The sequence below is a fragment of the Juglans microcarpa x Juglans regia genome, chromosome 2S (genome assembly GCF_004785595.1).
Source record: "Juglans microcarpa x Juglans regia isolate MS1-56 chromosome 2S, Jm3101_v1.0, whole genome shotgun sequence".
Taxonomy (NCBI): Eukaryota; Viridiplantae; Streptophyta; class Magnoliopsida; order Fagales; family Juglandaceae; genus Juglans; species Juglans microcarpa x Juglans regia.
This window is the reverse complement of record NC_054597.1, coordinates 19878616-19950704: the sequence shown is the minus strand read 5'-3', so window position 1 is coordinate 19950704 and position 72089 is coordinate 19878616. Positions and strand designations below refer to the sequence as shown.

Genomic DNA, 72089 nt, shown 5'->3' with positions numbered 1-72089 from the left:
AATTCATTTGTTATCATTAAAATCCATATGTAGATATATAATTAAATGAAACTTGAAACTTTGGGTTTAACAATCTCCCCCTCTTTCATGATGAAAAATACTTAGTAGAAACTCTGATTCATGTAATAATACTTAAGCTCCCCCTGAGAATGTGCGTTAGTTTTTCAAGAAATAGATAAACATAAATCCAAGCATATATAACAAGTTTAATAATTCAAAATATGTTAATTTAAAATAAAGCATTGGAAAGAACATGTTAATGTTCTAGTCTAAAACTTCTCCCCATTTTGGCATCATTAAAAATGAACCGTAGTAACCAATGGACTGATAAGAACTGTGCGTTAGTAGAAACTTTAGAGAGCTGAATAATTAGAGCCACTTGGGTCCCAACAAGTGCTGCAAAGCCTTGAGGCGTAGCTTTATTGATTTAGTGCAGAAAGAGATTTAAATCTGCTTGATGTTGTTGACAAATGAGATTTTGCAAAGATTTGAATGCTCTGGGTTTCTATTTAAAAAGGACTATTTTAACCCATCAGATACTCACAAAAACAATTCTCACATTGCTCCTTGGCCTAGTTTCTATTTATCTAGAACAATAGTACGGCTGAGAAACTTTCTTCCATTAATGCTCCAGATTTGAATCAAGAACCCTTTACACCTTAACCACCAATTTTATCTCCTGAGGTTGTCAACACCATGAAAGGAGCAAAGATGCATTTTTCTGGTAGGATTGATTCTGAGGTTATTGTAGAATCAAGATCTCTTAGTGCTCAATATGTTGCCTCTGTTATGAGCATGTCTCGGAAGTTACTAGCAAGGGTGAGTGAGGTTGAACTGCTTAACAGTCAAATATTTGAATTGCATCAAAAGCTTACTAATAAAGATAGAAAGAATAAAAGGTTAAAGTAAGAAAACAAAGAGTTGAAACAATTTACAGACTAGTATGCTCGTGACCTGCAACCACGAATAGAGGAGGTAGAACGAGAGAAAGTTCAAATACAAAGTCAGCATTAGTAGATAATAGCATAAGTTCAACGTTTTACGAGAAAAATAGGGACAATCTGTTGCTAATCTCGCTAACCTAGCTAAATAACGTTTGACAATATGCATCCAGCATGTCTTGTAATCTTGACTAAATAAGATTTGAAGAGATGATAGTTCGTCTTGTTCTTATTCTATCTCTATAAAAGCAATCTTTAGCTTCATCTAATTCACATCAAATCTTCTTCACATCTCTATAATTTATTTGCATTCTCATTCTACAAATTATCAATGGCTCATCAATCTTCTTTCAGTAATCCTCATGATCAATACATGAGGTATTCTTCACCTCAGTCACAAGTTATTTCTGCATTTTTCATAGGTGCCATGATGCACCATGAGAGTGATCTAACTAATAAGTCAGATGATGATGCCATTTATGAACTTGTAAGTCTTGGTACTCTATGACACCCCCAAATTCCGTTTGGGATTGGATGAACATTTGAAGCGCCGAGACATGTAACACAAGGTTACTTGCCCCCATTCATGACAGATGCAATATTCCTAACATGCATCTAGCATTATGCAATATTTGCAACGGATAATTTTTTTTCTTTAGCAATACTATGCGCCAAACTAAAAATATCTCAAATACTTAAAACATACTTCATACATAATGACATACTAAACAACTGAGATAACAACGCTAGTCCAAATTAACTGTGATCAAAAGAATACTAGAGATTCAACTCCATAGTACAAGTAGTAATTTAAATTAACTACTATATTATCATCGATTTCGCACCATCGCTTAGTCGACCGTTTCCAGTTGGTCGATTCCCGATTCTCCTTCAGATCTTTTAACAAGATCTACCATTTGGGAGGAATGGTAGTTGGGACTACCATAGTGAGATTTGATCACAAATCTCAGCAAGTTAACAGAAAATCTCATACAGGTTAATGATGCATGCATGGCAATAAAAATATGAATACATAATCAAAGTCATAAGTAAGCATAGCATAACTTTACATACAACATAACATAACTGACATAACTTAAACTGAACTTGACTTGCTTGACATGGACTTGATCTAAGACTTGATTTATCATGAACTTGATCTGAGATTTGACTTAACATGAACTTGATTACTTGAAACATATTCTTGTCTCATGAAGTTACCACGATGTTCATCTCATGGGTTTACCACGATAGTGTAGTCTTGTCTCATGGGGTTACCACGATAGTGTATCTTATCTCATGGGATTACCACGATTAAATAAAAATCATGAACTAAACAATTACTTAATTGCACGAGAACGTACATGAACTTGGAATCTTGTTCTTTAACTGATTAAACTTAACTTCCTAGGTGATACATGGGTCCCCTAGAGCCATGTGTCCTTGTCGATTACCGCATCACAACACAAGTTTCTACACTAGCTGTGAGTGCGTTATACGTGCCATACTTTGGACTCAATGCCTCGTGTGCCATACTCACTGTGGATCCCACGAGAACTGAAATGTGGCTCCATCGGCGTTAGTACTGGCGCGCTCTAGTGACCAGCTAGTTAGGCCCCGCCTGCTACCCGTTGACAGTATTTCTTCAACTCAGAAAATTTCACACCTATTTAGACACTCCAGCGTGAATAAAGGAGTTTCACTAGGATATTACTCCATCCTATCACTTAGAGTCGTGATTGACATGAATAACTTGCATGATTGTTCTCAAAATACACAAACTGTATTCGAGACGAAACGTGACTAGAATACGAAAGGACAGAAGCCCTGACGTAACTCAACATGACCTGAACGTAACTCAAATGATATGACTTACTTGAGGTAGAAACATTTTGTAACATGGCATAATATGTAACAGACACCATACTTAACATGACAGAATATCTTGTGTAACAGATCTATAATTCGTGATAGAATAAATTATGTGCAACAGATAAATATTAATGACTTGGCATGACACATATGATAACATACATACATATACTATAGTTCCTTTACTTATCACCCATAAACATTAAACTGTAGTAAGTTAAAAGCTAACTTATCTCAATCTCCACGTTTCTTATGAAAACTCAAGTGTGATCACGAGGAACTGAAAATAGTGATTATAAAAGTTAGGAATTAATCACTAACAATTGGAAAAATGAAATATAACTTAGAGAAAAATTACCATTTTACCTTCTACATATGGAAAAATGATCATTTTACCCCTAACATAAAGATTTTGCATCCTAACTCCAAAAATACTAAAATTTACATACCTCATGTAAATTTTGTCCTAAACATAAATATCAAATCAAGAAAATTTAAAACTAAATATAACCATGAAAGCTCAATAGGGGCTGAAACATACATAGGCTTTTTCCCTTGATTTTTGTTTCTAACTTGTTTTGATCAACCTCTTGATCCATAACTTATAAAGATGTGATCTTCACACCAAAACATCACATGGTTAAAAATATGTCCTAAAACAAATCCAAGCTTCATAAAGATGTGATCTTCAAACCAAAACATCACATGGTTTAAAAAGGTATCCTAAAACAGATCCAAGCTTCTAACTCAAGATCACATGGTTAAAAATCAACTAAAACATGGATTTAACCAAGAACATCAACACTTTGACCTAACCGAATATCCTCTTACATAAAAATTTATATATTTGGATCTAACATCAAATATCTTTAAACTAATATTCTAATTATAAGAGGCTTAGGATCCTCCAATAAAATTATCAAAGCCATTGGGATAGGTTTAAACCACAAAAGATTTGAACTTTCTCAAAACAAAATTTGTTTTCCTCGTCCAGTTTCTAAGTTTCTAGATCTAAGAAAATATTTCCTCAAAACTTTTAATCATGCAAAAAATCCTCAACCAATAATCATATACATATGTTAAGAATACTCCATAAAACTTTCAGACCAAGATCTATCCATTAGCTTAGTCAAAAACTCTAAAATATGACACACTCTTCAGTTTATCGCTCAGAATGACCTTTCTAGGTTTTAAACAATATTTAAATATCTTTAAATGGAACAAATAAGGTATCCACGTACACTGGACAAAAAAGGAACAAATTTCATGAAGGAAAATTTATGAGAAAACACATACAAAAGTTTCAAATCAGGCGTGCAAAAGATTTCAGAAAAGCTGTCCAAGAGTATCTTCTGTGTTCTATCAAAGAAAAGTGTAAAGGAGAGATGATTTTCATGGGAAGTGGGCTGGAGGGCTTCTTACACAAGTTATGGAAGATGTTAAGGTTGAAATAAAGGTTGAGTGTTGGTCCTTCTTACCCAATACAATATACAAAAATCAACCCAAGATATTTCTTCTAGGTGGAGTGTAAAATTGAAAGAGTGATGTGATCATTTAGCTTTTTACTTCAAGAACCTTCTAGGCCCTCTTTTGGAAAGATCTGGTTAGCCAAGTGGTGGTGCAAAACTTAGCCAAGAACCTTCTAGGCCCTCTTTATAAGAAGTAATGCTAATGTGGCCAAATTCGTGGGTTTTAATGAGTTTTAACCGAATGGGCCTCAATAAGAGGATTTGGGTTATTATCAAGCCCAAGTCTAATTTCTCTTGGCCCAATCAATTATCTAAGGTTAACAAGGTTGGATAATGATGTTCATAAATTTGAAGGATTAATAGTATGTGGAAGTAATTTAATCAAGTGATTAAACACAATGCTAGAAACTGATTCAGTTAGGTTTTGGAGGTCAACTTTATGGTTTGGATAAAATCATTTAGGATTTCGGTTTCCACCATGATTTTGGATTCTCAGTTAGATCCCAACCATAAAGGGTTTTACTAGGGTGTAAATCTTCTTTGGTTTGGCACAATTTGATTGGACGGATAGAATAAGGTTTTGCTTAGGTGGCATGATCTTACACCTTGATTCCTTCAAATCCATCAAACGTTCCTCATGGTGCCAAGTGTCAAACACTATTCGCTATATGTGGCTAAGATATTGCCAAGTGTCTAAATAAAACTTTCCTAACTGAATTTGGATTTTTCACACTGTGATTTAGAAAACACTTAATTTGGTACACTTATCGAGGTTACTACTCATTCCAAAAAAGTGAATAGTAAACTTAGTACTGAAAAATTTTAAATATTCTTATAAAACAACATTGAAATTCGTTTACCGAACCCTTTAGTGCCCCTAAAAATAAAAACACAATTTCGAACAAGCATTTCGTTCAAAATTTGAGTGTGTAAATATTGGTCTCTATGATATTTTTGGGAGGAAATTACAGCTATTGTTGGGGAGTTAAATGTTCGTTTTCGCCATAGTTTTAGAGAAGCAAATATGACGGCTGACTTTTTAGCTAAGCAAGGAATGCAAGGGGTCAATTTAGATTTTGGTGACGATACTTCTATTCAAGGCCCTATTCGGGGAATTATTCATATGGACAAACTTGGCATTCCTTATCTTAGACATTGATGATTTATTGGTTTCGGGGGGTGTTTTTTGGGTGTTTTTTGGGATTTTTTTTATGCATGAGGGTTTTATGTTCTCAGGGGCTATGTTTCATGGTATTCCTCCGACATAAGTAAGGATTTTGTTAATAAAATTGAGAATGGGTCACTATTGTACATGTGACCTTGGCTCTTTTTAAAAAAAAAATGTTTCATCTGAAAATATGAAAATGGGTTATTTGGCCATAAAATCATAAATACACATATGAGTCTAATGGCGCAGACCATAATACATTCTAACACTTCTAACTACCTCAAATAATTAAAATCTCACTTCTGGCACCATAGTGAGTGATAACACTGACTATGTTGACAGATTAAAACCTATGTGATTGGTCGAGTCGTAAAAGCTTATGAGGTTTTCACGATGTTCCTAAAGCCAACAGAAATTCCATCATTGAATTTCTAACGTGTTGTTACATACTCAATACGCATCGTTTATTGTCGCGTTTTCCCTGTGGTTGCAATCTAGATAGGTTTAGAATAAGGATTTAAAATCCTTGCTCGTCTCTTCATTTTGATTGCCTAATCATTTAGATAAGGATAGCATGTTGATATATGAAGAGCAAAAGTTCTTACAAAATGAGGTTAGAAGTTTCAAGTTTTTGTAAGTTATTTGAGATAAAATAAAAATATTTAACAGATATTTATGGCATGCATCATTCTTATTTCTCTTCTAATCATGCATAGTCTATGTTTTGGCAAGAGTTTTATGAAAATATCTGCCAACTGATCATATGTGCTTGTGAATTCTAAGACAATATCACCCTTCTGCACGTGATCTCGATGAAAATGATATTTAATCTCAATATATTTAGTTCTAGAATGTTGTATTGGGCTCTTTAAAAGATTTATAACAATTTTATTATCACATTTGATTGGAATATGATTGTACATGAGCTTAAAATCCTCAAGTTGTTGCTTCATGTAAAGAACTTGAGCACAACAACTAGCTACAGTAACATATTCCTCCTCAGTAGTAGATAATACAACAAAATTTTACTTTTTACTAAACCATGAACAGTGCATGACATAAGAAATGACATGTTTCACTAGTGCTTTTTCGATCAATTTTGCAACTAGCATAATCTATATCTGAGTAGCTAATTAGATTGAAAGAAGTGTGCTTAGGATACCATAACCTTAGGTCAATTATACCAACAAGATATCTAAGAATGGGCTTAACTACAGTAAAATGAGATTCTTTTGGAGATGATTGAAAACATGCACATAAGCATACACTGAACATAATATCTGGTATACTGGCTGTCAAATATAACAGACTACCAATCAAAATAATATACCTTGATATACCTTTGAGTCAACTGGCTTATTGGTTTCATCCTTGTCAAGTTTGGTGGATGGTGTTCCAATTTCCTTCGTACCTTCCATCCCAAACTTTTGAGTAATTCTTTGATATATTTTAATTGTTTAATGAATGTTTCGCTTTTTGCTTGCTTGATTTGCAATTCGAGAAAGAAATTAAGTTCTCCCATCATGCTCATTTCAAATTCTTGCTACATCCTCTTAGTAAAAACTTGACATATATTTTGATTAGTAGCACTAAATATTATATTATCCAAATAAATCTTATTTAAGAGAATATCATCATTTTCATGTTTAATGAAAAATGTTGTGTCGATTTTTCCTCTTGAAAAACCTTTTTCAATAAAGAAACCACTAAGGCTCTCATACCAGGCTCTAGGAGCGTCTACTTTTGTGAGCTTGAAAACATGATTTCGAGAAATATGATTTTCAAAACCTAAAGGTTGCTCAACATATACCTCTTCATTTATAAAACCATTTAAGAAAGCACTTTTAACATCCATTTGAAAAAGTTTGAAATCTTTATAACAAGTATAGGCAAGTAGCATTAGAATAATTTCTAATCTTCTGATCGGTGCATATGTCTTATCATAATTGATTCCTTCTTCTTGATTGAAACCTTAGACTACAAGTTGAGCCTTGTTTCTAGTGATGGCTCTGGACTCATCTTTCTTGTTTCTAAAAATCCATTTTGTTCCAATAACATTATGATTTTTGGGTCTTGGAACAAGTGTCTAAACATCATTTCTTTCAAATTGATTTAGCTCTTCTTGCATAGCTAGAATTCAATATTCATCAAGATGTGCTTCATCAATATTTTTTGGTTCAATCTGAGATAAAAAGGTAGTATGATTGCAAATATTTCTAAGAGATGATCGAATACTTACTACACCACGTGAAAGTTCTCCTATAATTTGTTCCGCTGGATAATCTTTCACAATCCACTATTTGTTTGCATCTTGCCTTCAAATTTGATGATCTTTCCTGATGTCTCCATGCTGGACTTCCTCTATTGTGTTCTCTTTATTGAGGTTGAGACTTTCTGTGTTATTTATACCTTCTATTTCTTCATCAACATATTTCTTAGCGAGTAGAGGTTTAGATTCATCAAATACTACATGTATAGATTCTTCTACAATCAAAGTCTTTTTTTATTGAATACTCTATAAGCTTTACTATTAGTAGAATAACCAAGAAATCTACCTTCATCAGATTTTGCGTCAAACTTCCCTAAATTATTTATGTCATTCAAAATGAAACATTTGCATCCAAATACATGAAAGTAAGCAATGTTGGGTTTTTTTTTCCCATTTCAAAGCTTTTAGGTGGTTTTATCTAGCTCAGACCTTAAAATAACTCTATTTATAACATAACAAATAGTACTTACTACTTCGGCCCAAATATAACTAGGCAAGTTATTCTTATTGAGCAATGTTGTAACGCCCCAAACCCGGGTGGCTTAGAGAATTACTACCTGACACTCATAAACATGTCTCCCAACACATCCAAAGGATAATCTCCAACAGCCTCATAAATGAAAATCAATCTCAAATCTTCTCAATAATCTCATTACAAACTCCACACAATCTTTAATGCAATAATAATAAATCAAAGGGGTCCATAACTTCCCGATAGTCATAACAAACCAACTAAATATTTCATAAATCTTACTAAACTCAAGACATAAATAAAACCCAAAGATATTAAAACTAAGAACACCAGAAGTCCTTCTTCTACCAACATCTCCTCAGCTTTAGACACAAAGAGTATTCTAATCCAGGTCCTCATTTGGACTCACCACATCATCTGAAAAATATTATAATGATAGGGGGTGAGTCATCAACAACTCAGTAAGCAGAAATCATATGCTAGTGTGCAAACATGAGCATTTATCAAGGAGAGTATGCAGAACAAAATATTTTTCCAGAGTTATCGTGCAGAACATAACATATTTTCAAAATAACAGAGCGATGGTTTTAAAACAAGTAAAACCCATGGTACTTTGGCATAACATAAACTGAGTATCATCATCAAATCAAAACAGAGCATCAAACAGAGCAGAGACCACGTTTCACCCCCGTGGTAGGGTTGTGCTAACCCCGGTGGCCAAACCAGGCAGAGACAGAGGTGAAATCTTTCCTTTATTCTTCTCGGAGCCCCGAGTGTGCACACAGGAAAGACCACAATAAAACCACTTTGTATCCAAAGTGGGTGCACTCAGAGACAGAGAAGTTGGTACCAACCCAAACAGAGCAGAGCATAACAGAGCAGAGCAAAGCAAAGCAGAGACAGAGTCAGATACGAAAACCAGTACACCATGCCAAAGGTTTTCAAATGTTATATCAAAATAATACAGAGTACCGAAACAGAATCAGACAGTTTACCGACACTGAACACAAAAGTCAGAATATCTTTCTAAATAAATGTACAACTTTTCATATTCTCAATATCGCTCATTTTTCAGATTTCAGAAACCACATGACAGAATTTAGCTCATGTCTACAGAATGCATGCCAGAACATATTTTTCCTTTTTCGTACAGATTTCATGAGTATGCAGATGAGTGACCGAGGTTGATCTTTATTTTCACAAGTTCCCAACACAACACAAAATATGCAAAGTTTTCAGAAAATCAACCTCAGTCTTATTAACTTGTATAAAACCTAGCATAGGAACCCCGCTTACCTGACTCCTGCAGCGTATTATCTATGACTTGAATACGATCTCTATCCGTCTCGCCACCTATTCATAAGATAATATAAACTAAATATTAAAGTCCAACAATACACAATTGGTCTTAAACAACTCAAGAACTCAAACTCTAGACCATAATTCAACGAGTTTAATCAAACTTAACTAGCCAAATAACAATCCGGACAGCCCACACTTCGACCCAAAATATTCTATACTAAACTCAGTACGTTGGCTTTAAGTGGAGACTGATTCGGAACTGAAAAAGTGTTTGCTGAAAGTTGGCTCGACAGTTGGCTCGAGCCAAGTTCGCTCGACAGACCGCTCGAGCGAAGGCAAGTCAGAGAGGTTCGCTCGAGTCTCGCTCGACACTCCGCTCGAGCAAAGACAAGTCAGAGAGGTTCGCTCGAGTCTCGCTCGACACTCCGCTCAAGCCAATGTTCATTTGGCTGTTCGCTCGAGCCGCGCTCGACAGACCGCTCGAGCGAAGTACGCAGAATTTGCCAACTTAACCAGTTTACACTACACAAAGCACTCTTCTTTCCATTCCCAACTCCATAGCAGAAAGTATAAACTAATACTTCCAAATATATTTTCAATCACAAATCCATAATTCTACTACAATGTAACTTCAAATAATCCAAAATTAGGACAATACACCAACCCGAAACACTCACCACGCATAACAACCAGAAAGACTCACAAAAAAAAAACTACTCAATCTCACAGTAAGGACCCAAAATAGAAACCGCAGAAAATGAGTATAAAACAAACCAAAATCGGGGAAGTAGCAGAGGAGATCGAAAATCAAAAGTTTGAAGATGGGATTCTTACCGGTCGAATAAGGAGGGATAAGAAGTGACGCTTGCCAACTTGAAGATGAGGAACCGAAATGCTGATGGAGAGGAACTACGAAATGCAGTAGACGGCAACCACCGAAACCAAAAACAGAGCAAGCGATAAAACTGAAGATGCAGAATTTTAGAGCATAGGATTCGGAAATCACAATCTAACGCCAGTAACCAGAAACAAAGATGAAATCGAAAAGAGAAGAGGGAGACGTGGGAGACGAGAGAGAGTTGCTGGAGAAACTTAAATAATAACTGAAAATGCGAAGAGAAAGGGAGAAAGTGACGGAGATGGAGGAAGAGAATTACTAACCTCCCTAAAACGACGCCGCTTGGTGGTCTCACTAAGCACTGAAATGGCTAGGCCATTTTCACGCACGGTTCCAAGCCACTTTGACAAAGAAACTGGGCCTTACAAATGTTCTTGCCATCTCTTGAAGAGATATGTTCTTCCTCTCTACTACCCCATTTTTTTAGGAGTTTGAGGAGTAGAGAAATTAGGCATAAAATCATTTTCATCACAAAAATTCTCAATATCTTTATTAACAAACTCTTTTCTCCTAGTACTTCATATGCTTGAAATAGTATAACCTTTTTCATTTTGAATTCTCTTGCATAGCTTGGTAAAGGTATTATGTGCCTCATCTTTATGAGCAAGAAAGATAACCCAAGTATATCTAGAAAAATCGTCAATAAAAACAAATGCATAATATTTTCCTCCTAGAGTTGCAACTCTATTTGGTCCAGAAAGATTCATGTGTATCAATTGCAGTGGTCTAGTAGTGAAAATATATTTCTTGATTTTAAAAGAATTTTTTTTTTTTTTTTTACAAAACTGTCATGCATCACAAATTTTGTCTTTAAGAAAATATGTCTTTGGTAAACCTCTCACACGATCATTTTTTGAAAGTTTGGAAATAAATTCCATGTTGGCATGACCTAGTCTTCTATGCCATAGCCAACTAGTTTCATTTTGAACTGAAAAACAAATAGCATCTTCTAAGACAATTTCTTCAAATTCAATAGTATAAACATTGTTGCTTCTAAAAGCAATAAAACAAACATTGCAATCATGATCATTCAAAATAATGCACTTATCCCTTTTGAAAGTAACTGTAAATCCTTTATCACATAATTAACTTATACTCAAAAGATTATGCTTTAGACCTTCAAAGAAAAGACTCATTACCAATTTTACCTATTCCCACGATCTTCGCTTTCAAGTTGTCTCCAAATGTCGCGTGTCCTTCTTCTTTAGATGTAAGATCAATGAACTTTCTCTTGTCTCCCGTCATGTGTCTTGAACATCCACTATCTAAAAACCACTTACTTTTGCTTATGGAAGACTTCATACATACCTACAAAAATAATTAAAATAGTTTTTCTTGGTACCCAAGTTCTTTGGGTCCTTCATTTATTAGTATTAGAAGAAACAAGATTTTTAGGTACCCATATGGCCCTAATACTCATTATATGTTTTGTTCTAATAGGAAAATCATGATAATTATGATCATTTCTATTACAGAAATTGCAGATAACATGTGGCATATATGAAGAAATTGAGTGATTTAACAATATCTTTCTTTGAAAATTTTATTTTTATGAAAAAAATTTTGAATACTGGACTTTGATTTAGAAGGATTATCGAAGAAGTTTTTATAAGGTTTGTATTTTTGTTTTGGCATGTATCCTAAGCATGCCTTGTCAAAAACACATCTTTGACTACTAAGAAGTTTTTCAAAATTTCTTTTTCCGTTTGTAAAGTTTTCAACAATCTTCTCTAAATCAGTCACTTTCTTCTTCAACTCATGATTTTCATTGTTAAAAACGATGTTTTCTTTTCTTAAAACATCAATTTGTTTATTAAATTTTTCTTTTTCAAAGTAGTATATTTGATACCTAATTTATCAAGTTCCTCATATACCTCTTCCAAAACATTTTGCAATTCCTCATTTGAAGGGTTTTCAATATTGTCAAGATTTGTTACCTCAAGGTTCTTTAGCCATAAGACAAAAATTTGCAAATTCTTCATAGCTTGCTTCGCTGTCTGAGCTACTTGAATCATCGACTCATGTAGGTTTCATTAATTTCTTGCCCTTGTTTCGATCTTTCTTTAGTAGAGGACAATCCACCTTGATATGTCTAAGCTTATTGCTTTTGTAATTAGTTAAAGAGTCATTTTTACCTATATCTTTCTTGAAAAACTTTTTGAAGGATTTCCTTGAAGGAGTTTTATTTCTCTTTAATAATCTCTTAATTCTCCTTGTTATCATCGCAATTTCTTCATCTTTGTCGTCAGTTTCCTCATCTTCATCACTTTCTCTTTCATGAGGAACAACTTTAAGTGTCAAGCTCTTATTTAGCTTTCCTTCTTCTCCTCCTCCTTTCAATGTGTACTCGTTTACTTCAAGTTTCTTAAGGTCTTTAGCTTCAAGAATCGCTGTCACTTTTGATTCCCAACATTTTGGCAGAGAGTTGAGAATTTTTCTTACTATCTCCAAACTAGAATAAACCTTGTCAAGAACTATCAAGCTATTTATAATGTTAGTAAAACGAGTGTACATAGTAGAAATAGATTCATCATCATTCATTTTAAACATTTCATATTCATGAGTAAGAATATAAATTTCTGATTCCTTGACTTACGAAGTTCCTTCATAAGTCGCCTTCGAGTTATCCCAAATTTCCTTTGTCGTGTTGCAAGTTATTATTCTATTCAACTCATTTCCATCGAGAGATTATATAAGAAATTTATAGCCATTGAATTAAATGTTAGAATTCTCTCGTCTTCACGATCAAACTCTTCTTCTTCCTTTTTGACTTTTACTCCATCAACAACTTTTGTTGGGACATAATGTCCATTTACAACGCATTTCCAAATTTTTCGACCTTAAGCCTGAAGTAATATTTTCATTCTAATTTTCCAGAACGTGTAATTGTCTCCACAAAATAGTGGAGGCCGACTACTGGATTGACCTTCACCAAATGTAGCTGCAATGTTAGCCATAAGATCTTAACTTAAAAGATAGTTAATCTTATAATAGAGCTCTTGCTCTGATACCAATTGTTGCCTAAATGACTAACACAATAAGGGGTGAATTGGATTGTGTTTAAAAATTGATAATTATAAACCAAATACACAATATAAAACATGAACAAAATATGAAGTAACAGTAAATATAAATAGAATGGTTAATTCAACAGCTGGGGGATCAATTCTCCAATAAGGATCTGGGTCATCTACATCATTTTCTTGGACTTGAGGTACACAGATTTGGTACCAACATGTTTCTCACATAGCACAGGTATGCAGTTGATCTTCTGACTCATTTTGACATGACTGATTGCAAGCCTATTTCCACCCCTATGCCTTCCAAAGGTCAACATCTAAGCTCCTCCACTAAACCATTTCCTGACCCTACTAAGTATTGAAGCATAGTAAGTGGTCTACAATATCTCACATTCACAAGACCAGACCTCTCTTACAATATGAATCATGCTTGCCAATTCATGCAATCACCTATTGTGGCCTATTTTCAACTTCTCAAACGCATCCTAAGGTACCTTAAGGGTACCACCACCATGGGGCTTCACATTCATGCCAATAGCAGTCTGGATCTTTATGGTTTTTCTTATGCAAACTGGGTAGAATGTCGCTGTCTCACACGTCGATCAACCTTTGGTTTCTGTACTTTCCTTGGTGGGAACTGCATCTTGTGGAGTGCTAAGAAGCAAACCACAATGGCTCGATGAAGTGCTGAAGTTGAGTACAGATCCATGGCTTCAACTACAGCAAAACTTACTTGGCTCTCTCGCTTGCTGCGTGACCTTGAAATCTTTTTGCCCAAACCACCTTCCTTTCACTGTGACAACATCAGTGCTTTATACGTGACTGTCAATCCAATTCTCCATGCTCGTACTAAGCATATCAAACTAGACTAACACTATGTGCATGAACATGTAGCACTTGGTTCACTTTCAACACGCTTTGTTTCATCCTCCAATCAACTAGCTGACATATTTACAAAGCCTATTCCCAAAACCCAGTTTCAAGCTCTTTGACACAAACTTGGTCTTTTACTTGATCCTTGGCCATGTTTGAGGGGGAGTGACAGCAATGCTCCCATGATACCAGCTCGTGAATCATGCAATCACAATTCAACTAAAGAATCAGCAACAATCAAGGATAATCAAGGATGTGATTCTGCAACATATTCCTATAGATGTTGTGTCTAGTTTGGAAAGTCTAGTTGTACATGTTTAGATTAGTTGATTTACTTTTGGTAGCTAGCATAAGTTTAGTGATTCTTGTATCAATTCTTGTAAGGAAAGATATACCATGTAATACTATATATTTTGAATGGAAATGCACCTATCCTCTCATTCTGTCAGATAAGTTTTTCACTAAAATTCTTTATAATAAACCCCATACTCAATCTCTATTTATATATCACTTGAGAGCCATCTTCCATCAATTACTCTCCAACTCTCCTTCTCTCCAAAGGCCATCCCCCTCTCTATATTTTGTGCCGAAAAAATTGAAACCTACACATCCATCATCCCCCTTGTACCACCTATCAACCCTACCATCAAAGTTCAAACTGCCTAATCGTAGCCCAAACTGCGAGTGGGGCAAGTCATCTTTCTAGGTAACTCTCTTCATTTTGACTTAATTATCTATTTTCAGGTTTAGGGTTTATAGCAAATAGTTTTCAAGTTATATCATTGTGTTGTGCAAAATATATAGGATTATTGGATGACATAAATTCTTTGTTAAACTAGGAATAGAAGCATTCATGTTATATGCGGATTTTTAATTTTTTATTGTGTTTGAACATGAATTGATGCATTAATTAAGGTAATAGTGATATGGATTCACATGTTTAAGGATGAATTGGGTTGTAATACTACCTTGTATGTCACGAGTCTACTAGCTTCGAAATAGGTGAGTTGCATTGATCGAGGTACTAGTTAATGATAGGAGTCACATGTTTAGATCTTAATTAGACTATGGTATGAGCCTTGCATGTTTCGGATTGTCTATTAAATGGAGGACTTATTGATGGCATGAACAATTCAATATGATTAGTAGACTAGCTGCATGAGCAAAGTGCATGGATCAAATATAGAGTTAGAGTAAACATGCATGGCCATAATCGGGTTGCATGAATTATAGAAGTAGATAGAAGTAGGATTCTCAAAGTGTTGAAAAGAGGACATGATTTGGTTAAGTATATGAATGGTAGATTATGGTTAGCCTCATAAGGCGAAGTCCTAGGTTTAAGTTGATTAAATCGCTTAAATAGGTTTTAATTGAAACGACGTGCTTATGTGTGTACTGGTGCCAATTAATTGACATGCTAGTGATAAAAAGTGCATAAAGTGCTTAATTGTTTTTAAAGGATATGCATATGTATAAGCCCCTTTTTATGAATCCTAATCATGCTATTGTTATGATAAATGTATATATGGATGTCTTCGGGTCATGCATATATATGCATACTTTTCTATGTACGAAAGGGAAAATAAAGGAAAGGTTTCATTCCATGAATGCATGCATGATTACAAAGATTAATGAGGCGGCCATGAGGATACGGTAAGATAGAATGGCAGATTGCAACGCCGGATTGGCTTACTAGCAATGCACGTAGTGATAATCATCTTTAAGAGATTGAGTTTTTATCCACTGGCAATGGAAATGATCATGATCGTAACCTGATCACATGGGGGTTAATAGTGTGTATTGGCGATAAGTTTAAAGAGGAAAAAGTGTATAAGCATGAGTAAATGCATGAGCATATGATTATAAAAATAAAGTTTTCCAAGCGAAACCTACATGCTTATTATGTTTTACAATATAATATGGCTCTTGCTTCTTACTCTATTCGTCATTTTTATATGTTAATGTTTAGCCACCCAGTAATGTGAGAATAAAACTGTTGGACAAGACTTGGGCTAGGGATGCGAAGCAAGGCCTAGAGCACTATAAGATTTCGGTTGATGTGTTTACCACTAAATTATATGCAATACCAAGGCTTTGAGTACAGATAAGGTGTTACGTAGGCCAATTTCCATTCGAGAGCAAAGCAATGAGATGAGTCACTTGACCCAAATTTCGTTACAACACTAGTCGACCGACGTAAGTACTATGAATTGGCCAAGCCTATCTAATTTTCGTACAATACTTCAGACACGTGTGGGTGTGTATACACGTGCACACACATGCTTACACTACAAGATAATGGGTTTTTTGGGAAAAAAAAAAATTAATCCCAAAAAACACACTTTTCATCCCAGAAAGTTTTTAGAGACAAAAGAAGTTTGTCTCAAAAAGTCCGTCACAAAAAGCTTTTGGAGACGATTTTTTTATTTTTGTTTCAAAAAAGTACTTTTAGGGACGAAATGTGGCTACCCCGGATTAACGGTTTTTTTTTTTAGACAACAATTTCGTCCCAATATCCTATTCAAAGAGAAAAAAATCATGTTTGAACAATCAGGTATCTGTTCGGACATCACGAAAATTTCATTCGAACGACATGAATTTATTTGATCATTTTTTAATGAATAAAGTGTTTGAACGCTTTACTTTTGTTCGAACAAATTGGTTAGTGTTCGAACATAAATAATCCGATCGAACTTGCTTGAGAAGTGTTCGAATTAAAAAAAAAAAAAAAATCTGTTTGAACGTTCCATTCGACAATTTTTGTTTGAACGGTTCAGTTCTCATTCGAATGATGACGAAGTTGTTCAAACACACCACTATGTATTCGAATGATAAAAAATACAGAGTGTTTGAACCTACTATTAATCTATTCGAACCGAAGTTATGAAGTTTTGGGATCTCTTGTTCAAACGGTAGCGAAAAAATGTTCGAACAGTAATAAATATTTATTGCCTGTTCGAACTAAATACATTACGTTCGAATGATAACAATGATACAGTAAACAACAAATTTAAAATAAGAAAACTACATTTAAATATTATAATTAAAAGGTCACAATTGTTCAAATGTGCATTACAACAAAATAAATCAAAAGACAAAGTAAGAAAATAAAATCTAAATTGGTGTTGGCATAAAGTTCTAGGCCAACATCAGTAACTGCATTTGTTCGGACATTTTTTAAGATTGAATCTCCATCTTCTTTTGCATGCTTTGTTCCAATCGCATGCCTCTATATCCACTGCCTGATTTACTAATTGAGCCTCCAACTCTCATTGCTTGGACCTCAAATGTTCGATCTCAAGCAATGCATCTTCTAACTCCTGAGAGTTGTTATTCAATCTGACTTGAGAATAGGATGATGTTGAGGAACGTTTCACGCAATGTCCTAAACCCCTCAAATATCCAGAATGGGGTCCAAGAACCTAAGAAAATATCTCTACATTGTTAACAAAAGATTCATCAGATGCAGAAGCAGCATTTCCCAAAGTGAAACCATCTTCTCCTAAAAAAATAAAAAGAAAAATCATTAGAGATAATATAAATAACATAAATATTATTATGTAATACAAATAAAAAAATTTAAACTTACGTAATTTGATTTTGCTTCGGGACTGGTCCAAACACCATCATGATTTGTATGCGATTTAGCATACTGTTGGAGCAGATTATACTCAGTAGGACTATCTTGTTCTTGCAAAAAGAAAATCTATATTATAACTTCAATTAATGTTGATATGTTAATGTTTAACGATGAGTAGTATAACGTTACTAATTTTTTTGATAGTCCATGAAAAAATCTAAAACCCACATAATGGTGTATCATTAAATTTGCTCTATTTGCTTTGTTGATAGTACTCCATTGCTACTTGAAAAGAAACAACATTATTACTATATATGTTTAAGGAATCGAGCCTATAGAATAAAAAAAGATAGCGGCAAAATTACCGCATATGCTGGATCTTCAAACATATCACAAAACTTCTCTCCCATTCGTTTGGTGGCATGGGTTTTGACGCACCTCTGTTGCACTATTAAACATTTGATAGTGCGCATGGCATCTACCTCTGTACCTTCGGTATGTATTGCTCATCAGCTCATCAACCGTTACTCAGTCCTCTCGCCGGTCAAAATTAAGTTCAAACTCTTCCTTGAAATAGTGTGAAACGATTAGTTCAAGAATAAATTAATTATAAATTAAGTAATAATTTAACAAAATTATTTTATACGTAACTTCCTCACCAGGCAAGGCAAAGAGTTTTGATGTGGTCTTTCACATCTTGGGGAACCTTAGCCCAGGAGGATGTAGCTTTAGTTATACTGCTCACTTTAGCGTATAGACTTAGTACCACCGTATGGTGCTACATAATTTATTAAAAAAAATTAAAAACACAAAGGTAAAATGGGTAGAGAAAATTTAGGGTTTTAGTCTTCCCCTGTTTATGTTTTCAGACGCCATTTTATTTTGAATATATTTTTTTAATAAACCATGTGATACCAAGTGGTGTTGTCATGTCAATGGAACAAAGTGGACGGTATTATAACTAGAAGGACCTAGTAGCAATTCTCATATTAAAACATTAGAACTTTTTTAGTTGAAGATATATGAGCAAAGTATAAAATCGGCTCAAAATCTTTACAAACCGAAAAATTCTCTATCTCCATAAATATCTATGTTCATATATATATATATTGAAATTACGAGTATTTTGAAAAGTTTAAAACATCATATGTTTTTTTCAATTTTTACAAACTTGAACATGAATGGGTAACCAAAGATAAATTATATTTACAATTATAAAATGCGCAAGTGCCACACACTCATTTTACAAAAGTGAGTAAATATGAGACCGGAATGAAAAAATATTTTTTTAATGGTAGATCTCATTTTTTTCAAAATAAATGCACGACATTTGCACAATCCGAACTGTATTACTTGCAACGAAAATGTGAAAATATTGCATTACGTCCTATTTATTTAAATATGAATCTTCTAAAATGAATCTTCTAACATATTCGTCTTCAACAACCCTCATAGGCCGAGTACATAGGATAAAATCATATTAGGTTAGGGACTCTTTCAATCAATATTTATAATAATGTTGGTACCTTCCATCAACTATATATGAACACTTGCAATGACAAGCCAGGATTGAAATCATGGAGATTTTTGTGAGCTAATATGTTGGAGGTTTGATTTTTTTTTTCTTTTTATATATATAACGCTATTAACAAATACCATTTTGTATTTGAAAGAATGAAAAGAGAAGAAGTTAAGATTTATGTTTTTCGAGTTTGGTAAGTACAATACAGAATTCAGGTAATTTCTAATTATTAAGTGTAACAAATTAAACAAATGTCTGCCTAAAGAGCTGAGATTAATTAAGTCACCACGGCATTTCGCACAATGGGGGGGTCGACCTCGTTGGACTCATGCCCCAGGAAAACGGGAAATAGAGAAGTAAAAGTTCATCATCATCGCTGTGGATTATTGAACAAAATGAGTGGAAGCAAATGCCTTAGCAACAATCACAATCAATAGCATCACCAGATTCATGTGGAAAGTTATTGTATTTCTGTTTGGTATCTTGCGAAGCATCATCTCAAGCAACGGGCAAATGTTCGATTCCGATCACTACCAAGATTGGTGTGCCAAACTATGAATCAAGGTCAAATACTCTTCCCTAGGACACCTTCAAGCCACCAATGGGCAAGTTGAAGTGACCAACAAAACACTATTGGGTATCCTGAAGAAGAAATTGGCAAGCACGAGAGAAGTTTGGGCTGAGGAACTTCCATGGGTCTTATGGGCATATAGAACAACCTCCAAAACCCCAACGGGAGAAACCCCTTTCTCCTAACTTACGAAAGTGAAGCAACGGTACTAATGGAAGTGGGAATGCCGAGCTACAAAGTCCAACACTTTGACGAAGGGCCAACAACAAAGGAAGATCAATACTTCAATAGAAGAATGAAGCCCACGTCGTTCAAGGTAGGGGCTTGGTCCTAAAAGAGATAAGGACAACCACACAGAAAGAAGAAAAGCTTGGCCCGCAACGACAAGGACCATATGTTATCACAAGAATCAGGATCATACCATCTTAAGGATGCATAAGGGAAGGAACTACCTCATCCATAGAATGCTCACACCTTAGGAGGAATTTTGTGTAAAATCAAAATGTAATCTCGCTAGAGTAATAAAGATGCCATCTTCCCAAATATTGTCTTTCACACCAAGGACCTAAGGAGGAAACAACATCCTTAAGTGTTTCACTCCTCTCCACCTAGCACGATCAAGCTCATCTCCTACTTAGCCTCAAAGCCAAGTATCCTCACTCACACAAGTGGCCAAAGGAGGAGACAACTTCCTTAAGTGTTTCACTCCTCGCCAACTAGCGCGATCAAGCCCATCTCCCCTGCCTAGCCTCAAAGTTAAGTATCAGCACTCACATCGACGACCTAAGGAGGAAACAACTCCCTTAAGTGTTTCACTCCCACCAAGTCTCAAAACCGAGTGTCCTCACCCACACTGGCAACCAAAGGAGGAAACAACTTCCTTACATGTTTCACTACTCACCACCCAGCGCAGTTGAGCCCATCTCCCACCTGGCCGTAAAGCTGAGTGTCCACACTCGTACCAGCAACCAAAGGATGACAAAACTTCTTTAAGTGTTTCACTCCTCACCACATAGTGTGGTCAAGCCCATTCCTGCCTAGCCCTGAAGCCAAGGGACGTCCCCACACTAGCATCTCACCTATCACTAAAGACGAGTATCTTGACACTCGTATCTAGTGATTAAGGGAGCATGTCACTTTCTTAAAGTACATCACTCCTAACACCCACATTTAGGGATGTAAACGAAAACCAGTAAAATCGACCAAATCGAACCTCTCTATATATTTTTTTTTTTTAATTTTTATATTATATATAAAATATTTTTTTATTTTATATATAGTTTTTTATATTATATTCTATATATTATATGCTAATTGCTAATTAATATAATATGAAATTTTACTCTTATTTTTCATGTCTATTAATCTTATAACATAAAATTAATCTTATAAATTTTTATATAACATTTGATTATGATATAACATATTTTAATCTTATAATTTTTAATATAAAATTTGAATTTTGATATAACATATAAATTTTATTGTTATATATAATATTAATATAACATAAAATGAAGGATATGAATCAATCACTTGCTAAATTTTTGTTGAAGTATGATTTTGTTTATCCGTAAAACCAGACCGAACTGGACCAAAACCGGATAACCGGAAGTTTTGATTTCGATGGTGAATCGGTCCAGTATTGGTTCTTAAATTTTCAGTACACCTTGATCCACATTCGTCGGCCAATCGATAAACCCAAACGTCCAACTATACCGGCCCATTCAATGAATGCAACCATGACCATTTCACATTAAAAAACAAAGCATATTCACATTCACATTCTTATCCAGCACATGCGACAAGCAAACCGAAATAAATAAAATCTCATTCACATTCAAATGTGATAAAGCTGTCCAAAAATAAATATAGATACAAAGGCAGAACAAAGACTAACGATCACAACGAGCTAGAGGAGGAAAGGCGTTGAGCATCACATCCTTGCCAAAGGAGTCGAGGACTTGGTAAGAGGCGCGACTTGCCTTGATGGATTTCAAATTTAGGGACCTTAGGTCGTTGCAGGGGTTCTCCACCAGATGGTCTTTCAACTTCTGAAGATTGAGTTTATAACCCAGTCCCCATGCTCTAAAAGCCCCTGGCCGCTGAGACCTAGGGAGAGAGGCGAATAACCTCATCTCTGGAGGCTCCCAGTTCAGCTTCCAACTTGACCACCTTCTACTTGGAGGTGCCCAACTTTAATCTGTAAGTCTCCTTGACCCAGTCGAGTTGCAGAAACCTTTGGTCATGCACCTTGAGCTCTTTGTTCGCCTCCTCGAATTGAGCTACGCTATGGGCTTTCTTGCCACATGTGATGTGGAAATCTATGGTAAGCATCAAGCAAGCACCCTAGTAACATAGTCAAGGATATGTTGCTTAGTCTCCTCCAACTCCTTGTCCAGGCATTGGAACCTGTCTCGAAGCATGTCACGTTCCTCCTCCAAGACTTTGGCCTTGAAGTAGCATCATGTCACGTCCTCATGAGACTTCTCCAAGTCACACTGAAGGTCGGCCACGTTTTCCCTAAGGATGAAAACATCATCCTCCAGTGTTTGGGAGTAAGACTCCATGTGAGAGAGAGTCTCCTCCATCTCATCTCTCTCTACCCTCGCTGTGAAAATAACCCGACAAGCCTTTTCAATGAAGGAGCACAAAGATTGATTCTCTTCTTCCAAGTAGGCCTGGCGGTCAACAATCCAAGCTTTGAGTTGGTTAACTCCTTGAAACATGGAACCAATCAAGATTATAAAATAGAAAGGGAGATGGCATGGAGACCTAAATAAAGGGACTTACAGAGGATAGAAAATGTCTAAGCCTACGTATAGTATCATGAACAAGCTCATCTATATTGCTATCAGCTCGCAGCCCCAAGGAATGGGACCCTGAGGGGTTAGGCAATCCTAAAAAGTTCAACTCCCCCTCAACAAAAGTAGGTATGGAGCTACTCACCTTCTAAAAGTGGTGAGGCGGTGAGACTTCAAGGAATTGCAATGGGAAGGTAATCAAGGCCGCAAAGCTGTCGTGCCCAAGCTGCTCGACATGATCCAAAAGGATGGGCTTGGGTTGAAGTCTCATCCAGATGAGGGGGCAAGGATACTCCATCTCTAAGAGGTGAGGTGCTGAAAAATGCGGAATGGATGGAAACCTGAGCTCCATTAAAGTTTACACTCGAGGGCTAATTGGAAGATAACCCTCGAGGAGTAAATGGAATATCAGAAGTTATGCCATCAAAGATCGTGGAAGGCACGGCAAAAGGGATTCACAATCCGATCAGGGCATCTCGCCAATGTCTTCAAAGGGCATCTCGAGCACGTAGGAACCTCATAAATAGGCTCTAGGATTGCGGAATGCAGAACCATGTCAATGTCTACCTCTTCATGGATAGGAGTCTCATCCAGGCAACCGAGAGTGGATGGGGGCTGATGAGACTGTCCTCGGTTAGCCCGCCAAGGGGACTCAACATCCAATACTAATGCCAGGTCAGCCTCCACCTAGCACATAATCGCCTCCAAAAAGTCAAGGTTGGAGAAGCTGGTCGAAGTAACCCACTGCCTCTTAGGGGTGGTGGTACCAGGTTCTGTTATGCAATTCCGCCCAAAGGAATGGAGACCCTGCCCCCAAAGCTTGACTCCCCTGTAGATTCACTCTCATTGTGAACCGAGTCACCGTCCTGGTGGGGCCTCTTTCCTTTTTTCTCTAGAGGAATGGAAGGAGCTCTCTTTTGCCCATGAGGATGAGAGAAGTTGCTCAAAAATTGGTGACCAACAACATGAGATCAATTCGGCAACACCAAGAATCGGTTAATGTTCGCATGGGTAAAGAGAACATCTGACCAAGTGGCATTGTTGTTCTGATCAACCCAAGCATAGATCAAGTGCAAGTGGGCCTGCTCACGATCAGAAAGGGTGATGGCAAAGTCACAGACCTGAAGAACAATACCCCATAAAGCCCTAACTGGAAAGTCCCAACGATTGGCTCCACTCAACGGGGATTCCCACCCATTGTAACACCCGGACCCAATCAAACTCATTTTTTTTATTTATTGATTTTGTTATTTATTTATTTTGTTCATTTTATTTTATTTTATTTTCTTCACACGTAAAATATTTTTTTCCGCATGTTTTATTTATTTATTTTTTCTTTCCTTCCGTCTATATTTCTTTTTCACCCGTAAGTGTTCATTTCATTCACGGCATGCATACACACGCATTCGTTCACGGCATGCATACACACGCATTCGTTCACGGCATGCATACACACGCACGACTTAGTTTCCGTACGCACAGAAGCTCCATGCACACACACGTCTCTCTCGTCTCTCTAGGGTTTCACCTCACATACATATAGATGTATATGTTTTTCCATGCTATAAAAACCAACCAAACGCTAGCCGCCGCACCACCTTAGAATCGCAAGCCCAGCCTCCATCCCTTCGGCCTCATGCAACTCCATACCGATAGTCACCCCACGTAAGCCAGCCCTCCGTCGTCCATACTGCCTCCACCAATGCACCCCCCTCGTAAGCCTCTGATCAACCAACCCATCTTCACCGTGCACTGACCAAATTTCACGCTGCCCACCATACAAATATCGACGCAACCGTGCATGCATTGCATCTCCACGGATCGCAATTCCACCTCGCCGTTTGTCACCTTCACTTGACCATCAGTGGTAGTCCAGCTTCTCTGTCGTACACCGTTGCACCACCACCAGAGTGCCGAGAACAACCATCTACGGAGTGATCTGAAACTCCTCTGTTTTGGGTCTGAAAAACAGAGTAGTCCGTTCCACTGAGCTCCTCCGCCAGCCTCTCCCTCTCCCTGTGCCCCTCGGTTTTTCAACCACGTTACACGACGGAAACCACCACACGTAACTCCCGACCAGTCGCACGCCTTCTCACTGTCCCTCGGTGAGTTCTCTCCCCTTCCGAACGCCATAGTCTCTCCGTCTCTCACTCACACCTTCACTGTGTTTCTATCTCTCACTCTCTCTCGCTTCCAGTTCTCCGCCGAGATCACCGCCGCTACGTTGCTAAGCCTCTAGCCCCTCACTGCTGCCGCGTGATTCCTCCATGCGTAAGCCCCTGCCATGCAAGATATCTGTTTACATAGGTCATGGTTGGTTTTCAAAGAAATGAAGGAAATTACATGAGTGCCCTTTTACTAAATGTTTTATTAAGGTGCTTTTAATTTTTTTTATTTACGTATTGGTACACTCTTATATATTTATGATTACAGAAAATCACTTAAGTATATTTTTAACATGTTATTAAGTAGAGATTTATTTTAAGAGTAAATAATATTGGAGTAATGTTGTTTTTACACTTTAGATATGATTTAGTCTATTTAAAAATAGTTATGTTTATTTTAAAATATTTTGGGATAATTATATTATCTAGTATTAAACTTTATAGTTTGTTTTCAATAATAAATAGATCAAACTTTTAAATGTTTTAATCATAGTTATTAAATCAACAGTGACGATTTTAGAAAGTGATTTTTTTTTAATTTTTGGTTTTGAGGAATTTAATAGGCTATTTTAGAAGCGTATGATTGAATATCGAAATATGAGATTAATAGGAAATTTACGAGAAGTATGTGATTATTTTATAGGTGACGATTAATTATTGTTCGACATTTTTGAGGAAAATTTCGAGAAAGCTAAAAAGTCCAGGTAAGCGGGATTCCTATGCTAGACTTTGCATTAAAATAAAATGAACTGAAGTCCTTTTTGGAAAATGTGCATATTTTGTTATGAAAAGAAATCTGAAGCGACTTCAGTTATTTATTCTGCACTACTCATGAGATTCTGTTTAAGAAGAAAGTATTTTTTGTCATGACTGGTGTAGACATGAGCTTGTTTTTGACATTCTGTTTCTGAACTTTGAAAAAGAGAGCGAATATAAAAATTTGTGCATAAATATTGTAAATATAATTTGGATATGTTTTGATTACGAAGATAATATAATTTTGTTATGTACTCTGTTTGGATAAGAAGTGGATACGGCCCAACCACGGGTAATAATAGTGGATACAGCCCAACCACGGGTTATAATAGTGGATACGGCCCTACCACGGGTTATAGTAGTGGTCTCTGTTTTGATTGCACACCTTGGTGACAGAGTGATTTATGTTCTGCTTGGCTATCCGCAGATTGCACAACCCTACCACGGGAGTTATACATGGCTTCTGTTCTGATATGATGTTCTGATGATGATCATCATCATTTATGCTATGCCAAAAAGGATATTTTTGAATGAAATTATTTCTAAATCTTCTCTCTGATATTTTGATAACATGTTTTGCTTCCGTACTCTGAAAATAAAAATGTTTTGTTCTGCATTCTAATTTCTGTAAATGCTCATGTTTACACACTAGTATATGTCATCTGCTTACTGAGTTGTTGATAACTCACCCCTTATCTTCATATATTTTTCTGATAATTTTGATGGTTCAGCTGGATAACAAGAGTAGGAAGTTTTAGCAGGGTGTGATGATCGAAGTAGAATAAGTGCTTGAGGGTACAAGTGCTTATTTGAGAGTCGTAGTTAGTAAACTGATTTTATTTTTCAGATATTTTGATTTGATGAGTTAAGGATAATTTCGAGTTTTAGAGAGTTTTTAATTTATGCTATTGAGATTTTCTTTATTGTTTGGATGGAGGAACTTATATATTTGGATTGATTAAATGGATTAATTTTTATGGGCTTTTCTAGATTTTATAGTTATGTTATTTAAGTTGATTTTAGATGTTAAGAGTTAACTCTTCGGACTTCCGAGAACAGGGCGACACCCATCACCTGAAACGAAGAAAAATTTCTTATGTCACTCATTGGCATGGGAGTAGCGACCTCCCAAACGCACCACCCTTGGTTTCCATCAAGGCGTCTAACACAGTGCATATAAAAGAACTCCCAAGCAATGAGATAAGGATATTCCTCTCCAATGGGCTCCAAAACCTGGCAATACACCATGTAGAATGCCAACAAAATCCTCCAGGCATTAGGGAGGAGCTACGAAGGATCCAACCTAGAAAGTCCAAAACGTTCTGAATAGGGCGACAAAAAGGGAGACAGAGTCCCATAAAAAACATGCTAGTATACAGTAAAACTCGCTCAGCGAATCCTTCCAAGTCAAAAACTCCACAGTGAGTATCGGGTACGTCTAAAGTCACCGAATCAAAAACCCCATAACGGTTCCTTACCATATCCAAGTCGGCCTGAGAAGTCGTTGTAGACCAACAATGCCCAAACTAGTGAGAAGACCCATGAGGGCGAGAGCCATGGTCACCGAAGAGAGAAGCAATGTTGCGGAGCCATCGACAATGACAAAAAATAAAAGTTGGGAGAAGACTAAAGGAGAAAAGAGTTAGGGCTTGAAGGGAGGCATGATAGCAGAAGACAATAAGAGTTTGAGAGGGAATGAAGCGGCAGAAAATCAAGAATTAAGAGGGGAAGGAGATTTAAAAGAGGACGCAGCGACGGTTGATTGTCTCCTAATAAGAAAATGATAGATGTCGTAGACAAAGGGGCAATTCGAGCAAATCTCGTGATCCGCACTGCACTAGAGGATGTGGAAGGTAAAACGACACATGCCATCCCAAACATCGGAATACGTGTTGGAAGCGACAGCGAATGAAGTAAAGCAAGCATAAGGGAACTAAAACAATACGAATGAAATGGAGATTCCCATCACACACCCATGTGCGGAGTTTGCACGGTAATTGGAGGGACAATATCCTCTCCTAGAGAGTGGACCGAATCCCCACACCTTAAATACCCATGGACCCAAGATCACAAGCCCATTTAACAAACAATCAAGGTCACAACCGGCAGACGTGCTAGTATAGAACTCTAGCCTAACTATCATTAATAACGAATTAATAAGGTAACAGAAAGGATTAAAAAGAATAATTCCTAGCAAGATGATTGGCCAAGTTACTTGCCTAGGATATCAATCACGCCCGGCATGGCAACATACTTGAAGTGCTAACAGCCTGTAGTCTCACTATAATTAGAAAGGATCAAGTCGTTAGGCAAGTCATATGTATTAAACGCTCAGTCTATATATATGGGTCAAAGCAAACACTTTAGAGGCAACTCCGAAACTATTTTCTAAGGATTGCAATACTCTACACACCTCACCCTGACTTAGTCATTAGAGGTGTCACATACCACATTGTGCCCCATTTCTTGTTTTCTTGATATAGGTGATTGGAAGTAGGGGTATAGTAAGTCTGGTTTGGTTTGATTTCTGATATATTTTGAAATCGAACCGGAATACATCGGTTTTATAAAATTAAGAATCGATATAGACCGATTCATCACTAAAATCGAAATTTTTAATTTTTTTTATTATTTATTTATTTCAATGCCTCTGGTTCGATTTTTCTGGTTTACTGTTTACATGTGGCACTACATAACTTTAGTATTATAAATTTTTTAACACTAAATTTAATTATTAGAACTTAGTATTTATTATTAAAAATTACTAATTCATTAGTGTATAATTATACAATATAGTATAAATAGTGTCTAACTTATTACTAAGATTAACTTATCAAAAGTAAGTTTATATTAATAACTTAATATTAATGTTCATGTTTATGATTAAAATTTCATGTTATATTAATAAGCAATTTAAAATATAAGATATATATTATAATATATAAAATCATATATAAAATATGTTTTTATAATAAAAAAATTAAAAAATATATATCGGTCCAGCTTGATTTAAATTGGTTTTCAAAATAAAAACCGTTACGGGACCGGTTTAGGACTAGTTTTGATTCTTAAAAACCGGTACCGACCTAGTCTGGTTGCAAACTTGACTAAACTCACCGATTCAATTTGATTCAACCGGTTTTTCAATTTCTTTTACACCCCTCACTAGAAGCCGTTTGCAAGAGCGTGGAATACATTAGTAACATACACATCCCAAGAAAAAACCATGTATAATAATACTGAAGAATCTATGCACAAGTGTTAAATAAAATGAGTTTCTGAAAATAAAATAAAAATGCTTATATCTTTACAAATTATAAATATGTTGAGAAACTTTACAAAAATTGCATTGTTTTCTCTACCAAATTTCCTTAGAAATCAGAAGTTATATCTACTGAAAGATTGAATCTTATAAATAACTAAAAAAATAATAATAATAATAATAATAATATTAGGATTTGAATTTCAGCTAGTGAGAAAAAAGAGAAGTAAAATAATAACTATTAAAAATAAAACGGCAAACAAAGGTGCTCTTACGGCAAAGCAAAGAATTTTGTTTACATAATGCAGACTTTTGTTTACATAAGCCAAGAAAATAAAATAAAATAAAATAAAATTTTGTTTACATAATGCAGACTATTTGCAGGGGCAGATTAGGCAAAGCACAAATTTGAAAATCAACCAATGTAAGCATGCTACTTTATAAAAAAATGGATTTCAATTTTACTAAATTAACCAAATTAGAGTTGTACAAGAGTTATAAAAGAAGCTTTAGTTAATCATTTTTCAAAGCTGAATTTGTGGTTTTTTTTCCTTTTACATGTTGCTGCTTTTCTTTTATTTTTTTAGTCTGATGAGAATAAATATAATTTCACACGATTATTGTTATCAATATAAAGCAAAAAGCAATGGAAACGTGGGATTAAAAAAAGGGGGAAACTCCAGATCATGGAAAAGTGGGTCAAAACACAATTAAGGTGATTCTTTCACATTGGTCACATGGATATATTGTATTATAAAAAGCATAATCTCAGTTTGAGTAGTTGAAATTTTGATCATAATCCAGTTGTTTTTAACTTAATTTGTTCATAAGTTGGCCCATTGGGTTACCTTCCTCGAGGCACAGTACTGAACTTTTGAATACTTGCCACTCACATGCTCTATCTATACACTCACGTCTATACGAATATATGGAGTATTTTATAAAGAACAAAAGAGAAACGAAACGAGGAATAAAGGAGTTCAGATCTCTTACAAAATGCTGATTTTGAACACACGGGGTTGGCTACCTACCACTATTATATTATATTATATATTTATAATTTTGGATTTTTTTTTTTTTAAGAGAAATGCATTAAAAGTAAACTAGATAGAAAGGGCCAAAGGGGTAGGTGAGTTGCCTCTTAGAGCGTGTTTTGTAGCCGTCCACCGTGACCGCTACCTAATGCCTATAGGAGGTAGAAGAAAAAAGGTGGTTGGAGCCGAGTAGAAGCCTCAATCAGTTATGGTGAGAGCTTAATCTCTGAAAATGGAGAGGATGAGTCTTATCAGTCAAAATACCCCATTTTTCTTAGTGTCACTGGCTTGCTTTTATTCGCACCTCATTCCTCATAAAACTTGTCTATTATGATTGTCATTCTCCTTGCCAAGACAGCGGGACTTGACATTTACTGCGGTCACCCGTGCCAGGTATCGGGATCCAACCTCTGGGGAGGCCACTCTTGAACACATTTAATGCATCTAATCCTTCGGAAGACAGGATCCTAAGCGGTCCTTGTCCCATTAATGCACTGGGACAGGAGATGGGGGCAATCCATTGGTTAAGCTTCTTGGTAGCGACTTGCCCGAGCTTTTCTCCCCAAGTTCTTTTGTCCACTCCCCTTACGGCCCGTGGGCTCTAACAGGCAGTGTCGGCCAAGCTCTAGCGTATACAAATCACCATTTTAGCTACCTCACAAATTCGCACGTTCGTATGCCTTCCTGCCTTTGGAATATGCGCAATTGTTGCTTCGCCATATCCCATCGTGCTTCCAACTGGGGTTTCCAACCATCGCCCCTTACCCTATTTACTCTTCTCTCCAGTTCTCGTCGCAATACTCACTCAACCTTTGTGTACTTTCCCTCCAGCAGCTTCTCCCTCTTCCTGCTTCGCTACTTGCACTGTACTTTCTTCTTCTAAGGTATCTCTAGTGGCTTCGAGAAATGCCTCTCGCGATAGGCCTCCCTCCTTAAATGGGTCTGCCTAGACTTTAGTCCTCGGCCCAGCCGCTCTTGGTGCCCTATGGGGAATGTACTAGATCCTGAGGCTGGCTGCGTTGTTGTTGACTCATTGGGCAACTCCGAAAGAGTGGCTCTATACGCCGGCGTGTTCTATCCTGGGCTTAGGTTCTCTTTTTGTCGCCCAATATGCGACGTCTGGCCCCTGCGCAACTGAACCCCCATGCCTGGATGATTCTCCTGCCGTGTTGCGTGACATGGCACATGATCTTGGAGCCCATAGGGGAGAAATATCCCGATTTGACCATGCGGGATTTCCTCTTCACCCATTTGGTCTGTGCCACCCAAGGGAAAATTTGTAGGTTCAAGTCCCAGACAAAATTCAAGCTCACCCATCTCGAGCCACATCACTCTCACGCCAAGCTATGGCAGAACAAATTCTTCTTTATGTTGGGAGATGGATGGGAATTCCCACCTAGGGAAGTCGCCGCCCATGAGTTCCCTGTCCGGTCCGATTTGGGGATTGTTCCTGATGACAAGAGGATTGAGTTTGACTTATTTGACCAGGAGAGGGCCCGTACCCCGTTGGTGTATGCCTGAGTTCAGGAACATGAGGAGGAGGTGTGGACTAATACTCTTCTGTCTTCAGAAAACATAGCCCAATTCTTGCTTATGCTCGATCAATCGCACATGAGGGGCTGGGAACTCCTGAGAGGGCTCCCTACACCACGAGAGCCCAAGCGCCCTTCAGAGGGTACCACGAGGCGTTGAAGAGACCTTGCACAGAGGAAGGGACCGCATCCGCAAACTTAGCAAAGATAGGCAACAGACTGAGTCTTTTTGCCTAGAATGCCCCTTCCACCCCATCTAGCGACACAGAGGCTTCTTCCTGGAATTTAGACGACGAAGCACGACAGGAAGCCTTACTCAAGGCCTTGGCAGAGCCAGGCTCTAGGGCCTCTGCCTAAGCTGCCCACGTTGAGCGTCCAATGGCGCCCAAGCATCCAGGGGCTATCGGGTGTTCTGACTTACAAGCATGCCTAGACCGACTTGTGATCATTCAAGGACAAGCAGCGGAGGTGGTGAAGGCTAATCTCAACTTGCAAGCTTGCCTGGATCGACTTTAGTCAGAAAGGGACGCGCTAGTGGCACAGAGCTTGAAGCTTCGAGAGGGCAAAGGGGCGTCAATAGCCGAACATTCCGAGCTATTAGAGTCCCATTACAACTTGAGGGGGAGTTGAAATCCCGAGATGACAGGGCAACAAGGCTGGTGGCCAAGTTTGTCGCAGCCAACGAGAAGCTTGATCGGATCACTCCCCAACTCGCCATGGCCAAGTGCCTCCGCAATTAGGCTTGGAGTCATGGGTATTCCTAAGGGTTGGATAGCTTGAAGGAGCACTTAGTGGTGAACAAACTTCCCTCTTGGTGCCTTGGATCTAGTTTAGTTTGTGCTGACTCGGGCAGACCGCCTCCCCCTTGAGTCCTTGGGGCACAGTTTGATGCCTAACGCCATTTTTGTCCCACTGTCCCACCAATGACTCGCCAGTTGCTTCATCTTCCTCTCTCTCTCTCTCTCTCTCTCTCTTTTGAGTCTTCCAACAATGCTTTTCCTTCAGATGTCTTGTAACTAAGAATGCATTGTTAATGAAATGAATTTTCAATCACCTTCCCCTTGTGAGATTTTGACTTTTCTTTTCTTTTGTTTCTTTTACTGCCGAGTTAGGGTGTAAAAGTTCTTATCAGGTAATAACCCCCTTCTTGTTGGGCTTAGGGTTTAAGTAGGGCCCATAAACTCAATGCCAACCTGCCAATACCTGTGGAGGATTTTTCCTTCGTGATCCAAGCTTCAGTCTATCTTTTTGGGCAATAAGACGCTCTGATTCCCCTATTGAGAATTGGGCGGGATCCAGTATTGACCGCTATGGCCGGCAAGGTGTTCCCCCTCTGGTCGCCTAGGTGTGAGTGAGGAGCATCGACCTTAAGGACCACGTGGGATCTGGATTGACCACTCTAGCGGCGAGGGGGGAGTGAGACACTTGGGAGAGGGGGAGTGGGACACTTGCGAGAGGTGTTGCGCCCTTTGGTCGCTGAGGTGCAAGCACGGAGCATCGGCCCTAAAGACCAAGCGAGATCTAGATTGACCGCTCTAGGGGTGAGGGGGGAGTGAGACACTTGGAAGAGGTGTCCCCCCCCCCCCCCTTTGGTCGCCGAGGCCCGAGCATGGAGCATCAACCCTAAAGACCAAGCGAGATGAGATCAACCACTCTGGGGGACGAATGGGGAGTGGAACACTTCGGAAAGGTATTCCCCCCCTTTGGCCACCAAGGCACGTGTGCTTTATTACTTCCATGCGAGTAAGATGGTGTGTAAAGACGCGGGAACTTTCCTTTTCATATTAGAAGTTCTTTACACTGGTCCATTTGCATATACGGGGGAAACTAAAGTAAATACATGACATCAACAAGGTGAGAAAAAAATATTCAAGCGGTGCTGTGGACGCCCCCCGCTGTCTCGCTAACTGGCCTCAAGTTTGCCTTGCCTTTTCCCTCGGAGCTTCTGCATGTAGCACTCCCTTGCTACGACTTTCTCCTTCACAGGACCCTTGCACCATCTTCTGTCAGGAGTTTCATTTTCAGGTGGTAGGTCGAGGTTATCAACTTTAGGTTGTTCAAGGTCGGTCGCCCGATTATGGTGTTATACAAGGAGTAGGCCTTGACCACCAAGAAATTCGTCATTGTCGTCAATGAGAACCTGCCCACCCCCATAGTGACGGAGAGCATTATGTCTCCCACGGGCTGCACAATCTCACTGAAGAACCCCCTCAGCGGGGTGGGGGAGGGACGTAACCTGTCTTGGTTGATTCCCATCTTGGTGAATGCCTCTTAGAATAGGAAGTAAATCGAGCTTCCGTTGTCCACCAGTATCCTCCGAGTAGTGTAGTTGGCCACTATCATAGTCCCCACCAAGGCATCATCGTGTTGATAGATGGCCCCTTCACAGTCTGCCTCGTTGAAGGCTATGGTGGGGGTCTTCTGGGTCCGAGCTTTTTGGATGGCCTTCCAACATTGAAAATCTCATCGTTCCTCGCTCTTCTGGCATGGGCCTTCCTGCTTGATTTCGAAATGCGTCCACTTGCATGTCCTCTGGAAATTGTGTGGATTTCCCCCAAGGGTACATTGTTGTAGTCAGGCTCTCGGGGGCTTGCTTCCCTCCTTCTAATGAGCCTTCTACTTAGGCTCTCGCTCCGTCAACCTCTCTACTCAGTTCTCATCTATCTTGGCTTGCCCATTTGGGAGGCGACGAGCAACGGATGTTTGGGCGTCTCACGGCTTCTTCCCGAACCTTTCGCCTAACTTCATCACAAATTATGTCCATGACCTTACGCCTCAAGAATTGGCAATCCTCAGTTCGATGGCCTTCCTCCTGGTGGTAGGCACAGTATGAGCGAGTCCTCTTGTTGCAGTCACTCCTTTCCCTCGATCACTCATCTTCCTGCACTTGCATGTTCATGTTTGTCTGTGTTGTCGTCGCAGAGCTTCCACCATCGCCTCTCTTGTCTTCCTGCCCCCTTCTTGCCTGGGACTCTTTATTGGGGGCCTTCGCTCAAGTGGCTTGTTTAGGGGTTCCAACAGTTCAATCGGGGTTGGCGTGCCTGGGCATGGTCAAGGCCCAAAGGGTGTTTTCGACGTTAACAAAATCGTTTGTCCGATCCATGAAGTCCCACAAGGTTGCTGGGGTCCTCCTCGCAATCTCAACCATGAACGAGCTAAAGGGCCAAATACCACTTAGGAGTGCCGCCAGCGTGATTTTCTTATCCTGATCGTCGATTGCCAGGCACTCCTTGTTGAAGCAGTACAGGTATGCCTTCAAACTCTTCTCTTCCCTTTGCTTCACAATGAGGGGGTAAGCAGCCGATCGCCTTCTTGGCCATGAACTGGGTTAAGAATTGTCTGCCCAGCTCTTCAAAGTTGTGGGTTGTGCCTGGCTGGAGGGTTCTAAACCACGCTTGGGCAGAACCCTTTAGAGTGGGGGATTGTCCCCGAGGAAGTCGTGCAACATCATGTGGGTATTGAAAGTTTCCAGATGCTTGGTCAGGTCCTTGGACCCATCATACATCTCCATCTGGGGGGCCTTGAATTTGGGCAGGAGCAGGACTGCCATTACCTTCGCGCTGTAAGGTTGGTCTGTGCTGCTCAGCATTTGGTTCACTGATGACACCTCCCCCAACTTCTTCACCATGTCTACATATTTGTCCATCAATCTCGCAACTCGTCACCCATTCGCCTCTGTTCATCATCATAAGGGCGTGCCCCGCCAGCGGTCTCGATCCCCCTTCCGTCTGTTCGACCTTGCTTGGGCTGACGCCTTCTTCAAACTTTGTGTTCTTCCTCCTCGACACCTCGTTCTGTTGCATGAGTACTTCGGCGTCTGACATTAACTTTTTGACCAATTCTTCCATTTCTGCCATTTTTCCTTCCATGTTCGCTGATGAGGACTACTGTTCGAAAATTGCGCGTGAGTGTGTAGTGCGGCGCATACAAAAAGCAAGCTATTGCCATTAAACTAAACAAATTTGGATCTCACAGACAGCGCCAACTGTTAGAGTATATTTTGCAATTGTCCACCAATGTGGAAACTATACCTAATGCCTGCAAGAGGGAGAAGGAAATGGTCGCCGGAGCCAAGTAGCCTCAGATGCCTCAATTAGTTAATGTGGGAGCTTAATCTCTGAAAATAAATGTTTTGAATTGAAATGCCTTTTTCTTTATCTGTCTTCTTATTTGTGTACATCGAATGTAAAAAATCCAAAATAGTTTATGATCTCAATGAGTTGGAATTCCTGAGGACTATGGTATAGTTTATGGATTTTTTAATATAAAAATCCATGTCAACTCCTTCTAGCAACCAATGTGGGAGTTTAATAAGCTGGAAATAAAGATTTTTTAACATTCAAAATTAAGGAACCAAAAAATTTCACACTGACCATCTATTGGTTTGTCACTCGCATGCAGATTGCCTAAGTTGTTAGACAACAGAGAATATGGATGTTATGCCTGAAAAAAAGCATAGACTTTGTTACACAAGAAGTACAGTGAAATATAGGGAGATTTGTAAAGTTTTTCTACCAAAATCTCTTGTTTGGTTACACAGATGAGATGAAATGAGATAATAAATTTGTGAATAGTAGTGAGATAATTTGTGAATAATAATGAAATAGTTTGAGTTAAGATATTTTATGAGATTTTGGGAATAGAGAGTGAAAAGGTTGAATAAAAATGTTATAAAGTTAAAATATTGTTAGAATATAAATTTTTATTATTATTTTTATTTTGAGATTTAAAAAGTGAAATTATTTTTTGTGTTTTGTTTAGAAGTTTGGAAAAATTGTAATAATTAGATGAAAAAATTGAAAATTTAAAATTGAAAAGTGTTTGTATTTGAATGGTGTTTAGATATTGAGATGAGATGAGAAAAAATGAAAATCAAGATGAAATGGGTTGAGACCATCCGTGAAACCCAACGGAGCCTTGAACAAAAAGGTAAAATAATGTATATCCACATAAGGTAAGCTGTCTCATTATTGAATAACTGAATGCGGACTCTATGACTAAAGAATACATATCATGTGGAACATAAAGTCTACATATTAATTCAGTGTTTGGTTTCTCTCTAGTTTTTCTATAGACATAAATTATGTTTCTCAAAGAATAAAGATTTGTAACATTTGTTGGTGCACGTACATAAAATATCGAGTTTATCCTTTGAGATAGAAACATAAGCTTAGACCCGAATGGCTAATTAATTGGTAGTTCATTCCTAAAATAATTGATTGCTCATAAAGTACTCACTTAAATAAAGGTTATTATCGTCACAATTCTTTGTGTTGTGCTCTTTACGTACGTGAGTGTGTAATGAGTAAAACTATAGCCATATATAATTTTTATCACCATTCTAGAAATTCAATGGATATGTTAGCCGAATAGGAGAACGTAAGATTGATTTTTGATATTAAGAGGTTTAAAGGTATTCAAATATAAATTGAAGTAATAAATACTAGAAATAATATCAAATCAAAAATTTGATTTGATTATTATAATTATCAAATTTCTTGATTTGTTTCTCATAATTATCAACATATTTATTTATCTTGTCTCATTTTTATGTAATCTTTTTATAAATAGAAACTTATGTTTTGTATTCAATTACTATTGAGAGTAGTATAAATGCAATTTCACACGACTATTGTTTTCAATTCGAAAGGAAATCGAATTTTTTTTAAAAAAAGAGGCATATTATATTAATTAATTCAAAATGGAAAAACAATATGAGATTAGAAAGGATGGCAAAAAAGTGAACACCATCTCAAAATCGATATGGGTCAAGACAAAAGGTGATTCCGCCACGTTGTTCGCATGGATAGTATCATAAAAAAGCATAATCCAATTATTTTTATAACTTGGTTCATAAGTTGGCCCATGTGTCACTTTCCAGGACGCAGACTGAACTCGTGGGATACCACTCATCACTCGCTCTCGTGTGTGACGGCATAACCAACACTCCGATTATATATATATATATATCTATTATCTATTCTATATTAAAAGCGTCGGTGTTAAAAGGAATAGTATTTTTCGTATTCTTTTTTATTCCTATTTTACCCCTCTGTTTGAGTATTCCGTTTCTTTTTATTTCCAAAGTTGTCCCTATTTTTCTCATCAACTGTCTGTTTTGTCCTTTTTGTTTTTCCAATTTTAACCGTCTTTTTAACCTGTTTCTTTCAGATCTCTCTTTTCATCATGTTTTTGCACCAAGTCTTCTTAGAGCACAAACATTAATTGCATCTTCAAAATTACATTTTTAAAGATTAATTTTACATATAAAAAAAACTTCACATTAAATTATGCATCTTTAAACTAAATAATAATAAAATATTATTATTTTTAATTTTTTTTCTTAAAATTATTATTTTTTATATATTTTACAATTAACATTATATGCTCAAAAATATAAATGTCATATATCTAAATATTATCAATTTTATATATTAAAATGACCAATTTTATCAATAAATATTAATATGTACTAAAAAATGCTTTGTATCATTAATTTAATGTAAATTTCATATATCAAAATCATCTTAATATAAATTTCACAAAATTGATTTTAATGAGTAGAACAGAGAAAAATATTAAAAATAATGTTTAGAGAGTGAATAGTACTTCTTCAAACTTGAAATACTATTCATAATTATGTAAAAATTTAGAGATGCATAAGTTAAAATAGATAAATTTAAAAATATATTATATAAATATGAAGATGAAGATAAATAAGGCATTGCTAATGCTCTTACATTTTTTAAGTTTATCGTTTCCTCTCACCGCCTGTAACTTTTTCATCCTTCAAATTTTGCTTCCACTTCTCACCTTTTTTATTTCTCACTTTTTCACACAAACATCTTGGTGCTTTTAAAATTTCTCAGATCTCAGGTAAACCGTGAGCCACAGCCGTGTTCTTCGCGGCTAAATTCAAAAAGTTTTCCTGCAAAATGAAATCTTGGTTTGCAAAAGTATAGGTTAAAACGTCTAAAAAAAATTATTAAAACTTCTCAGATCTAAATTAAAACATGTAGATCTCTTGAAGTTTATAAAAATTGAAAAAAAAAATTATCCGTATACACCGACACCCAATGGATGCCTTCTTCGTCGTCTTTGTTGAAGAAAAATTATCATGAGGTTGGAAGAGAGAGCTTCTGAAGCGCGCACAGAGAGAGAGAGAGAGATTAGAAAGTGAGGAAGGGAGGGAGACTGTCGAGAATAATATTAGGAGAGAGAGAGAGAGAGAGTTTTGAGAGAAATGGCAATATTGGTGCTAGGATTTTTTTTGGATCTAAACGGTGTCATATGGGGGAGTGTTAACCGGGGAGGCCCGAGCTTTATATATGAGATTTTGGGCTTCACTTTAGTTTTATTGGGCTTTAGATGTGAGAATTAGAGACTGTTAAAAATAATTTCCGACCTAACTATTACCATCTGATAATTTATTTTCTCAATTAATATACCAATTGCCCATAAAATTGTAATGAGAATTCCTTAGGACCGGTTGGGCTGGTTATAGTCAAATAACAGCTTGCCAATCACATACCAATACCTAAGACTTCTACCACATTTATGTTGGACTAGAACTACATCATAAATGGGCTCTCTCTTCGCCATTTTAGACTTCAAAAAGCAGAACCCTCGCACCCTTGCAATCTCTTCTTCCCGATTTCTCCAAGGTAATTTCTGCCCCACGAATTGCACCCAAACAATGTCATCGATTTTGTTGGGTTGTGCTATTTCTTGGCTTTCGACAGGTTCTGTGAAGGGTTTGAAGTTTTTGAAACTTTTTGTGGTGGATTTGTGGCGTTCGATTTTGTTGGGCTGAGTTTTTCTTGGCTTTCGACAGGTTCTGTGAAGGGTTTGAAGTTTTTGAAACTTTTTATGGTGGATTTGTGGCATTCGATTTTGTTGGGCTGTGTTTTTTCTTGGCTTTCGATAGGTTCTGTGAAGGGATTGAGGTTTCCAAAACTTTTTGTGGTGGATTTGTAACTTCTTGGCAGATTTTGTGAGTTGTTTTGGTTCCCAACGTTTTTTTTTTTTTTGTTCACGACAGTTCTTTGTTTTGGTTCTCGGCATTTTCAATTTGTGGTGTATTCTTCTTGGCTTTTTTATATGAGCATCATGTCTTCATACTCTTTTCATGTGAAAAATCCGTTTGAGCAATTGGTTACGTCGACGTTGGACTGAGATTGGGGTGGTGCAAATGAGAAGGAGGAGAGGGGCAACGAAAAAAAGAAGTGTGCAATTTGAATGGGTGTTTTTAAGCTACGTTTTTGTCGGCATCGGACTGACATGGTTGAGTCGGCGTCGGCGTCGGACTGAATTGCTTGTGTCGGCATTAGCGTTAGCATCGGACTAAGGGAAGAGAGACCAGTGAAGAAGAGAAGGCAAAGGATGGTGTTGAGGAAGAGAAGGCTAGCACGTACGAAATGATTGTCTGTGGTGGGATGTATTTTTTTTAGAGTGTTCTATCATACGTGACTTGAGATGAATGGATGTGTGGAAAAACCAGTCCGACCGGTGTGAAACAGCTCTCAATTGTAATAATAAAATATTATCTTAAAATATATATATTGATGTTGTTATATTTTTTTTCCTTCTTATTTTTATCTCAAATGCATGAATAGTAATTTCCTGACCATTTTTACAGATGCTCAGTTTTTGGAATTTCCTCACTAAAAACTAAAAATCATTTATGGCCGTTCACATTTCATACTTTTAATATTAAAAACCTATTTGCAAACATTAAACAAGATAAAAATGTCCTAACAATAATTTTTTTTTTCTACTAATCACATTCCATGCCAAAACTCATTTCACACATGACTTTTTTTTCCCAATTAGGTTCTATATGCAAGGGCATATGTGCCTTGTACATAATACCATAACTAGTATATATAAAAGCATGAATGTAAAAAGTAACAGTGATTTTTGTCTTCATTCTTTTCTTCAATTTTACCTTTCTGTTTTCGTAGTTTTCCCGTTTCGTACAATAATTTTTTTCCTGTTTTGCCCCTGATTTTATCACAAATTTGCCTTCTGTTTTGTCTTCTTTCTTGCTTCGGCCGACTTCTGGTTGCCCAGTGCCCACATGGACGAAAGCAACGCAGATACAAAGAAAATGCCTTCAAATTTCTATAATTTCAGTAAATAAATCATACCCATTTCCTGCAGATTTCGTGCAGATCTAATATGTGCAGATCGTACCCATTCGTGCAGATCAAACCCATTCAGTAAATAAACCCCTTCAAACTTCTATGATTTTTAATATGTCTAGATCTAAAGAAGATTAAAAAAAATTTCATCACACCATTACAAAAATTACCAGTCGAATTTCTACAAAAATGAACAGAATCAGAAAGGAAATCATACCCATATACACGATCTCACGGCAATGAAACAAATCTGTTCAAATCTCTAACCATTGACAAAGAAGATTTGTAACAAAGAAACAGAGAGAGAGAGAGAGAGAGAAATGAAAGAGACGGAGAGGTGGGGGTTGTTCTTCGTGGACGACGGGCAGATTTGTGTACACCTAATGACTCAGTCGTTGTGTGGTTGCAAGCGGTTGAGAGTTTTGTGACGAAGAGACTGCGTCTCAGTCAGGGAGACCAAGTGGGAGAGAGTTTTGTGAGAAATCTTCATGGCGTCGGCGCTGGAGAAAGAAGAAGAGAAGATATTTAGGGTTTTCTGAGAGAGAGCGAGAGAGGAAGAAGAGAGAGATAATATTTAGGCTACGCTTGGACAGTGAAAATATCTTAGAAATGTTGAGAATATTTGTGAATAGTTATGAGTAGAGATTGAAATGGATTTGTGGGTCCCATTAAAAGTATTTTGAATTGTTTAAATGTATAAAGTATGTTGAGTTGTTAACTTTTAAATAGATAATCAAAAAATATGTGGGTCTCATCAATGATTGATTTTTTTTTAATAATAAATTTATTTGTTTATAATAGTGATAAATATTATAGTGATTTTATTTTTTATTTATATTTAATAGTGATAAATATTATAGTGATTTTATTTTATTTTATATATAATAGTGATAAATATTATAGTGATTTTATTTTTTATTTATATTTAATAGTGATAAATATTATAGTGATTTTATTTTTTATCTATATATAATAGAAATAAATATTATAGTGATTTTATTTTTTATTTATATTTAATAGTGATAAATATTATAGTGATTTTATTTTATTTTATATATAATAGTGAGAAATATTATTGTGATTTTATTTTTTATTTATATTTAATAGTGATAAATATTATAGTGAATTTATTTTTATTTATATTTAATAGTGATAAATATTATAGTGATTTTATTTTTTATTTATATATAATAGTAATAAATATTATAGTGATTTTATTTTTTATTTATATTTAATAGTGATAAATATTATAGTGATTTTATTTTATTTTATATATAATAATGATAAATATTATAGTGATTTCATTTTATTTTATATATAATAGTGATAAATATTATAGTGATTTTATTTTTTTATTTATATTTAATAGTGATAAATATTATAGTGATTTTATTTTTTATTTATATTTAATAGTGATAAATATTATAGTGATTTTATTTTTTATTTATATACAATAGTAATAAATATTATAGTGATTTTATTTTTTATTTATATATAATAGTGATAAATATTATAGTGATTTTATTTTTTTATATATAAATAAATATTGTAGTGATTTTATTTTTTATTTATATTTAATAGTGATAAATATTATAGTGATTTTATTTTTTATTTATATTTAATAGTGATAAATATTATAGTGATTTTATTTTTTATATTTAATAGTGATAAATATTATAGTGATTTTATTTTTTATTTATGTATAATAGTGATAAATATTATAATGATTTTATTTTTTATTTATATATAATAGTGATAAATATTATAGTGATTTTATTTTTTTATATATAAATAAATATTGTAGTGATTTTATTTTTTATTTATATTTAATAGTGATAAATATTATAGTGATTTTATTTTTTATTTATATTTAATAGTGATAAATATTATAATGATTTTTGGAGAAACTTTGGTACGAAGATGGTTCATTGTGTTTGGCATGTGAAGTCATTGAAAATACTTGAAAAGTGTTGAAAAGACTTTGCTACCCAAACGTAACCTTAGTGTTTTCTGAAATGGAGAGGGAGACGATGAGAGTTTTGTGAGAATTTTGTAAGAAATTGATGGTGTCGGTGCGGTTGGTAGAAGAAAGGGAAAGCGAGAGAGAGAGAGAGAGAGACAGACAAATAGACGGGAAAATAAGACAAAAAATATATTTAGGGTTTCCACTATAGACGGCGTCGCAAGGGTTGAAGGATTGGGCTTCTGCGAAATTTGGGCTTTGCATGTGGAAAAAGTACTATTTTAAAACTCTTTGTAAAAGAGTTTAAAAATTTTATACTCAGTCATTTTTATGAATTTTTTATACACTCTATTAATGTAATTGTCTGTATCATTTTTTAATATAAAATAACTATTTTTAGCCAATTATATCAATAGTGGGTAAAGAATACGTAAAAATGATTAAATAAAACTTAACTAAAAAATTATCATAAAAATATTTTCACTCTTTATAAAATTGTTATAAAAAATACTTAACCCTTAAAAATATAAACATGAATCTTCGGCAGCATGTTATTTTCTTCAGTTTTATATCATGTGATTATTGAATTTATTTGGTACATTTTAGTATTGGACATTATATTACTTTTGCTTCTGACTATTTTACATACGATTAGTTACAAATTTAGAATTAAAAATACTCCTTTTTTATTAATGTTTACAAAAAAGTTTCTCAAAAATTTTGGCATCATAGTTTTTATTTTTAGTGGCGTTTAATACTTCAATATTTATGTTTTTACCCAATAATCAAATAAATATTTATAGGTACTATTGTGTGAATACTTTAAGTATTTATTGATTTTCGTATTAAACAGAATTTTTATTTGATTATTCTCTATTGTATGAATTTAATTTACGTGGGGCATTAGACAAGTTTTCCTACACATTTAGTGGCGTTTAATACTTGGTGCAGGTGTCAAACTATGAAGTTAGATTCAGGAAGCAGCGCATCAAGGTAAGTAATTTGATCATGAATTAAGATCATCATGTCAGCTTAAATAAATTATTATTAAAGTCAATTATTTGATAGCCACTTTTATGTATCACGCATGTCATAATATATGCAAACATGTTATCCAATATAGCATATGATTATGTCATTTCGCATCATGTCCAAATTCAACAATTTTAATTATGTACGTATTATCATGCACCTCACGTGGCACAAGACACATAAGTTTTCTTAAGTTCAAGTACAAGATAAAATTACATCAGTTTAATCATATGGTCATTCAGATCCATAGTACCAATACAGATTTAAGATGGATGTGCAAGAAAAACCAGAAGAGTATGACTTAAGTGATAAAGAAAAACTAAATGAATATGACTTTCAAGAATTAAAGAAAAAGTATTTGATGATAGATTGGATATCATGTCAACTATGCATGGGAAGAATCATAAAAAAACAACATCTTGCTAGACTTTCTCCCAAACATATTCTCGATTGACCACCACTTTCACACAATCAAATCTATCTCAAGAAATGAAAATTTTCCAACCAGCATCCTCAAATGTTTGTATGATTTCCAAAACTAGTTTCATTTCATAGGTAAACACATGCATATATTTGTTTTCATAAATGATTGATTTGATAAAATCTTTTATTCCGTAACCATGTTGAGAATCAGTATATATGTCAAATCTAATAATATTTAGGTAAAGAATGGTGTTTATAAACTTGGAGATTTTGGATGTACAACTCTCACCGATAAGAGCTTGCCAACTAAATGATGATTTTATATGTTGGTTCATTTATGTAAAGAACGATATTTTTATTTAAGTGTTGTTCAAGATTTGTCTTTGAAGAATTTTTATTTAATAAATTATTACTATTATCTACTTCTAGGAGGGGATTTTACTTTTTTATGAAGACTTTTTTTTCCTCTAATTAGATGCTACGTACAAGGGGTGTGCATTGCACGTAGCCCCTTAGAGCATCCTCATCCGGATGCTTAAAGTACTGTTATCTCTAAAATTTAGAGATGAAATTTAGGGAAACTTGAAAAGGCGCCTCCCATCCCATTCCTTAAATTAGGGATTTGTTTTAGGGGATCCATAGTCGTTCCCCATATTTGGGGAACCACTGTACATTCCTAATCGCCCGAACCCCAAATCTATTGCCGTTGGTCCCGCGTGTTCCTCTCTTCCTCTCGATTGCCCTCGTTCGTGGAGGAGGCCCTCTCTCGCCCCGTTTGCCACCATTGACGGTGTCTTCTCTTCATCGACTCCACAGGAATGTAAGTTATCTCTTCTCTGTGAACCCGCGCCCTATTCTTCTCTCCATGGATGGACTCTGTCCTCTCTCGCACAAATTGAACAAACTGAGCCTCTTTCCCATGGCGAATCTGATATATTTTCGAGTTTTATTGACAAAAATTATTGTATTTGTCAGTTTTACCACTTGAAATCCGAGAACTCTAGATTTCAATTACTACTCTAGGGTATGAATAGTCATGGATCTGTGACCCATATTCACTGGATTTAGAATGCATGTATCTGCCATGGTTTTCATAGTTCCTAGATTTATTGACTTCTTAGTTGTATTTCATCAATCGACTTGCTTCTATATACAAACCCTGCATTTTATTGGGTGCTCTACAGTTTGAATGGACAATTTTTGCTATGTATCATTCACGGCACAGTCAATGCATTTGTCTGCCATGGATGAATCTCAGACATTGCTCTTAAATTAGTGCTTTGTCCATTTGTGTGGAGTGTTGTGCATCATTTGGCCATTAATTCCTGAAGCTGAATGCGTATGAAAATACTGAATTTATGTTATGGTCCGACTCCTTTTCCCTCTGAATCATTTACCATAATCCAGTTGGTTGTCATCAAAGCTAGTCATGCTGTCCAATGAGACCTGATCAAATGGTCTTCTTTTTTTTTTTATTATTATTACTATTACTATCATTCTGTCATTACCAGCTTTGAGCTCCCTTGTTGGTTCATGGATTTTATTTGAAACACAAACGGGTGATGAACAATAGGACATAATGCTATAATGTGAAAAACTTTGTTCGATGTTAGGATACATATGGCTATATATGTTTGGTTTGTGCTGTTTTTGCCCCTGATAATCCATATAATGGAGACAAACATGTTGAGCATTATTAAACTTTAATGGTTTAACAACACAATCGAAGGTTTTATGTCCATACAAAGCCACCTTGTGCTCTCTATTGTCCTCTGATTACCACACATACAAAGCCATTTTTTTCATGAACAAAGCCACCTTGTTCATGGGAAATAGGTATCATTTTTTTCAAACAATGATGTTTGGCTTACTTAATTGTGAGCTGCATAGATTTGAAATATGCCAAATTCACCTACCTATTTCTCATGAAAAGTTGGAGGAGAATATTATAATGACATTAACAAACAGTATATGTGCTTTGTGCTTCATATATATGCTAGGCCATATATGTGATCTCTCAAGAATGTGATCAGATGCTTTATTTTGTAGAATCTGATCTTTCAACTAGCATTAGAAACTTTCCCTTTTCTATTAGCTTATACTTTCTTCAATATTTAATCCTACCTCATATCAGTTATTTAATCTTTGTTTATGGCATGTGTTTGCTGGTTTGAGCTACTGTTATCTCTTTAATTATTGTCCCATGGACTAAGCTCTGTTGGTTTGACAAAGTTAAAATCTGTTTTTATGTTCTTATGCACTTTGCATGCTATTTAGTATTGGATTTTCCTTCTCTAACCCCTCGGCTGTGAATTTGTCTGTGCTATTGGGACCTTTGCAGTGTTTAGTACTGATGAATAATTATTACTTGTGGGGGAGGGAGGGGGGCTGCATGTTTACTGTTAGGCTATGATGATGGGTGTTTAGTGGGATAATTCATAAGTGTTAGTGAGCCCCATTGAGATGGCGGGGTAATCCTCACCCGAATGATCATATTGCAGTTTGTAATAGTTTTCACAAAAGGCACGGGGGTTTGAATAAGGTTTTGCAGCCATTTGATGTTGGGCTCCTCTCTCACACATGATATAAATTCTGTAACTCATTCTGAGCCACATTTAAAACACACAAGTGTTTAGGGAAGTGGATGGGAATGCTCTTTTTTTCACGTTTTCAAACTAATTTTGTTATTGGATCTGAGTTGTCTTAACCCCTCGGCTATGATGATGAGACAATCCGAACATGGTGATGGAACACTTTGGCACACACCTCCATGGCATGGTAACCCGGATGGCCAATAAATAGTGGCAACCGGTTGTTGCAGCCATGCAAAGGAGGGTGCCAAGTGTGTCGTCATACGTTGCCATAGGATTCCTGAGCCGGCTACAAAAATCACTTGCAAATGTAGTTCTTAATTTTCTAACATGTGTATCACATGTTTTATGTTTACAAATTTTTAGAGATGGACTCAGGAGAGCATGTAAATAAATATGTTCTTCACCAGCCTCCTGACTTAGGAGCTTGAACTTGACCACATTTATGTTGGTCAAGGTGAACAACATCCTGTGACTTTGGATGACTCTCCACCCCCACCCCAAGTAGAGCCTCCCCCCTCTCAAAGAAAAACAGCCAGGGGTGCAAACTTCACCCCTGAAGAAGACAAGTTACTTGTCTCTGCATGGCTGAATAGTAGCATTGATGTCATCCAAGGAACGGACCAAAAACACGCTCAACTTTAGGAAAAAGTTAGTCAATACTTCAATGATTATAAAGAAATTACAAATAAGCGGAGTGTTGGGTCCTTAATACATCGGTGGTTTTCCATGCAAAAGGCGACAAACAAATTTTGTGCTAAACTCGCCCAAGTTGAAGGGCTAAATCAAAGTGGCATGACTGAGCAAGACAATGTATAAGCATCCACTTTATTATTATTTATATGTTTTATGTTTCCTTTATCTTTAATGGGTTGGTTAATTATTTGATTTTCATTTTGAATTGGAAGTTTGACAAAGCGAAGGTCATGTACCAATCGCTTGAGAAAACGACCATTTAGTTCGAGCATTGTTGGCAACTATTGAAAGACCAGCCGAAATGGAATCAGCTTTGCACAAAGGACGGGACAAAGCGAAGGTTGATGATGTCCCCTACATATTCACGTACATCAACAGTGGCAACTAATTCACCCATTGATTCAGTGGGTGGTACAGAGGGTGAGAATCTGGAAACTAATGATGTCATCGAATTGGATAGGCCAATAGGGAGAAAAGCTGAGAAAGGAAAACGTAAGGCCCAAGGCAGGGCCTCAGAAGAGCTTGTGGAGCTCAGCAAGAAAAGGTATACTCTCCTAGAGGAGTCACGTGCTTAGGAGAAAGAAATTTTTTGACTCAAGGCCGAGAAGATGGCATATGAACGAGAAATGGAGGAAAATAAAAGTAGACAAGAGGATGAGAGACTGAGGTTGGAGGTGGAGAAACTAGAAATCGCCCGGTTGGAGAGAGAGGAGCGCATAATGTTGCTCGATGTGAGTACGTTAAATGAAGTTCAGCAGGTATATTTCCAGCAACTTCAAAGAGAGATATTGGCGCGACGCAATGCATCCTCAGATTGAGGCATTTATTTTTTTTTGTAACTAAACATTTATTCAGTATTAAAGGTGATGTATATTATGAACCACTCGTTTGTGGCACTTTTCTGCATTTATTGTATTATATAATTAGTACGTTTGCAAAATTTTATTAAGATAGATCCCGTGATCGTCGAATTTAAGTCATCCATGGATAGATGTTACTTGATTACAACTCGACATTACAAATTCTTAAACTATTACAGATAATGAAAATATTACAATAACTTAAACTGCATTTTCTTGAACCAAACATGTTTTTTGGAATGAAAATTCTAGAAACTTGAAATACACCGTCGCTACTAATGATAAAATAGAGACTCCAACACAACCTTCTCTTCTATTGTTGGGAATGGAATTGCCAGTGATGTTCAATTAAATTTGCTTGTAGTTGATGATGTGCCGAGCTGTCTCTAATTTCATGATGGCGCTGAATGAAGTTCATAAACTCATTTGTTGGATTGCGCAACAATTCTGGAATATCATCATCAAGTTGATCATACTCCATGTTCAGACCCTGACTATCATCACGCTCGTCCTAAATAATCATGTTATGTAGAATAACACATGTTTTCATTATATTTGTTAGGTCATTGACTTTGAATAATCGGGAAGGTCCACGAACGATTGCAAATCGTTGTTGAAGTACCCCGAAGGCACGCTCGACATATTTTCTTGCAGATTCTTGTGCTATGACAAAGTTTTTCTTCTTATTCCCTTGGGGTGATGGAATCGTCTTCACAAACGTTGGCCACTTGGGATAAATACCATCGGTAAGGTAGTACCCCATAGTGTAGTGGTTGCTATTGATTGTGTAATTGACTGGTGGAGCACGCCCTTGGGCAAGTTCCGTGAAAATAAAAGATTTCTCTAGCACATTAATATCGTTATGTGAACCGGGCATACCAAAAAATGCATGCCATATCCAGAGATCATATGAAGCAACTGCTTCTAAAATAATAGTTGGTTCACGGATGTGACCAGAGTACATACCTTTCCAGCGGCGGGACAATTTTTTCACTTCCATTGCATGCAATCAATGCTTCCCAGCATTCCTGGGAATCCCCGTTGTTCACCAACCACAAGCAATCGAGCAATATCATTAACCTTTGGAGACCGCAAATATTCATCTGAAAAAACAGTTACGATTGTCTTACAAAATGTTTTAAGGCTCTCCATTACTGTACTTTCTCCAATACGTATGTATTCATCCATAAAATCTCCAGTAACCCCATAGGCCAGCATTCGAAGTGCTGCGGTTATCTTTTGCATAGAAGATAAACTGAGTCTTCCGGCATTATCTCTTCTCTGGATGAAGTAGGGCTCGTAAGCCTCTACCTCATTTAGAATACGGAGAAATAGAGCACGACTCATCCGAAATCTCATTCGAAATAGATTGGAAGGATATACTGGATTTTCTGCAAAATAGTCGTGGAAAAGGCGCTCGTGCCCTTGAATATGATCACACTGAATAAACTTACGACGTTGGCGATTGCCACGATGTCTCGATGACTCTCCATCAGCCTCGGCATTAATAACAGCATCCAACTCATCATCAGATGACAAGTATGTAAGTAATTTGCGAAAGAAAGAACGAGCCATTTGATGAAAGGAGTTGGAGATGAGACTTCGGTTTGGTTGAGAATGTGAATGCAAGCAGAATGCGTATTTATAGATGAAAAAATTACCGTTATATATAAGACACAAAATGTTACCATTGGAGAAAAGACAAAAAAAGTTATCGTTAGGGAAAAGACAAAAAAGTTACCGTTGGAGAAGAGACAAAAAAAGTTACCATTGTATAAATGACAAAACATGTGTACTAATTATGGCAAATTCAAAATGTTACCGTTGTACTATTTTGTAAAATATTTTATCATCAATACGCGGAAAATACACATATTTAAAAAAATTATTATTTTTAATACTGATGTTGAATTGAAAAATAACATTATATCTGGAAAAAAACAATTATTTATAAAATGTGATCTTTGAAAATAAGAGAATAAAACAAAAAAGTTAGTGGTTAAAAATGGAAATGGAAGTGGGAGAAAAAAATAATAAAAAAAGAATAGAAGAATATTATTTTAATAGAATAGAGAAAGGATAGGGAATAAGATGTAGAAGATTTTTTGAAGATGAGTAAAATTTAAGATAAAATTATAGAGAATGTCTTTTTTAGCTAAAATATAGGAAAAATTTTAGGTAGCTCTTACTGGTTATAGAGTAAAGAGCGAAATAGTAAATTAAAAAAAGTAATATTAGACATGTCTAAAAATTTTACCTATTTCTTTAAAAAAAATATAATTCATTGGAAAAAGTTAATTTTTCTTTTGTTCATTTGGACTCTAATTTTGTTTTTGTTTTTTTTTTTTAACTTTCTTGCACGAGAGTTTTGGGTACTATAAATTATTTTTTAACTAAAAAATCACATTTAAAATGTTGATTTTGGCCACAATGCATGCACTATTATATTATATATCTTAATACAATATTAATGCATGCCACCTGTCTTCTATTTCTGCGTGGAAAATGAGTTCGGGTGCTTTTTGCTTTTTTTTTTTTTTTTTTTTTTTTTTTTTTTTTTTTTCAATAAAGATATTTTATTAGTGCGTTTGGATATTAAAGTGAGTTGAATTGAGTTGATAAAATATTATTAAAATATTATTTATTATTATTATTATTATTTTAAAATTTAAAAAAGTTAAATTATTTATTATATTTTGTGTTGAAATTTAAAAAAATTATAATAATAAGTTGAAATGAATTGAAATGAATTATATTTTTAAAAGAAGCCTAAATGTTAGATATAACAGTAACGAGTTTTTGCTTTTTTTAAAATCACATAGCTCAAGAGATGTGGTGCGTGACGGATAGAAATTATAGAATAGAGCACGTGAACAACAACACTATAAACTATTGAAAAATTATGCTATAATTACCATTCTTCTTTAGTCGGCGATGGGGAAACAGTTCTCCGTTGTGTTGCGAAATATTCCTTTCCTTTTGTTTACTTCAGCAGAAACCAAAAAAAAAAAAAAAATACCATACACAGTGAAGGGATATTTAAGTCCCACAATTTTAACTAAGTAATAAAAGTTAAGAAGGGATTAAGACTCCTAAAAAAAAAATCTTTCACAAGACAAATTAGATTCTATCACTCAAAGGAAATAATCTCAATAAATAGCTTACCAAAAGTAACAAATTTTTAACTTGATTTACTTGCTACTTTATACACTTACTCTGATATTACTATACTTACTTAAGCATCGGAGACGGAGATTCCACAGGGTAACCAGTGCTGCCCCTTTATTCATTACAGGTCATCCATGGCGCCGTCTGTGGGATCTATATAGACTTCAACGTGATTTTCACACACTAACCACCATGCAAAACTGCATGCAAACCGCAATTTCTTAATACCGGAAAGGAGAGTAGGGGAATTATGTGCCTTACAAGAATGTCTTCAAAAAATCAAATAAGATCCCTCAACTTTATTATTTTTCTTTTTGTTTACAAACTAACGTTGTAGGGAATAAAATATATATATATATATATATATATATATATTATACGTGGAGAAAGAACACAATAAACGGATGCACTACACACGTGCACCATGCACTGCGCATGTGCCATGCACTGCATACGTAGGAAGAGGGTATACGACGTGCACCCACTTCCTCCACCATGCGGAAGCCACAATCACTGGTGACCCATCGGTGATACAGCAACGGCAGAGGCCTTCACCTGAAATTCACCGGATCGAAGTGTTGTGCACGTCGTGCACAGTGAGGGCAGAGAGCAACAAGCTACCGAAGGCCTACACACCAATGTCTATGAGCTTGCAAGATGACCACCACCCACCAACCGCACCGCCGACAATTTCTGTAGCCGGTCGGGTGGTTCCCCAACACAGGTAGCCAGTTGCATGTGGCATAGCGCAGGTAGAGTATGCACGCCGTCGAAGGACCACCAAACCAGGCGTATGTGCGCCAGCTAGCCCATCGCCGACCTCCACCTTGCTCGCCTGCAGTGTCTGTCGTTGGCGTGGTGGTTCCTGACCCCTGGAGCTCCTCGCCATGCACATCGTCGTTCTCACCCGTGTGCACCAAAGGAGACCACTGGGCACCAACTGCTCCTCGCCATGCACCTCACCGTGATCGCCCTTGCACACCAAGGGAGAACCCTCGGTGCCAACTACTCCTCGTCATACCAACCACCACGCAATCGCACGAAAACTGAAATTTCTTAATACCGGAAATGAGAGTAGGGGAATTCCTCGACTCACGAGAATGTCTTCAAAAAATCAAATAAGATCTCCTTAACTTTATTATTTTTCTTTTTGTTTACAAACTAACGCTGCAGCAAATAAAATATATATATATATATATTATACGTGGAGAAATAACACAAGAAATGGATGCACTACACATGTGCACCATGCACTACGCATCTGCCATGCACTGCGTATGTAGGAAAGGGTACATGGAGTGCACCCATTTCCTCCATCATGCGGAAGCCGCAGCCACTAGTGACCCACCGGTGATACAATGACTAGTGACGACAGAGGCTTTCGCCTGAAACTCACCGGATCAAAGTGTTGTGCACGTCGTGCATAGTGAGGGTAGAGAGCAACAAGTTGCCGAAGACCCACACATTGCATCCGCGAGCTTGCAAGGCGACCACCACCCACCAACCTTACTGTTCTCGCCCGTGCGCACCAAAGTAGACCAGTCAGTGCCAACTGCTCCTCGCCATACCAACCACCACGCAATCGCACGCAAACCACAATTTCTTAATACTGGAAAGGAGAGAGGGGAATTTTGCGACTCATGAGAATATCTTCAAAAAATCAGATAAGACCTCCTCAACATAGTTATTTTTCTTTTTGTTTACAAACTAACACTACAGCAAATAAAATATATATATTATACGTGGATAAAGAACACAAGAAACAAATGCATTACACACGTGCACCATGCACTGCGCATGCGCCATGCATTGCGTACGTAGGAAAGGGTACACGGCGTGCACCCACTTCCTCCACCATGCGGAAGCCACAGCCACTGGTGACCCACTAGTGATACAGCAACGGTGGAGGCTTTCGCCTAAAACTCACCAGATCGAAGTGTTGTGCACGTCATGCACAGTGCTGGCAGAGAGCAACAAGTTGCTAGAGGCCCACACACCGGTGTCCGTGAGCTTGCAGGGTGACCACCACCCACCAACCGCACCGCCGGCAGTTTCTGTAGCCAGTTGGGTGGTTCCCCAACACCGGTAGCCAATTGCGTTTGGCATAGCACAGGCAGAGGATGCACGCTGTAGGACCACCAAACTAGGTGTCCGTGCACTGGCTAGCCCATCACCATGCACCCACTTGCTCGCCGGTTGTTCTCGACCCTTGAGCTCCTCGCCATGCACCTCGTCGTTCTCGCCCGTGTGCACCAAAGGAGACCACTGGGCGCCAATTGCTCCTCGCCATGCACCTCAACGTTCTCGCCTGTGCGTACCAAGGGAGACCACTCGGTGCCAACGGCTCCTCGCGAAGCACCTCATCATTCTCGCCCGTGCGTACCAAGGGAGACCACTTTGTGCCAATAGCTCCTCGCCATGCACTTTGCTGTTCTCGCCCGTGCGCACCAAAAGAGACCACTCGGTGCCAACTGCTCCTCGCCACACACCTCGCCGTTCTCGCCCGTTCGCACCAAGGGAGACTACTTGGCGCCAACTGCTATGCACCTCACCATTCTCACCTGTGTGCACCAAGGGAGACCACTCGGTGCCAACTGCTCCTCGCCTCGCCATTCTCGCCCCCGTGTACACCAAAGCAGACCATTCGACGCCAACTATCGCTTGCCATGCACCTCGCCGTTCTTGCCCATGCGCACTACGGGCAGCTCGCTCAACTACTTAGAACATAGTTCGCTCAACTTTTTGTTAGTGCTCCTTGCCACAAATCTGCATAGAAACCTCATACTCACTAGATCATGAACGAAAGTTTAGATAAGTTTTTTTCTACTTTTTTCCCTTTTGTATTTGTTTTACTAATATATGTGAAATAATGGGAGGAATAGAGCAAATACATGACGTATACTACGTGTACATGCATGCCCTACTGGACAAAATACACGTACATGCATGTCCCACGTAAAACCTACAATATGCATGGGATGCACATTGTTGGCAAACTGTTACATATCAGAGCCATGTACCCAAAAACTTTCGAAAGATCTGTTGTACCTAACAGATCGAAACCATAACTCCACTACAACGCCGCGGCCAACACAACTGTAGTGCATCTTGCCACCCTCATGGCGAGCAACATTTCGCCAGAGTCACACAAGTGCAGATAATATCTCCTAGTTGCTAATTGCGTTCATGATGGGCAGCGCCCCTTGGCGGGCAACAAGACCCATGCCACTTTGTGAGAAACAAGACTCGCACCCCTCGACGGGTAACAAGACCCGTGCCTCTTGGCGAGCAGACAAGACCAACGCTTTGGGCGAGTAACCAGACCAATGCCTCTCAGCGAGCAGCAAAATCGACACTGCCACGATGCAACCAGACCAAGGTCTCCATTGAAAGCATATGTGGTTTTGCCATTGCTCGTGCCAAGGCATGGCCACCTGCGAGCATCGCCCATGTATCACCATCCTTCAACACACATTAGCGGAATGGCTTAGGTTTGCAAATTCCAAACTTGTAAATTGTATTACGCTTACCTATTTGGTGTAGTGAAAATCCCTCAGGATGCGGTACAATCAAGAAGGGTTTCGAGGTAAAAAAACCTCACGACCTACTCAGCAACCAAGAAGGGTGTGGAGGTGTAACACCCCGCTTCCCTGAAAGACATTTTAGAATTTTCAGGGAGCCAATGTGCTACTACTAAACTTAAACTTAAAAGCTTTTCTTTTTAACAAAGCGCCAGATCCGAAAGATTTCCATAAATAAACAAACTTCAATAAATACTGAAAATTCAAAACAAAGTTTGCGGAAACACTTATTTTAAAAAAATACGAAAGTCTCATGTGTGTATCAAAATAATTTATTTAAACCTTAAACCATAAAACTAATCACAGAATAATTTGGCTAGGCCTCTGCCTCGCCTCTTGGGGTCAAGTCCTATCCTGCAGTCTCATCCTTATAAATGTCATCACCTGAGTGGTTTAAAAAATAAAAAAATATATAAAAATGAGTCGAATACTCAATAAGCAACACATCATAAGTAAACATAATAAACATAAGGTTTCTTGAAAAACGTGCATACTCACAAATACATATGTAATTAATATGAACATGAACTTTTCTTGAACTTATCTTGAACTTATCATAAGCCGTTACCCACTGTTGACCCCCGTGAGTTAGGGTTAGCGAATCTAAATAGATTCCGATTCTGCTCATAGCCGCGAGTCGTGGAATCCACACATAAGGAGGACATATTGGGTGCACTACCAGCATGCATGACCTGGCAATGCAATATGCCCATAACATAGGTACCGTCTTGATATCATAACATAGGCCGTTACATATTTTATCATAATCATACTTGCATACTTGTCATTTGATAGATTTCAAAAGAAATCACATACATACTTGTCATATCGTATAATAGATTTCAAATGAAATCGCATTCTTTCATAAATATTGTGATATATGTTTCCTTACATAAATTCATGACTTTTCCTAGATAATTTTATGCATAACTCTCACATAAAATAATTTTATGCATAATTCTCACATAAAATCATGACTTTTCATAAATAATTTTATGCATAACTCTCACATAAAATCATGCATTTCATAAATAATTTTATGAAATAACTCTCACATAAAATCATGATTTAGGTACGTAAAAATGGGCTTCCAATGAAGGGCATACATGCATAATATCTTTTTTATAAAAAGACAAGCAATTTACCGTACATAGGTGTAAGGATATGATCATGCTACTTACCTTGCAACGCTAATCTACTATTTTCAGCGTGTAGTCGGTCGCCTATAAAAATAAACACGAAATTTTTCATAAATTTCTAATTAAACCTGTGACTTTATTTAAAACCTAAACTACTAAAATAGTCTATATTTCCTAAACCTAGATTCTTCCTAACACTAAAATATTCTCATCTTTTAATCTTAAATAGGCATGGGTATTTTTGAAAAAACAACATACTGGGCATGGGCATTTTGGGAAAACAATACAAATGGGCATTTTTGTAATTGGATCAATTAACCAATTGAAACCTAAATTACATATTATAATTGTAGAGAAACAGTATCGGGAGAGTGGAAGGGAGGCATGTGTTTACATGGGACAAACTCACCGAGGCGAGGAGCTGTACGGCACGGCGGCTGGGAGCCAAGGCGGCACAACTGGGTTCCTTTGGGCAGGTTAGTGCGACGCCGAGAGAGAGAGAATAGAGAGAAAATTTACGCACCACTCAGCATGCATGGGGGCTTGGAGCGGTGGCGTTGGGCGTCACTAGGCTGTGGAGGCTTGATCTCCGGCATCATCTGTTGCTATTGACGGTGGCGTCGGGGTAGCACGACCAAGCTGTGGCCTTGACGTGGGTGGCTGGCTTGTGGCTCTCGGTGGGGAAGAATACTTCCTCTGTTTCGTTGCAGTAAAGCAGAGTATTTTGTTGGTGTGGTTTCTCAACGGTTGGGCGACGGTGGTGTAGGAGTGTTGACGGTTTCTGCAAGGTGGTGGTCGTGGCTTGTTGGGTGGCTATTCTGGTGGCTAGTTACGTAGAACGGAGGCTGTCTTAATGTGGCTTGCTTCTGTGTGGATTTACATGTGATGAGGTGGTGGGCGGTATCGTATGGCAATTGGACAAACTGCTCACGCAGGTCTGGGCAGTGGGCTGGCGATTTCGGCGCACATGAAGGCTTGGCTGAGCGATGGTGGAGGAGGGCAGCGTTATGGAGAGTGTCGGCATGTTGGTGGCTTTTGCTTGGGGTTGTCTTGCTGTGTTAAAGGGGCTGAGTGTGGGCTGGCAATGGAGATATCGTAAGGTTCTCGGTCTGCAGCTTGGAATGGAACTACCATAAGGTGGTGCGGCGTTGAGGAGATCAAATTGTATATACATACATATATATATATATATATATATATATATATATATAGGTGGTAGAGAACATTCAAAATAAAACTTAGGGAAATAGACGTGCAACGAGTGAGATATTGACTAGACGTGCATGTGGAGGAAATGGATGCGATGAAGCCGTGTATGCAGTGGTTTGATGCGTGAATGGAAGACTCATGGTGGAGGGCTTGGGGAGTGCGGTTGGTGAGTGTACCATAATATATATATATATATGATTGAGAACCCAAAAGAAAACCCTAGATAAAAAGAGACGTGAATGTGCATGTGAGTGGATTCTTTGAAAGTCTTAGAAGAAAATCCAGTAAGGAGGAGTTTTATTATGAAAAGGACTCATGATCTTGGAGAGAAAATAATAATAATAATAATAATGGAGCCTTAATTTTTTTTAAAAAATAATCTATCCGATAAATTCTCTAATAGACTTTAACTCATTTATTGAGTTTAACAAAATTATCCGTAATTTATCCCTGAAAAAAAAAAATAGAGGATTGGGTTGTTACAGGAGGTCAAAGAATCCCACGATCCACTCAGCAATTAAGAAGGGCATGGAGGTCAAAGAACCCCACGACCCACTCAGCAATCAAGAATTGCGTGGAGGTTAAAGAACCCCACGATCCACTCAGCAACCAGAAGAAGACCCGTGTCCCTCGTCTGGCAACAAGACCCGCTCCACTTGGTGGGCAACAAGACCAACACCCCTCGGTGAACAACAAGACCAACGCCTATCAGCAAGCAACAAAACCAACATCTCCACCATGCAACTAGACCAATGTCTCCATGGAAAGCATATGTGATTCTGTCATTGCTCGTGTCAAGGCATAGCTACCTGCGGGCATCACCCATGCATCACCAGCCATCACCACGCTTTAGCGGGTTGGCTCAAGTTCACAAATCTCAAACTTGTAATTTGTATTACACTTACCTATTTTGTTTTTTGTGAGAACTTCTTAGGACGTGGTGCAACCAAAAGAACAGGCGTGGAGGTCAGAAGACCACACAACTCTCTCCAAATATCGCCATCGAACGGGCGTGGAGGTCAGTAGACCACACAACCCTCTCCAGAGTTCACCATCAAACAAGCGTGGAGGTCAGAAGACCACTCTCCAAAGATTGCCATCGAATGGGCGTGAAGGTTAGAAGACCACATGACCCTCTCCAAACGAAATGGCGTGGAGGTCGCAAAGACCACACGACCCTTTTCAAATAAACTGGCATGGAGGTCACAAAGACCACATGGGGGATACTACCAGCGAACACCAACAACAAAATAAGAACACAACAACAATTTACACCAAGGGCCAGGAAATCCACTACTACCAACAAAAGTAAAAATGATCACAAAAATACACACCAAAAACCAATAGAAAAAAACAGTGACTCTTCGCTGACAATAAACAATCTCTCAGGCAAACATTCACACAAACAAACAAACTCAAAATCGAGCTCTGTGCTCACACCTAATGTGGTCAAGTACATCTTCCGCCTTTCTCTCCAAGCTGAGCCCCTCACCGCTTAGCATGAAACAAACAGAAAACCAAGGACCGAACAACAAACCAGGGACCAGACAACAAACCAGGATTATTGACTTAAAGATTCTCAAGACCTTCTAAGGCTTCTAAGGCTTCACATCTACCATAATTGATTTTTCTGCAGGTTACCTTCATCACGGTTGACTTGAAGATTCCCAAGAAAATCAAAAGGCTGAGCCACCAAAGGTCGAGCCTCGTTCACGGTGCAGCCAACTAGTAGCTAACCAAAAGGAAGTGAAGTCACCCACATGCACTAACTAGCATGGATCCTCAGTGGGGTAGGGGAAAACAAAAGCAAGCAGATGCCCACGAGCCACCGGGGTAAAAGGTAGGTACAGAGAATGCAAAGTATTTAATTTCCCATGTGCCAGCACACAAAATATATATATATATATATATATATATATATATATTAGTGGGGTAGCTAAAAGGGATATTTGAGCCCCCACCATTTTAGCTAAGAGATAAAGTCAAGAAGAGACTCAGACTCCTAATAAGAAATAGACTTAGACTCCTAAAAGCAAAAGGTTTCACAAGGCAAATTGAACTCTATCACTTCAATGAAATAACCTCTATAAATAGCCTACTGGAGGTAACAAATTTTTAACTTGATTTATTTGCTACTTTATACACTTACTCTTATATTGCTATACTGACTTAAGCATCAGAGACTCCACGGGGCAAGCAGTGCCGCCCTTTTATTCGTTGGAGGTCATCCATGTGGTTGGTGGTGTGAAACACGTCCTTAACACACACAAATCTCAAACATCTAGTAATTTGGGTATGGTGACAAAATAAAGTTCAGATTAGTAACAAAATGCAATCAAGGTTCCATAGCATACAATCTTTTTCAATTGCGCATTCATGGTGCCCAAATTGTCTAGAACCCCAACAAAATATTACATTACAATTGGTACAAGGCATACAATTAAAAGCAAAAAAAGAAAAAAAGAAGACAATGAAAACAAAACATTGATTTGTACCTATGTTCATTGAAGCACCAACAAAGTGACCATTAGAAGAAGGTTTTGAATGCAAGCCCGCAGAGTATTTTTCTTTTTTATTTTTTTTTAAAAAAAATAAAGTGACATTTATATATTAAGTATAGAGTTCCTTAGCCATAATAAGAGAAGAAATACAAGGAGCAACATGTTCCACATCTATAACTTCAGCCTCAAGAAGCACAACTTCTCTAGCAAGTTTATCTACTATGCCATTAGCATGTTGAATTCTCCAGTTAGAACTAGCCAATAAATTATGAAAATATGAGAGGATACAACCAATTTTGTAATCATCTTGATTATTTGATAATGCAGCATGTACACCCTGAAGTGAATCACCCTAAAAAAATAATGAATGCAGCCCAAGATCAAGACAGAAAATAGCAATATCCATTTTGTTGCAATTAATAGTTCAACAAGAAAAGTAATGGTTGCATCAAACTAGCAATGACAGAACCATCACAATCTCGAATGATCACCCCTATACCAATTTTGTTGCAATTAGCTTGGATAGCAACATCCAAGTAGGAAGTGGTGCTTCTCAATCTAATGTTGCAAGATGTACTAATGGTCTAACCACATTTGAGGTTAGCATGGCTTACAGATAATCCTCATAGGCCTGTATAGCATTACCAAAGAGAGTTGAAGGAGGTGTAAAACTGCCCACATGGGTCAAGGAGTTTCTCCTATGCCAAAGTTATCGAGCAATGACTGCAACCAACTCCAAATCTTTATTTTCCAGCCTCATATTCATTTGCTCAACAATGAGACCAAAGTCAGTTGTTGTGATTGTAGCTTTCTAGAGAGCCCTAGGACTAAGAAGCCAAACATCACATGCTAAAGAACTAGTCAAAGGAATATATTGCGCACACAGAATTTGTGATGACATGCTTTTTATATAAATTTATTTTTGCTGGTAGAGCATCAATACAAGCATGCTAAAGAAAAACCTCAACAACATTGTAACTTGCAATGACCAAATTCTTTTCTAAAGCACCTCACACTACCCTTTCATAGAAGATTCCCCTATAGACAAAGTCAATAGTTGGTTTAGGCACTTTTACTGGAAAACATCCACTGGAAGTACCCACCACAATAATCTGTCGGCACAACCTTGTAAGCTTATAGGAATCTTCAGAATTGCTTCAACATCTGTGTCATTAAAGATAGAATGTAGTAGATCCAGATTCCACCACCCTTTTTTAGTATCAATCAGATTAGCAACCACTACATTTTCAGGTAAAACTGAAATTGTAGATTGAATTTTACAAGAAACATCATGAGGTAACCATCAATCTTTCCGAATTTGGATTTGTGTCCCATCTCCAAATCTCTATAGAATACCTTCATGTAATAGAGGAATGGCTTGGCTTATACTCCTCCAAATATAAAAAGGTTTATTCCCCAACTCAGCATGCAAGATATTGGTGGCAGGAAAATATTTAGCTTGAAAGATTCTGCTTGGAAGAGAGTGAGGAGATTTCAGTATACTCCATACTTTTTTAGCCAAAAGGGCTAAATTAAAACATTTTAGATCTCTATAACCAAGACCCCCATATTGTTTTCCAGAACTTAAGAAGTATCAGCTTTTCTAATGAAGTCTAGAATGATTATCCAAATGACTCCACCAAAAGTTAGTAAACAAGGAGTTAATCATTTTACAAAAAGAATTTGGAACCAAAAACACACTCATACTATAGGTAGGGATAGATTGAATAACAACTTTAATGAAAATTTCTTTCCCAACTTGGGAAAGAAATTTGTTCTTCCAGTTGTTAAGCTTTCTGCTAACCCTATCCACAATACCTCAAAAAACAACCACCCTAGATCAAACCATTAAGGAAGGAAGTCCCAAGTATTTATCCAAATTGGAATAGGCTTTTAACCCTACAATCTCCATAAGATACTTCTTAGTTGCAAGCTTGGTCTTACTCCTAAAAAAAGTGTTTGGGGGGGGGGGGGGTTTCCCTATCAAGAGCTGTTGGTCTTTCCCAGGTTTCTTTCGGTTTTACTATGAAAGATAAGGTTTGAAAGAAATGCAACAAAAATCAAGAATTTTGGTCTATACATGTTTCGGCCTATTCTTGTTTGACCTACTTGTGTTATGTTTTATATTTTTCTAATTAGATATTTGGAGTTAAGACAAAATTTACAAGAGGAATGTAAATTTTGGTACGTTTTCAAACTAGGATGTGAAATCTTTAAGTTAAGGGTAAAATGATAATTTTTCTATATAGAGGTGTAAAATGATAATTTTACTCTCTAAGTTAGTATTTTTATGTTTCTAACTTGTTAATGAGGTGTTTCTAACATTTAGAAATATCTTCTTACAGTTTTCCATTTATTTGTGTTTTAATTCACCACACTACGCTCTCTGTAAGCTAGTTTTTAACTTACTCTAAAAATAATTGTGTATGTGTGATAAGAGAACAATTGTTCGTGTTCTTATGTTCTTATATATATCATACTATGTCATGTCACAACACGTATATCATTACACATTATGTTATGTCACGAAATGTTTATACGTTACACATTATATTATGTCATGAAATGTTTATCTGTTACACAGAATGTTAATTTGTTTCACGTTATGCCATGTCATTCATCTCACGTACATATCACGTTATGTTATGTCATATCATCTGTGATTTCATTTCACGTCACGTCATGTCATGTCTCAAGTATCTCCATTAATAATTCATCCAAAGTACTTATGTCGTAATTATCCTTATTGTTCGAATACCTCTACTCAAATCCTCATGATGTAATTATTCTGATTGTTAGAACATTATTAGGTATGCCTAGCCTAATCATTCTGATTGTTAGGGTATCTCATTTAAAATATTTCTAGCGTAATCATTGTGATTGTTCAATTTCACGTTCAGTTTCATGTTTAGTTTCACAATCAGCTTATGTTCAGTTTCACCTTCACGTTCAGTTTCAGTTCATGTTACTTCACATTCAGCTTCATGTCATGTTTATTTCACAATTTAATTCATCTCATGTTAATTCAAGTCATGTCAACACATGTCATATTATTTGTCAAGTCACATCATGCTTACTCATGTTCACATTTTGCATTCATGTTTTTATTGATATGCATAAATCTTTAAACTATCAGTTTAAGTTATTTGTTAACTCGTTGAGATTTGTAATCAAATCTTATTTGGTAATCCGAACTACCATTCCCCTCGAAATGGTAGATCATGTGTGATATGAACCCGTGGGAATGAATTCCCTTGAACCCACAATCAATTTGAAAACTCCCCAAGAAAGCCAAAATTCAAGTCAAGGATGGAGAAACCTAGACCCGATGAGAACTCGTTTCAAGAACCTAGATTATATTAAAATCTAGACCCGTTGAAGAACCCGTCTCAAGAACCCAGATTACAAAGGAGGAACGCCACAAAGGTTGTGATTTACCTTTAATAAGTTCAAGAGTTCAATCAAGAACAAGAGGAGAAAACTCAACTCACAAATAAAATTCAATATTGTCTTCCTCAGCATGAATAAAGTGGATCAAAGCTGGTTCTTCTTCTTTAAGACCCATCTTCAGTGTTGGGCTCTTGCTGGCTTCATCCCAAGTGGATTGCACCAATCCTTGCATTGCTTCCTTGATCTTCTTGGCCCTTGATCTTGTAATTGGCCCATCTGGAACTTGCAAAGGATCTTTAAGAGTAGGCCCACCTTGGTTCCTATCAATGTGCCAGGATCAGAAGACGTTACAGAGGATCGATTGGAGGAGGTCAATTAGGCAGCAACGACATGATGCAGAGCTCATTGCTGTGATGCTCTGTTTATCGATAGGATTTTGGCTTCCTTGGCTGAGTTGTGTGAGCTACTTTAAAGATTAGCCTAATAGTTATCTTAGTCTTTGCATGTACTTAGGGAGCTCTTTCTCTAGTAATCTTATGGTTACAAATCTTTTGGACATACGCTATAACTTGAACGTATAGATCTTCAGCTATAAAATATGTTTTGATGTTTTGGAATATGTCTTATCCGGTACATAGTATTGCTCAAAGGAAACATTTATCCATTGCGAATATTGCATATTGTTTAGATGAATGCTAAGTGCATTGCATCTTTATTTATCATGAACGGGGGTAGATAACCGTTTGTTGCATGTCTCGATGCTTCAGGCTCCGCCAAATCCCATGGGGAATCTGGGGGTGTCACACCATTGCCATGGGGGCCAGGTGACTTATAAGGGCCCATTTGAAAAACTATTGTCTCAACCTCATCCATAGTAAAAGGTTTAAGTAGAACAACATTCATGTCAGAAGAAACCTTTGGTGTCAAAGCTTGTAAGGAGGAATCGATATTGGATGGTTTAGAGGTTGTAAACAAGTGAAAATAGTATTGTGTAAAGGCTCTCCTTATCCCAACAGTATTTGAAAATTTGATCTCTTGAGCATCATTAACCTGCAAAATTGTGTTTCTTCTCTTGTTTTGGCTAGCACATAAATGAAAGAATTTTGTATTCCTATCTACACTCTGCAGCCAAGTAATTTTCTCCCTTTGCTTCCATTTCAAGTGTAGTCTCTCTTGAAGACAAGCAATTTCCTTTTTAAGTTGTCTTGTTTGCTCAACAGTCGTAGTTGTCAAGTTTTGCTGAAGAATCACCAAACTATCCAGTTTCCCTTTCAAGGTTTGGTCTGAAATAGGATCTTTGTGCTTACTCCATCTTTTCAACCTTTGCATGCAACTGCCTAATTTCTATGTGGGATTGGAAAAGCCCCCAGAAAGGGATTCAGGTTGTGTCCAAACCTCTTGAATAACATATTCACAATCCTCATAAGTAGACTAGTTTGCTTCAAATCGACATAACCTATGAGAAACTGAAGACTACATAAGGAATTGTTGAACAATAAGCATGATTGGATAATGACCTGATGTAGAAGAGGGTAGTATTTGAACATTACCATCACCAAATTTTCCACTCTAGGTAGGATTGGCACCTGCCTTATCAAGCCGTTCTTTAGTGAAAGTACTATCCTGTCTATTATTAGACCAAGTGTATTGATCTTTGAAAGCTCCCAAATCAGAAAGATTACATACCTGTAAGACATCTCTAAAAGAAGCCATCTGCTTTTCACTTCTTCTAGCCCCCCCTCCCCCAAAATTTCTAACCTTGAAACAATATCTCATTGAAATCACCCAAGCGAAGCCACATATGAGGTTGTCATCTGTGTAGACAGTGTAGTACATTATAGCCTTCAAATCTTCTATCTTTATCAGGATGTCCATAAAAATACGTAAGCATCCATTGTAGATCACAATCAGGATCACTACTGCAATAGGAAATAGTAGTGGATAATGGTGTATTGTAGTGATTGCTCCCAGGTATATAATATAGTATTGCTATGTCAAAAAGACCATTTGAGCAATAAGTTTCAAAAGACTAAATAACATTATTATTTCATTCTATATAAAAGGGATATCAATGCTCAATCAATTTCAATTCGATTATCGGAAAAGGCTTAAAAACAAACCTGTTAGGGGTATCAACTCCAAATAAAGATACATGAAACTCAACAAATTCATTTTTGAAAATAAGTAATCCCACCTCGAATTATTATGATTGAGATTTTATTCCTTGTATCGAAATTAGTTTGCAACTGAAAAGAATATGAGGATAACGTAAGAAAAATTCTATTCATTATCTCTACATATTGTATATTTTTATCTCTTACTAAATATATAGTTTATAGATAATGAGTGGAATAATTTAGTTAGTTAAAAAAATAAAATAATTTTTTTAAAAAAAATATAAAAAAATAATATATAATATGTGAGGATGATGAATAATAAAATTTATTAGAAAAAGATTGTGTAAAAAGCAGTACCATTTGGACATTAGAGGATGTGACATGTCAAATGTACCGTACGTGTAGCGGTTTCCATTTCAACTGGTGGTTGGATCTGACGGAAAGGGCAATTCTGGAACAAAAGAAATATAGATCTAAGGCAACTTTTCTTGACCTTTAACACGTGCCTACAAAATGCTGTGAGTAACAAGTTTAATCCTACCTTAAGCGTGTACAGTTTTCGGTTTTCCTGATCAGCCCCGTCTTGTCCCTATAAAACCAAAGCCAGAAGCTTGGAATCGACAGGCACAAAGCCATTAACGCACCTCTCTCTCTCTCTCTCTCTCTGTTCTGCATTTCATTTACGTCCACGAATCAAATCCTAGATATTTTTTCTTTTTCTCGCATGCCAAACGCGCATTTTCTTCTCTCTTCAGCTCATAATCGTGGATAAGATTTCGAAACCTGATTGAAGTTACCGCATCAAAAAGGTACAGAGTGAGAGAGAGCTGTCTGAGCTGCTTTTGGAAGCAGGGGTTTGTGTTGAATTATTCGAATTCCAGCCATTTCTTAGCGTGTCTTTGATTTTTGTTCTCCATTACTCGCCTCAACTGCCTCCTTACGTGTTTCAATTCCAGAAAAGCTTCTGGATACTTCATTCTTCATTAGCAGTAGTCGTAATAACTTCTCAAGTAATTTTCTTATTGTCGATCGCCGATTGTCGCAGCGAAATGGAGTCTGTACGCACCACGAGTAATCCCCAACTGCGCAGAGGTTTGCTTTTGCAATTTTTTGTAGTTTTTCCCTCACTGGTATATGTATTAAACTACAACCATAATTATAGTGCTATGCTTTAGAGTATGATCTAATTTGTTGTCGAAGCTTCTGAAATAATGATCTTCTTATATTTTGAAAAAAAAAAAAAGTTATCCTTTCACAGAAATTTAATTACGGGCTGTTTGTATTTTTGAAAAGAAAAGGATTTAAGTATGCCGATGTGACTGGGAAACTTTGGAATATCTTCAATCGCTATTCGGTAATCAGAGTTAGTTCATTTTTTGTGCAGGTCTTTGCTATTCAGATGCCGAGCGAAAGCCATCTGTCATTGTCATTGGCGGGGGTATGGCTGGAATTGCAGCTGCTCGTGCTCTTCATGATGCCTCATTTCAGGTGTGCAGAGAATGATGTGAATTGAATTCCAATTTCCTTGTAATGCTTCGTGTTGCCCGTGAAACTTTTATACATGATATTCTCTTTCGATCCTAACTCCCGTTCGAGAAGCAGCTGGTTTTTGTTTTTTTTTTTAAGATCACACTTGTTGGAAAAGGCTTTATTTATTTACTTGGGTATGGCTCGCTCCAATTTATTCGAGATCGAGATGAAGAGAAGAGAGAGAAAGAGACTCGAGATGAAGGGAGGGGAGGGCGGTGCAGCACGGTGCGTGGGAGAGGGGGGAGAGAGAAAATCGAGATGGAGAGAGGGGAGGGGCCGGTTATTAAACCCTAACCCAAAACGACGTTATTGTTTCATTCGTTTTCCCGGATGTAATGAAATGAGGTAAAATTAAAATTAAAAGTTAAATAAAATATTATTAAAATATATTTTTAATATTATTTTTATTTTAAAATTTAAAATAATTAAATTATTTATTTTATTTTATTTAAAAATTTAAAAAAATTATAATAATTAGTTGAAATGAATTATGAGAAATTATGAAAATAAAGGAGTTAGTGCTTATTTGAGAACTGAAAAAGTTTTAGAATTTTTTCAACAAAAGTCTTCATCTTTCATTCAAAATATTTTTATCTCCAAAATAAAAATCTCTCTCCAAAAACTTTTCAGCTAATCATTGACTTATATTTTAATAAAAAATAAACAATACAAAAATCAAAATAATTTTTTCAAAAACGTAACAACTGTTAAAAATTTAAATTGAACCAACTTTTCAAATCCATATACTCACTTTGCACAAACTCTCATTCAGAGCATATCTTAATAAATTTTTATTCAACAAATTCTATAAAAATTCTTAAGACTTTCACCAACCCAATAAGAACTACATTTCCAGACATTTTAAAAAAACTCTCAACATCTATCTAATCTTTTCAGTCTTAGACTCTTAGGAATGCATAATTCGGTATTATATGCCAGGGAGGAACTGATATATTGGCGCTGGAAATTTAGGATTTCCCTTGTCTAATTAGTGTCACCTTAAATTCAGCAAACCACGATAGTGAAGCTCCGTAAAATGTGCTACCTTCTTTAAAAAAAAAAAAAAAAAAAAAGGGGGGCATGACGAGTTTGTTTGTAAAGAGGAAGGCTCGTTTAAATATATAAATTATTTCATCTCATCTCATTATTATAAATTTTTTAAATTTTTACTTAAAATATAATAAATAATTTAAATTTTAAAATAATAATAATATTAAAAAATAATATTTTAATAATATTTTATTTAATTTCTATCTTTTAATTTTCATATAAAATTAACTCATTCCATCTCACCATCTAAACGGATCAGAGTAACATTGTGCTTTGATGTGACAAGATGTATGTCTGTTTCCACTGGGCTGGATGCATCCATGACGTTACTCTACATTCTGTGCCTAACTAAATTCTATTTCCCCTTTTCGGGTTTGTTCAGGTTGTCCTGTTGGAATCGCGGGATAGGATTGGTGGTCGTGTTTTTACAGATTACTCCTTTGGTTTTCCAGTTGACTTGGGTGCATCATGGTATACTGCTCTGAAATATCTTCTTATTAGATACTTGAGTGTGGCCTGTTTATTAATGTTGAACCTAATATATGGACCGTGATTTACTGATTAAAAAAAAATATATATTGACCGTGATGCGTCAGGTTGCATGGAGTAGGCAAAGAGAATCCCTTGGCACCATTGATTGGGAGACTAGGGCTACCATTATATCGTACCAGTGGTGATAACTCTGTTTTGTATGATCATGACTTGGAAAGGTACATATCACTTTCGCTTTTGATGCGCTTATATTCCTGAGTTCCTATTATTTTAAATTCTAAGTTTTATCCTTGCGGTCTATATATATATATATAAGTGATCCATTTGGAGAAGGGACTGGATCTTCATCTTCTTATAGTTGAAAGAAATAAATGATATTATATAACGTGGCAATGTCTCTCTGTTTCCATTCCTGTTAATTATTTTGATTTGACATTTTTTGTATTCTCTTCAGCTATGCGCTCTTTGATATGAATGGGAATCAAGTACCTCAGGATTTAGTCACTAAAGTCGGTGAAGCATTTGAGAGAATTTTGGAGGAGGCAAGTGATTTTTAATGATTTGATCTTAGTTTTTCTCTATTCTTGATAGATAACATTGTCCCAACTGGAATGCTGTTGCTGCTGAAAATGCACTCTAATACTTAAATCCTTGAGTGCTATTATGTCTTACTACAGATGTTCATTGACTTGGTTTTCTTTCTTTAGTGTAGACAGATAAAATAAGACAGGAATCTAGCGAAGACATGTCCATATCCCGTGCCTTTTCGATTGTTTTTGCAAGGAGCCCAGAATTGAGGTTTCATCAACATGATGGCATATTACAATTAAGAGTTCATTTCTACATAAATTGTCAGCGAAGGCATATTTACTTAAATTGGCCCCTGCATACAGGTTGGAGGGGCTTGCCCATGATGTCCTTCAGTGGTATTTATGTAGAATGGAAGGCTGGTTTGCTGCGGATGCTGACACCATCTCACTAAAATGTTGGGATCAGGTAAGTTTTTGTGCATTAGAAATTTAAAACCGAATGACTTCTTGCGGTGAAATTAGTAGTGTATAATGAGTACTTGTAGTCGAATTTCTCAATTGCTTGCTTTAAGCGGTACGAGGGTTCTAGTTCCTTTTATTCGTCTCCTGATCCTTCATGCAAAAGTTTACATGAGATCCTTGTACTGTTGCATCACCTTATATATAATTATTTTAATGTAAAATTTATGCATTTGGTATAGGCTGAAGCTTGACAAATAGTGTAACCATGGACGCAATTTGCTTGAAAAGCGACCTTTCCAATATAGTTAGGCAATATAGTAACTTTTTACTTTTCAAACTTCAAAGGTATTTGAATTTGAGTGTTTATCAAAAGTAACAAAATAAAAATTACCAGAAAATAACATATACAGCTTTACACTGGATTTGGGTTTAAACAGGCCGTACAAAGACATATTGCATTTGCACGGTCTCTGGGACTCCTCGTCATTAAAAAAAGAGCGTTGTCATGTGATGCTATTGTTTTGTGCTTCCCCTTCTTGTTGCTTTCGTTGGGCAGTTATGCTCGTTTATGCCATGTCACTAATATATAGCTTATTATTTGATGCTTGCTGCATTTCTTTTCCTCTTATATACAGGAAGAACTACTCCCTGGTGGTCATGGGCTTATGGTAAGGGGCTACATTCCAGTTATAAACACTCTTGCCAAAGGTCTCAACATCCATTTGGGCCACAGGTTTGGATCAAGTATTTGCAATGATTCTCTTCTGCTCTATCCATTTGTTATGTTACCTACTGGTCACTTGACTAGCTATCAATCCTTATGCCAGGGTTACAAAGATTGTAAGACGTTATAATGGAGTAAAGGTAACGGTAGAAAATGGGAGAACATTTGTTGCAGATGCTGCCATTGTTGCTATACCACTTGGGGTGCTGAAAACAAGAAGCATAAAGTTTGAGCCAAAGCTCCCTGAGTGGAAGGAAACAGCCATTGCTGACCTTGGCGTAGGGATTGAAAATAAAATAGTTTTGCACTTTGAAAAGGTGTTCTGGCCAAATGTGGAGTTCTTGGGTGTAGTTGCAGAGACGTCTTACGCGTGCAGCTACTTCCTAAATCTTCACAAGGCTACTGGTCACTCTGTCCTGGTTTACATGCCTTCAGGGCGGCTAGCCAAAGACATTGAGAAAATGTCTGATGAAGCTGCTACTAATTTTGCTTTCATGCAACTCAAGAGGATCCTTCCAAATGCTTGTGCCCCAGTAAGACTTCCACTTCACGCATTTTATTCATTCCCTTTTGAAGCTTTGACAGAGGCAGTGTCAAGGTTTCATATTTCCCAAATTGTTTTTTTAATAATTATTTGTTTGAATTATGCAGATTCAGTATCTTGTTTCTCGGTGGGGCTCAGACATTGACTCACTTGGCTCCTATAGCTATGATACAGTAGGCAAATCCCATGATCTGTTTGAGAGGTTAAGGATCCCGGTGGATAGCCTATTCTTTGCAGGGGAGGCTACTAGCTCAAACTTCCCAGGGTCCGTGCATGGTGCTTTCTCAACCGGATTGATGGCTGCTGAAGATTGCCGGATGCGGGTCTTGGAACGTTATGGGGAGTTGGATCTGTTCCAGCCAGTCATGGGTGCGGAGACAGCAATGTCTGTCCCATTATTGATCTCCCGAATGTAACTATTAGGGTACACCGCCTCCATATCTTATTAAGGATACAGTAGATATGTTAATTAGGGGATCCAATTAACACATTATTGCCATTTTGATTGGCTCTGATGGGAAATGGAAATGCATTTTCCATGGACTGACGAGTCAAATGTTGGTTGATGTTTAATAGTCTTTTCGTGTGACATAATAGTTATAATTCTTGCGACTGTCAGTAAAATGAATCCAGTAATTAGAAAGTATGCCAGTAAATAGTGCTTTAATAGGAGATGCCTCTATTCTTTTTTATTTTATTTTTTGCCCCCTCAGCAAATAAGACATTTACAGATAAATTGACAGTTACAAGATACAAGTTTTGGGTGGAAGTCTCCTACAGTCTTTTCAAAACAACATATTATAACACAAAAAAGAAAAATAAAAGGCGGGTTTCGGAGCCAAATAAATGGCTCCCACCCAATTCCCACAAGCGGAGACCGTTTGGTAATGGTTTTAAAATAGTCTGCTGAATATACTATAAAGCTGCAGCTAGAAGTCGCAGTAAAGGGTTGTGTGCTGCAACATGTTGGTTTGGACTGGCTGAAAGGAACTTCATTCCATTTCACTCGATCTTTGGTTAGGGAAAGCGGGAACATAGGAAAGCAACTAGAAACTAAGACGATTGGCCGGCGAGGGGCCACCACTGTCTGTGGAGGTGCGTGCAGTACACGCGCCACACCTGGAGAGGAGTAGAAGGTCGGGTTCCGAAGACTCAATGCCGGTGATCCCGTCGGTGCCGTGTTTGGTGGTAGGAAACTTCCTTAGGCACGGTGGCGAGTGAAACTTGTGCACAACATAAGCCGCGCATGAGGCTTACGCACCGCTTGTATGGACAGATTTCTTCTGCCGTCTTGAAGATCGACGCCTAGGGAGGTTGTGTTAGGGTCCTCGGTCAAGTCCCTAAACACTATGTTCTCCTCGCCAAGGGTGGCCTTGTGATGACCGAATCCTTGTTCTTCTCTTGCTTGGTTCTCGAGCAATTGTGGTCAAGATG

The 72089-nt window shown here is 37.1% G+C and overlaps 1 protein-coding gene and 1 pseudogene across 1 annotated transcript; one reads left to right on the top strand and one right to left on the bottom strand.

The window, feature by feature from the left end:
• Nucleotides 1-48329: 48329 nt before the first annotated feature.
• On the bottom strand, nucleotides 48330-49811 carry LOC121251615 (annotated as a pseudogene).
• Nucleotides 49812-65856: 16045 nt separating this feature from the next.
• On the top strand, nucleotides 65857-71221 carry LOC121253655 (polyamine oxidase 2-like). Its single transcript, XM_041153647.1, has 11 exons — nucleotides 65857-66132; nucleotides 66369-66415; nucleotides 66708-66811; nucleotides 68286-68374; nucleotides 68500-68613; nucleotides 68850-68937; nucleotides 69108-69193; nucleotides 69289-69391; nucleotides 70023-70120; nucleotides 70215-70644; nucleotides 70763-71221. The coding sequence occupies exons 2-11, from the start codon at nucleotides 66373-66375 to the stop codon at nucleotides 71069-71071; spliced, it is 1464 nt and encodes a 487-aa protein (XP_041009581.1). The 5' UTR covers nucleotides 65857-66132; nucleotides 66369-66372; the 3' UTR covers nucleotides 71072-71221.
• The last annotated feature ends 868 nt before the right edge of the window (nucleotides 71222-72089 follow it).

Coding starts and splice junctions, on each gene's coding strand:
- LOC121253655 (XM_041153647.1), top strand. CDS start 66,373: ATGGAGTCTGTACGCACCACGAGTAATCCCCAACTGCGCAGAG. Junction 69,194..69,288: donor GCAAGGAGCCCAGAATTGAG/GTTTCATCAACA, acceptor CCCTGCATACAG/GTTGGAGGGGCTTGCCCATG. Junction 70,121..70,214: donor AACATCCATTTGGGCCACAG/GTTTGGATCAAG, acceptor TCCTTATGCCAG/GGTTACAAAGATTGTAAGAC.